Below are 72,089 nucleotides of genomic sequence, written 5' to 3'. Positions count from 1 at the left end.
ATCTGGAAATTTCAAGTTTTGGTTTCTTTCCTGCATGCTGGGGTTTAATTTAAACCATGTCACCCACCTTGAGCAATGATGTCATATCCCTCTCTGATAGCACTCTGAAGTTTTCTGAAGTTGCCAGTGAGTTAGTGTCATTCTCTCCTCTCATAAATGTTGAGCAAGTGCAACAAAGAAAAATCTAGCACTTATTCATAGAGCAAACTTTGTAATTTATAGGACAAATGCCAGAGCCGCTGTTTAATCCTTCATTAACATAGAATGAAAAATAGTTTAAAAGGCTTCCAGAATTTAATTTTAGCTCAGTTTAGTCATACAATCATTATGGTTGTTCTGATGCCAGGCTTTCACTTCCATTTCCAGGAAACTACATTTCTTGCTTTACAATAGCAGGTATTGTGGTTCCTGATCTACTCATGTCATCTTTAAAAGTTTTCACAGATTTGTCGTGTAAGAAAGGATTTTATCGTTTATATTTTTATTATATTATTTATATTTATATATTATATCATATCATATATAATATTATAATATTTATATATATTATTTTATCCTTTTCCCTTTCTAGAACTGGATTAGTCTTTATAAGGGACACTGCAGAACTGTGCTCAGTGTAGCTTCAAATGGCTGACCAAATGATTTCCATCACCACTTGCCATTTAACAAATGTAATGACATATGTAAACTTTATTTTTCAAATGAGGTAGAAATTGTATACTGAACTTTGACTCAAGGGACCCATTAATACTGAAGAATAAAATAAGAGATCCATCTGTATCTACTTGATCCTTTGTTCTTGTATCTACAGGAATCATTCTATTTATAACCTGATACAGATGATACGATGAGACAGAAGAGGGAACAACATGGAGACAGACTATGATGGTGGAGTAGGGACTGGTGTGGTTCAGAAGAGAATCTCCATTGGAAGATGGGGAAAATTAATGTAACCGTTTCTTTGTGATATCAGTCTCTATGAGCTTGTCTTCATTGGAAAAATGGGATGAACAGGTTAAGATATGCAGTATAAGTTACTTTTATGGATGGTAGAAAAAGATGAACACATCCTAAGAAAAGGAAGAACTGATTTCTGGAGAAATTTCGGTTTATATTGACTCTAAAGAGAGCCTACAAGGTAGCAGAGATAAGATGACCAACTCTGCGATGGGTAGTTAGATGACATGCTGATTTAAGCATTCAAGGCCCATACTGATTACGTACTACTAGATTTTAACTGTGTTCAGAAACTATTTCACCCTCCAAAGTTTCAGTGGTCTAGAAAATTTGAAAATATTTTGGGAAACCAAGTTTTCACAGACATGTGAACACTTTTATGTCACCATGATTGAAAAAAAAAAAAAACTCAAACCTTTGTCAAATACTGAATAAATATTTCGTATGTTATGCATTGGATAAATATTTTTAATTTGAGACGTGGGAAAGTTTGTTCTAACATGACAAACTAGCAACAAACCAGTAAGTAATATTGATGAAATTTAGATTTAAACATTTTATTTTTTCTATATACGACAAGGCTAAATAAATCATTATAGTCTATTTTAGACGAGCCTGTCAATTCTAAGAATGTTTCCATAGCAGAAAATAAATACTGTGTCCTTTTTCTTAACTTTTAAAAATGTTACTTACAGGTATACCATTGAAGGTTTTTAAATATTGCTTTTGTTTCTGCTTGAAAGCAATTGTTCTTTGTGTAAATTATCTTGCCTTATTCATTCTTGAATGGAGATTTCTACATGTGAACTGACAGGTTCTAGACATACTGTTTATGCCTCTCACCTGAGAAGCATGCATTGGGAATGGTTTTGATTTGAGTTTTGTGGGGTTTTTTTTATTTCTTTATTTTCTTCTTGTGTTATTGTATATATTACTTACCTTGGAAAACTGTGTAGACTCATGAGGGCAGTTCACTGCAAAATGTTCAGATGACGTCAGCACAAGAAAAGAAGAACCCATGAAGGAAGAAAGAAACCCCATTTCTCAGAACAGAAGGAATGTACCTCGAGGGTAGGGAAATATTTGTCCTTCCGTTGTCATGCTGTGATGGGAATGGTAGTAAGTTATCCTTTGTTTCAGTAAGTCTGTGTTTCAAGAGTGATACGACTGATGCGATGGTGCTGTTTGTGTATCTGTGGCTTTCTGTACAGTGAAACTTGTAAATCCAATCCATCACGAACCAATCAGACAAACAAAACAGAACTATCACAGATACTAAGTGTTTGATCAGATTTGTTTGTTTTGCAATGCCATATGGAGAAGAACCTGTAAGTTTGACCTCACTAAGGAAAAATCTCCTAAATTCCTACCAGGCTGACAACAGAGCTCACACCTACATCATAAGATGGGTATCTGTCAGCATCAGATTTGTAACTTCACTTCCATTCATTCACAGAATCACAGAATGGTTGAGGCTGGAAGGAACCTCTGGAGGTCGTCTTATCCTAATAGTTGTCCAAACAGGGTCATCTAGAGCAGGTTGCTCAGGACTGTGTCCAGACAGCTTGGGAATATGTCTGAGGATGGAGATACCACAACCACTCTGGGCAATCAGTGCCAGTGCTCCATCACCCTCACAGTGGAAAAGTGTTTCCTGATGTTCAGACAGAAACCAGACATTCCATGAGGGTTGTTTGTCTAATGTACATCTCTTGTGTTCAGTGTCCTCTGGGACTCAAGTAATCTTCCTAAGACAATTATAATTTAGTATGAATATATAAAAACGTATCTATATAAAAATAAACACACATATTTATGTACTGTGTATATCCATACTATAGATACATATAATGTCTATATGTCTACATATGCAAATACACATATATCCATATACACGTTTATATGTACATATGATTGCTTCAGGTCGAAGTACCTCGAGAACTTGGAGGGATGTTTTACCTCTGATTACAGTGGAGTGGTTACAGAATGATGCTGAGACTGTATCCTGATATTTAAAGGCACAAGGACTGTTTGAATAGTTTTGAAAGATGATGTAAGGTGTGAGAAGCCAAACTTGGCATTTTGTCGTTCCTCTGTCCCAGAAATCTCCAGATTTTGACATAGCAGAACTATTTTCTTAGTTCCAAAACAAAGTCCAGGAACTAGGCAATCTGGAGACCAGTATTCAAGATCAAAGCTTTTCAGTGTATACACACAACCAGAGTATCTAGGGAGCACTGGCTTTGAAATCCAAGTTTATTGACTCTGTTGTTCATGAAATTACTTGTTTCAATGTCTTTTTTTTTTTCCTGGTGATATACTACTTATTGCTTTCTGTGATATTTTAATTAATGTTTACAAATGTTATCAGATGAAGGGAATAAATAAAGAGAAAATATTTTTGCTATTAAATAGTAGCTTGCAGAAGTAATAACATCAAGCTGCCAACTATACTTTAATATGTGTCTTTATTTTTCATATTAATTTGTTTACATCCAAGTGAAGAATATCTATAACTTAAGTAAGTTCCCTTGTCTCTGCTGGAAATCTTTTTTACTTCATCATGTAAATGGAAATGTTTTCACCTCCTCCCTCAAATATTTAAGTCTCCATGCATGGCAGGATATTGACTCTGTATAATGTATCTCCCAGAGCAGTGTAACAGGCTCTGCTTGGGAATATGTGTATGCTCAGTATGTCATGAAAAAAGAATAGAGATCTCAGAAACAAAGATTTCTTTAATTGTATTCTGGGACAGTGGCAATGCTATTAGAGAGACATAAAACTTATTAACATTCCAAACAACATTCGTGAAAATGTAAAAACATTTGCTTTCTGTATTCATAGCCATTCGTCATTATATTTTTAATTGTATTTCTGACAAATCAACAAGAAAAAGAGCCTGTTTCTCCTAATAGATCATCCATATTCTAATAAAGAAGAGACTGTGTAAATCATGCATTATATCATCAAATGTTAATATGAACTGTACATTAATTTGTGTTAATGTACATTGCACTTCCATAAAAAGAATAAGAGTCAAATGCAACCTTTCATGTCCTACTTAATATCTTTTAACATCTAAAATCATGCTGATCTTTTTCAAAATGATTTATTGACTTTTATTTATTTTTAAAGCACTTGAACACTAAAATAAGAGGAAAAATAAAGAAAAAAAAGGATCATAGTATCTTCTACCTTCATTATCTAGATAGCAAGAAGTTTTTGAGAACAAAGAGATTTAGCTGTCAGTGAAGAAGGTACCCAGCAGAATGAGGCACCTGTCCCAAATGACACAGAACTTTTCTTTGCCACTTTGTTTTCATGCTTTTTTCTCTCATCTCTGTCTTGTTTGTTTTTCTTATTCATTTACTTTTACTGTTTAAGTGAAAATGCACACCAATCTGTGTAATTTGTATGTCAGGGATGGGACACACTATATCAGCAGACCATGGCAGCCAAGGAAATAACAAGTAACATATCTTATTGTGTAATCTGGAAAACAGAGCTGAAAGGAAACCTTTAGTGTTCTGTTTTTCTGCCTTCCTGCTGTGCAATCTCAAATCTTTTTTAATAGGCTCCAAAATATTATTCAGGCAGGAGATGCAGGAGATTGAAATTTATTAAGCCGGGTGACACTCTGTTTTCCATAGACCTCTGGATGAGAAGAGGTCATTTGGGGAAAAAAAAGGTACTTTTATTCATGTAGCTAACATCTGAATGTTAAACAAAAAATACTGCTGCTTCTAGTATGCACAGCTGACTTTGAAGTGCAGATTTCTTAAATTTTTTTTAAGGATAAAGCTGTAACAATAATATTGTAATGTAGATGGGAGTCCTTCAGTTTCACATAAGGACCAATTAACATGCTGTCCCAGTAGTTACTGGATGAGTTGTGCAACATGAACAGTGTTAGACATCAGAGGGACAGGCCAAGAATATCTCCATGAAGTTCCACAAGGACAAGTGCAGATAGAATGACTCCATGTGTCCATACAGGAGGTCTTGCAGACAAGGTCCTAGTAGCCCTGGTAGATACCACACCCCTGGGGCTGCATTAGCCAGAGGGTAGTCCACGAGTTGAGGATTACTCTCCTCTACTTCCCACTTCTGATCTTGCATCCTGAATAATTTGTCCAGTTTTTGGCCTTCTGTACAACAGAAATGACAACAAACTGGGGAGAGTTTAGTGCTGGGCCGTCAAGATGGTTAGGGAGCTGAAACACATGACCTGAGAAGAGAAAAAATTGACTCAGTTTGTTTGGCTTGGATGAGAAAAGGCTAAAAGTATAGGTAATAGTTGTACTTCTATAACACTAGTAGCAGTCTTTAGCTGTTTAAAAGTTATAGAAAACATGGAACCAGGCTCGTTTTGGTGCATGATAAGAGCATAGGGAGCAGTGGTTATAAGCAGTAGGACAAGAAACACAACTGGGCATAAGGAAAAAATTCTTCCCCTTGTCAATGGTTAAGCACTGGAACAGGTTTCTTAGAGCAGCTGCAGTATCATAATTCCTGAAGACTTTCAACATTCAGCTGAAAGGCTTTATGGTGTCTGATCTAACTTTGAAGCTAACCTTGCTCCGAGAAAAACTTTGGAGCACGTGACTTCCAGCAGTCTCTTCCAACCTCAATTTTTCTTTGATTCTGTGTTTAAGAGTTTAAAAATTTATTTCAGAAGACTCTTTTGTAAGTTGTTTATTGGCCCTTGCAATGATCAACATGATCCAGAATTGCCTTGTTTTTCCTTAAAAAAAATGAGCTCACACAAACCTGGGATAAATACAGAGTTCCTTTCAAAACTGGATTTTAGAATACTTTTGTTTGGGCTAACATCTGATATTAGCAACTCTATCCTGCATTTCCACAATCGTCCTAAATAATTGCAAGACTGGAATTTGAGCTATGATCTCCTGCTCAATTGGAGAGGATAAAAAGGAAATACTGCCTTCCATAGCAGGGTGGTTGGAACTAGATGATCTTTAAGGTTCTTTCCAACCCATACCATTCTATGATTCTATAACCCTGCTCTGAAGAGGAAGGCATTAGGTAGCTTGTTTATATACTTTCGTAGATGATTTTCATCAATGTTACCACCTAAGCATCTCAAAATCCTCTGTTGGCTTGAAAAATTCACTGATCACAGGAACTGCTTTGCAGAAGGCAAAAAAAAAGGAATTCTCTGTATTTCAAATTGCCACAATTATAAGAATTGCTGCACTTTCCCTCACCTCTGTCCACTCCTTCTTCCTTTGATGTTGTTTTTATGGTCCTATGTATTTTGTCTCTAAATGATCCAGGGTAGAATTTCACAGTTCTCCTAGCCATCAGTTACCGTAACTTGTGCATTAAATACTGACAGAGTGCAGGCATCTGTTGTCTTTCTCTTATAGAATTTGAGATAAAAAAGTATAAATGACACATTTATTAAGCAAAAATATTATTTATTTGAAATAGATAAGAGAAAGCAAAGAAATAAAATGGGAAAGTCTATGAGAATGTCTGTCTCATGGTAATGCTAACAGTCTGAAATTTTGAGTCATATGTTAATGAACCTGTTTTCCTCAGGTTGAGTTCAACTGTTTTAGAGATTTAACAAGCTCTTCTTTGGTCTATCTGCATTAGTTGAGCAGCTGCTTCTTCTGGGCTATTTCTTCCCTCCTTAGGTCTTTAATCATACAGCTTCCACTAAAAATAACCCAATATATACTGATACAGTAAGTGTCTCAATGACTTACAAAACATATAGTGTATATAAGCTTCCAATTCCTCTCACAGACTGATAGCAAGTGGCTGTCTCCTGGGACCAAGAGGAAGCCATGATAAAACAGCATGTTTTCAGAGTCACCATGCCTGGAGCTGCTCCAATTTGCACAACACCTTCAGCCTGGGGCTATGTCAAGTTTTATTAGCTGAAGTCTGTAGGCCAAAGAAATGTTGAGGCCAGTTCAAATAAGTTTCCAAACTTCTCGATTTTAACTGAGTTAACTATGAATTGATAAACTACTGGGATGTACTCATGACTATTAGGTTCAAATATTAAGGGGAAAAAATATTCCATCAAAATGAAAGAAAAATTACATGAGGACTTAAGATGATTAATATTTTTCATTATGCTCCTCTGCGAGGTGACAGTTATTGAACAAAACCCATAATGTTTGCATAAAACTCACTTTAAGTGATTTGACAATAAATAAAGGAGAATAATTGTTTCAGAAGCTAAGAAGTCTGAAAACATTTCAAGAACGTTAGTGGAAACTACGTATTCTTCATAATTCCTTGTGCCTCGTCATGTTGCTTATAAAGACTTGTGAAGTTGGGATAGTTAACAATGCTATAATCCAAATCACTTATATGGTGAATTAATGGTCAAGAAAGCCAAGATGGAACTACTCCAAGACAGGTAGTTTGGGCTGCTATCACTGCAAATAGTAATTTAATTATCTCTTTTAAAATGCTTGTCCCTAGAGTGACCTATTAATTTTCATTTTAAGCAAATTTTTTCCACAATCTGCAGTTTTTCTCATACTCATAAACACATTTCTTTTATGCATGATGTATTAACATCATAACATATTTGGATGAGTTGCGTTAAGGGAAAGCCTAAATAATACTTTTTCTGATAATAATTGTTTGTTATGTCTTCTAATATTCCTGATAAATCTATTTTATTTCTCTCATTCTGACAGTCGATAGTTCAAAGATTTTTTTTTCCAAATTTATTTAAACTTTATATATTTAGGTGGTTCAGTTGCACAGAGAGGTCTAAGCTATGGTATTTGCATCAGGATCAATCTTTTGGAAAATATTAGCATATTTGGTTCAGCATTTTCTGTTCTCATCTGTCTCTTCTCTCTCTCACATCTCTCTCTAACTCCTAAAAGGGAGCAAATTTTTTTTCTCCTCATTTTAACTTAGAAATAGCTTTGGATATATGTGACAAAGTCTTGGTTGGTCACTTCCTCTTGATGCAGTTTTGTCTCTCAGAAAACACGGTTCAAGACAACAATACATTTTCGTGCAATTAGACCTAAACAAAACTGTTATCGTATGAATGACTGTACTGTAAAGGCCTTACTGCTTTTCATGGTGTTAGTTAAACAACTGGATTTGGATTTACACTGATTACTCATTCTGTAGTCTTCCTTTTGAAAGGAAGCAAGGGAAAATAATTTCTTTCACAGACCAATGCAATCTTACTTTCTAGCTTTTCTGCTTTCTGCTGTTCTGGTCTTTTCTGGTTTGTTATGTTTTGTTTAATTTCATGATAAACTCAAAGACCTTTAATTCTTTCAAACTGTTCTCATTTTGTCAGATTTCTTGGGAAAATTTTCCTCTAAAATCTTGAGACATATACTGGTACACTTCCCTGGTGTCAGAAATGTGTCACGTCATTTTACAGTCTTCAGTTTTGAATGCAAACAATCTTACTCTGTCATGAAAAAGTAACAGGAGATGTACTTACTCTTAATTCAATAGTTGTTGAAATAGAACAGATTTGATCTGCATGGTTGTCATCTAGTCAGTTCAATGGAGATTAATAAACCCCTCCACCCCAAAAAACACCTAAGAAAAAGAAATATATAAGAAATACATAAGTAGGAAATTTAAAAATTCCAATGGGGAAGAAAGTACACGATATGCTCACATATAATGTAAATTCTCTGATGGTGTGAGAGAAGATGTATTGTGCATAAGAAGACGCGTGACCAAGTGAACACAATGAAAAGAAGGAAAGAGAGGCTGAGAAAGGGTCATGTTGTACTAATCCTATTTTTGCCCTTCTGAATGCATTTTTTACATGTTTTTTACCAAGGTGAAGGAAGGTATTTTCTATTAGATGCTAATGGTTATAAATTGAGCTTAGAGGCTTAATCATCGAATCAGAGAAGGGTGTGATGAAGCTCCTGTGCCAAAAAGCCTCCACTTATTTCATAGTTGGGTCAGCCGATCCAAAGAATATTGCTGTTACATTTCTACAGACTTTGCTTTAATTTTTCTTTTTAGCTTTTCATTGCTGCAGTAAGCTTTATAAACCACATACATTAGATATATTTTTTATTTAAGAAGCAATTGCTTGCTCTATCAGTTATGGTGTGAGAAATGAAGAGAGTCATAGAATACTTGGACCTTAATTTTTACTTATCCTTAGTGCCCTTTCCTCTGGCTGTGTAAAGTGGCTTTAAAATTACATTTGCCATGTCTTAAAGGCTCCTAATCAGCACCACTGCCAGAGAAAAGGGCCTTAGTGTAAATGAGAATCAGGCCTCCTGAAGAGTGTTTGCACAGCAAGTTGTCACTTAGGTTATTTAGCTGCAGATGCTTTTGCAGCAGAGGCAAATTTAGAAAATTCACTGTTAAAGTGAATTCCCATTTGCTTTGCACCTCCTAGGATGATTACAAGCCGAAGTATGATGATGCAATACAAAGCTCATGGAGCTGTAAGAAATGTAATGTATTCAAGTAACCTCTTTTTTTCTGGGATGTAGACTTCTTACTAGCTAACAAGTCATTTAAGTGTGTAAGAACAAAATGTAATGTTGGAAAGCTTTTAAATAGCTCACCAGTGCCGGCACTTAATTTCTGTTATAATATTCTGGAAAGGCCTAATTTCTGCTCAGTACTACACTTGAAGACAAACAAAGTTAGAGATGGATGTCAATGATTTCCATATGTCAGTGAAAAACCTCAGTTTGGTATTTTTGAGAAAAAGAAAAAAAGAAGTAGTCCACAACCTCTTGCAATTTTAATTCAATATTTGTCATCTTACTCTTATTTGTACAAAAAAGATATAGAAGAATTGAAAAAAAACCCACCAACTTTTTTCTGTTTTCCTATTATTCCAGCACAGGTTGCTCATTCTTCTGTATGTGATTGGAATCTGGATGGGCTCAGTAGGTTGCAGTGTCAAATGTGGTGTTGCTTGGAAAATATCTTTCGACAAGCCTACGAAAGATTTGTTTCTAAAGGAAGTACACAGTCCTTGGCAGAAGGATGCATTGGGAGTGTATACATCCTTTCACATCCGATAACATTCTGAATCTGGAAGGTTTGTTTTCTGAAAAGTAAACAGCTCTTCATAGGTAACTGTAACAGCTTTTACTCTAGCAGGAAAAATTTACTATTCTGTCCATAAAAGCAACAAATTCTCTGTGGGCTGAAAGAACATAAAAGTAGGTGAAGATCACATTCATCCATGCTGTAACGAAGCAATATTTGTATTTGTGTTCTTATTCAACATTCTGTTATTAATATATATTTATATTAGTATATATTATATTTGCAGAATACATTTATGAACTTGTTCTTGTTTCTTCAACGCTTGTTTCCTTATGTTTTCTTCTGTCTCATTTTTCTTTCATACCATTTATCTTATATCTTCCTATCCATCTTTTACTATGTACTACTTATATTCTTTTGTCATTAGAGACAAGCTCATACTTTACAGGGAGCTGTTGACATCTAAATTTCAAGCTCTTTTGCTCACTATTGGTAGTGGGAAGGAACAAATATAGCTTATTGTTTTCAAAAAAATCCTTTTCTGAAGGTTCAATCAGTTCAAAAACATCTGTGAAATCATTTGTCCTTGCAGAATTTTCATTGAGTCTGTCAAGCTATAGTCATCCATTTGGCATGACAAAATTTCACGTGACCTTCAAGGCTCTTAAACATACAGTCCTGATCTTACAGACATCTCATCTTAGTACAATCTCACTGGATTAACCTGATTGTCTCAAGTAACATCATAGCCCTGAAACTACCATTTAGAAGAATGTGTCTTAGTTAAACAATGTTTGTGGCAGATATTTTTCTTTCTTATTCTTTCCATAAAGCAAACAAAATAAAAGTGATTTAAGTAGTTGCTTTATTGAAATCAGAAAATGAGCTAAGTGGATCTAATATTACAGAATTTTCTAAATAACTTTTCCCACTCCAGTATCATAACAAATCAAAATATTTTGTCCTGTATTTGAACACATGAAGGTCTGATGTATTTGAAGGTCTGATGGCACCGGATGGGACATGCCTTTCTCAGAGGGGAACCAGGGTCTTAGCTCAAAAGCTAGCAGGGCTCATTGGCAGGGCTTTAAACTAGATTTGAAGGGGGAGGGGGGGAATATCAAGAATGGTAAAGATATGCTGGAAGTACCTGTAGAACAGAAGAAGGGAATTCCAGCCACTCCAGCCAAGAAGTCAGATTCATACCGCTGTCAGCATGGCACCAGTGCCAGCACCGAGGGTCCAGAAGCTGAGGAAGGATCGCAGGTATGTTCAAACGAACTTACGCTGCCATCCAAGAGAACCCCTGTCGCTCCAGCCAGCGAGTCGGCTTTGTCGGAGGCCCAGCTGAAGTGTATGTACACCAACGCACGCAGCATGGGAAATAAACAGGATGAGCTGGAGATGCATGCACATGAGCAGGGCTACGACCTTATTGGCATCACGGAGATGTGGTGGGACGACTCCTGTGACTGGAGTGTCAACATGGAGGGGTATAAGCTTTTTAGAAAGGACAGGAAGGGGAGACGAGGAGGGGGTGTCGCTCTCTACGTCAGCAACCGGCTGGAGTGCGTGGTGCTTCGCCTGGGGTTGGAGGAGGAGCTGACAGAGAGCTTATGGGTCAAGATTAGAGGACGGGGACGGATAGGCGATGTTACGGTAGGTGTCTGTTACAGGCCACCTGGCCAGGAGGACAGAGCAGATGAGGAGCTTTATAGACAGATAGGAGCAGCCTCGCGGTCACAAGCCCTGGTCCTCATGGGGGACTTCAACCACCCTGACATCTGTTGGAGAGACAATACAGCAGGGCACAGGCAGTCCAGGAGGTTCCTGGAATGCGTGGATGACAACTTCCTCCTGCAGGTGATAGAGGAGCCGACAAGGAGGGGTGCCATGCTCGACCTTGTGCTCACCAACAGGGAGGGACTGGTGGGCAATGTGAAACTTAAGGATAGCCTTGGCTGCAGTGACCACGACACGGTGGAGTTCAAGATCCACGGGGCAGCAAGGAAACTATACAGCAAGCTCTGTGCCCTAGACTTCAAGAAGGCAGACTTCGGCCTCTTCAAGGACCTGATGGGCAAAGTGCTGTGGGAGGCGGCCCTGGAGGGACGAGGGGCCCAGGAAAGTTGGTCCACATTCAAGGAGCACCTCCTCCAAGCTCAGCAGAGGTGCATCCCGATGAAGAACAAGTCGGGCAAAAAGACCAGGAAGCCCGCGTGGATGAGCAAGGAGCTCCTGGACCAACTGAAAATGAAGAGGTTAGCCTATAGAGGGTGGAAGCGGAGACAGATAGCCTGGGAGGAATATAGAGAAGTTGTACGAGTGACCAGGGATCAGGTGAGGAAGGCTAAAGCCCTGAAGGAATTAAATTTGGCAAAGGATATAAAAAGCAATAAGAAAAGCTTCTATAGGTATGTAGGGGACAAAAGGAAGTCCAAGGAGAACGTAGGCCCCCTCCGGAAGGATACTGGTGCTCTGGTTACCCGGGACATAGAGAAGGCTGAGGTACTCAATGACTTTTTTGCCTCAGTTTTCACTGATAAAGCCTCTTGTCTTTCCACCCAAGCTGTGGAAAGAACTAGCAGGGACTGTGAGGATGAACCACCGCCCACTGTACTTGAAGAGCAGGTTCGAGAACATCTGAGGAACTTGAAGGTGCACAAGTCCATGGGACCTGATGAGATCCATCTGCGGGTCCTGAAGGAACTGGCGGATGAAGTTGCCAAGCCACTGGCCATTGTATTTGAGAAGTCGTGGCGGTCTGGCGAGGTCCCCGATGACTGGAAGAGAGGGAACATAACCCCCATTTTAAAAAGGGGAACAAGGAGGACCCGGGCAATTACAGGCCGGTCAGCCTCACCTCTGTGCCTGGCAAGGTCATGGAGCAGATTCTCCTGGGAACCATGCTAAGGCACATGGAGAGCAAGGAGGTGGTGGGTGACAGCCAACATGGCTTCACCAAAGGCAGATCGTGCCTGACCAACTTGGTGGCCTTTTATGATGGGGTGACAGCATCGGTGGACAAGGGTCGACCAACGGATGTCATCTACCTGGACTTGTGCAAAGCTTTTGACACTGTCCCGCACGACATTCTTCTCTCTAAACTAGAGAGGCATGGGTTTGATGGATGGACCACTCAGTGGATAAGGAATTGGCTCAATGGCCGCACTCAGAGAGTAGTGGTCAACGGCTCGATGTCCAAGTGGAGACCGGTCACGAGTGGCGTCCCTCAGGGGTCCGTGTTGGGCCCGGCCCTCTTCAACATCTTTGTCGGTGACGTGGACAGTGGCATGGAGTGCACCCTCAGCAAGTTTGCTGATGACACCAAGCTGTGTGGTGCTGTCGACACGCTGGAAGGGAGGGATGCCATCCAGAAGGACCTCGACAGGCTGGAGAGGTGGGCCCGTGTCAACCTCATGAAGTTCAACCAGGCCAAATGCAAGGTCCTACATCTGGGTCGTGGCAATCCCAGGCAGAAATACAGACTGGGTGGTGAATGGATCGAGAGCAGCCCTGAGGAGAAGGACTTGGGAGTACTGGTGGACGAGAAGCTCAATATGAGCCAGCAATGTGCTCTTGCGGCCCAGAAGGCCAACCGCATCCTGGGCTGCATCAAGAGGAGCGTGGCCAGCAGGTTGAGAGAGGTGATTCTCCCCCTCTACTCTGCCCTCGTGAGACCTCACCTGGAGTACTGCGTCCAGTTCTGGAGCCCCCAACATAAGAAGGACATGGACCAGTTGGAGAGGGTCCAGAGGAGGGCCATGAAGATGATAAGAGGGCTGGAGCACCTTTCCTATGAGGACAGGCTGAAAGAGTTGGGGCTCTTCAGCCTGGAGAAGAGGAGGCTCCGGGGTGACCTTATAGCGGTCTTCCAGTACCTCAAGGGGGCCTACAGGAAAGATGGGGAGAGGCTGTTCAGGAGGGCCTGTTGTGATAGGACAAGGGGTAATGGTTTTAAAATAGAGGGAGGTAGATTCAGGTTGGATATTAGGAAAAAATTTTTTACCATGAGAGTTGTAGAACACTGGAACAGGTTGCCCAGAGAGGTGGTGGATGCTCCATCCCTGGAGACATTCAAGGCCAGGTTGGACGAGGCCCTGAGCAACCTGATCTAGTTGGAGATATCCCTGTTCCTTGCAGGGGGGTTGGACTAGATGACCTTTGAAGGTCCCTTCCATCCCTAACCATTCTATGATTCTATGATTCTATGAACTTTTGATGAGGTCTAACTGTCCTTCTTGCTACTTCTTTATAGCTCCTAGTACCCATTCATGATTAGTTCCAACAGACTATAAGTTGAATTGCTGACCTCAACTTTCTCATGTCTTCATACCTGTTTTCCTGGGACAAAGCAATTTATATTTTGAAATATTAAGAAGTTTGAGTCAATATGTTTTTACTATTCATTAAAATGTGGGTTTATGCTTGGAAATTTGTAATATCTGTTTCTACAAATTATATTTTCTTTCCTCATTTTTTCTGTTTTCATTTTCTTAACAAAGCTGAAGATAGGCTGAATGATCAAAAAATCCTGTCTGCCATTCACCAAAAAACAAAGAACCACAACAAATCCCAACCTGCCTTTGATTTAAATGTTTAACTTGACTGAAAATTCTGTCAATATGAACTAAATAATACATGCAAAATGGATACATTACATGCTTGAGCATTTAGTAATAGAACACAGAACTTTTCTACTCCAGCTACAGGTTTATTACCAGACCTGTAGCAACCATAGTTAAAATCTAGTGGATGTTTTGTAATTTGAAATAATGGATATGGTTTAAAAGTAGACAGAAAGGAAGTAAAACCAAACAAGAGCAAAAATAAAACAATAGCAGTGCAGAATACTACACATGTATCGAAAAATAAAAATCTTTTTTAAATTTGCACATCACTCCTAACTATTTCTTCTTCTTGTGGCATCCATACATTGGGAAGCTGTTCATTGAGAATTATCCATCTACTGTCTGTTGCTCAGTGGAACTTTGAATCAAAGCCCACTGACTGGATGGCCAAGTGTTACAGTAGAATTTTATTAATAATTTACACAGGACAAAAATTTCAACCTTCATTTTTTCAGAAGCTTTCATAAAACTTTAAACCGCTCACAAGTTCCTCTGTTTAAGTAAGGAATATGTGTACTGTCTGTAGCTGTCGAAAACAGCTTCATGAGAAAAAAAAGTTTCATTTTCAATTGACGTATTTAAAAGAACTATGTTGGATTTTTCACTGACTTTTCAAATTAAATCTTTTATCACAGCTATAGCAAAATAGTTATAGAAATATTTTATTTAATGACTATTTTATGAAAAACATAAGAATCACAAGTCAAGGGAATATCTAAGGTAAAACTTAATCTGAAAAAATAATTGAAAAATATAATTTTAATGTAAAAAGGTTATTTATCAAGAAAAGTTATCCTGCTTTTATTAACTTCTGAAGAAAATCTCATTCATCACCTGATCTCTGTTAGCAAGATTTCAGTACTTGTAATATTAAGTATCCTAAGCATTTTGCAGGCTGGAATAAGTCCGACTTTCCCATCAAATTGGACTGATTGAGACTGTCAGCTCTGTTTATGTGATTGACTATGCAAAGCTCATATGATATAACACAGTGATAGAATCCATTTTGAATGGTTGCACCCAAAATTTGCAACTGCAATCCAAGCAGAATAAATACACATACATTTTTTGGTGCAGGAAACAATGCTGGCATTTTTTTATAAAGTGTAAGTATGTGTGGTTCCCTCTGCATGGAAACCACAGTCATGCTGTGGGTTCTGCTTGGGAATATGTCCTGGCTAATAAAACAGTTTTTAAGCGTGGAGGCAGGCTTTGTTATTGCAAAGAAAGGAGGATTAAAAATGTCAAGTGTTATACTTCAATCACATTTACTTGTAGGACTAGTTTATTTCATTTTATTCTGTTCTGATCAGGCTTAACAAATTTTGGAGAAATGCCTCAGAGTTCTGTTCTCTGAAGGTGCTATTTGATATTCAGAAGGTTGCTGAATGCCACTACCTTCAATGCCACTGCCTTCTTCTGGCTAGAGATGAGGCTTTGAGCAATCTGCTGTAGTGGAGGGTGTCCCTGCCCATGGCAGGGTGATTGAAACTAGGTGATCTTTGAGGTCCCTTCCAACCCAAACCACTCTATGATTTTATGATTCTATGATTCTATGATTCTATATCATGCTGATATTTCATCTGTGGTAATGACAGCTTCCTCAAAAAAAAACCAAAAACCTAAAGAAGTGGGAACCTGTGGAATCTGTAAGTGATTCTTCCACTGTGTCTTCATCAGTAGAAGAAACCTCTTTTGCTCTCACAATTGATGTAAAAATTAGTAGATTTGTAATATCTTTACTTAGAATACCATGTAATGGGACATTTTATTTTACCCTGAAAATGCAAAGTGATGGTGCATTTCCTTTTAAACAGAGAGGGGAAGATCCTGCTAATTTCATATATAGTTCTGTGCATCTTTTTTGTTTTGGGATTTTTTTTTCCCATCTGAAAAGCAGATTCAAATAGTCAGATATTCAAATTCAGTTGAAGTCCACTGGGCCATGCACTTCTTTTCATCTATTTACTTTTATTATGAGGGATACTTAATGTTTGGCTGTCTTTTGAATCTCTATCTTCAAAGCTCCAACTAGACAGCACAGCTGAAATCTTAGTAGTAACAGGAAAGCCTGATATTTATGATGACTGTAGGTAGAGATGAACATTCTTCTTCTCAATTCTGAACCACATGTGGAATCAGCTGCTGCGCCCAGCCAAGCATTCAATGGATGTTCTCACGCTCTTTTTTCATTGATGAGTATGTGAGTAGACTAATACAGACATCAAAATATCTTCTGAGCTCAGAAAATGCTGAGTCACATTGGCAGAAACACAGCAAAGAAAGCCAACAGTGTAGACTGTATCTCTTCCTCTCTTCCTAACTGTGAGGATTTTCATCACCATCACTGTCAGGTATCTCCTCTCAGTGGAAACAAATTTGTTTAAATTATATATACAGTTAAAATAGTGTAAAATAAATTGTATCTGGCTTAGAAAACTGTCATCCAAGATTCAGCTTTAAATGGTCTGAATCAACTCTTTTCTCTTTTCATCCCCACTGTTGTGGCCTCTGCTAACAGACCTTTAAATATAGTATTTCTGATAAAGACATAATACTGTGAAGACGTGGGAATATTCAAGGGTTCTCTCTGAAGGAGATATTGTGAGAACCTCCACCACTGGAGTTTTGTTCTTAAGCCTCTGGACATGAGGAATTGGACAATAATAATAAAAGTGCATCCTTCCCCATTAACATTGCCTGGTACAGAGGACATATTGCTAGTTCTGCAAATTAACAATTTGCAACACTTTCACATCTACTGAGATGGCCCCTGAAATGTTCCTTATATGACCATAATGTGGAAATACAACTCTCTACCTATATTGATGTCTCAAAAGATGTTTGCTTTTGAGTTCAGAGGCATGAATGGAGACAGCAGTGACTGCTCTCCTGTTCTAACCATTCTATGATTCTATGATTCTATGATTCTCTCTCTTCTCCTTCCCTCCCTCTTTTTTCATGGCAAAGTAGTTGTGTATGAGAATGAGGGGAAGGACAAAAAGGAGACAATTTTTTGGCCATGTTCCATTAATGTGCTTGAGTTGTCACCAAGAGCCTGTAGATGAGAAATAAACTCTGTCCTTTCTGCAGCTACCGTAAATTCATAGCCCTTGGGAAACTCTTGGCATTGGCTCCTGCATATGGCTGAGTTAAAAATTTCAACCTTCCCTTAAAGAATCAGCAAACAAACAAAGACATATTTTTTTAACAATTACTAAAAACAAAGCAACTTTCCCTACCAGGAATTCTATGTTTTGTGACTCACTGAAAAGCAAGTACATTACCATCTGTGTATATCAAATGTTTATGTCTGGAAATAAACACTTTCTCAAAAGACAGCAGTGAAAACTAATATTGCTGAGTTTAGACAGGGCCAAGATTCTGTTCTTCTGTCAAGGGCCTTTCCCATTACAAATCTCTTCTAGATTCTAGGACAGTTACAGAGTGTGGAAATGTAAAGTTCTTAAAAGCCAGGGAAGCAAGAGGTCACAGTCATAATGTAAATATGTAGCTACCAATGTATTTCATTAGCTGAAGTATTTCAAAATTTCAGCCATTTGAAGTAACTATATGTATCACATGTACAGCTGAAATGAAGATTAGGACATATATAAATGATAAGAGATTTTGGAGAATATGGGTACATTTGGCAGCATTTTTGCTATAACAGGAACAGTAACATTAAGAAATGAAGCAGAAGGGTTCCCTAAGGCACATTGCTGTGCTCAAATACTAGAATTTGTTTAGCATAGTTACATATCTTAAGTATAAGTAAGAAAACACCTCAGACAACTTCTGCTTTTTACTGTATATTATTAATATAACATAAGATACTCTGCAGGGTTTTGAATGACGGTTTTCTCCAGCAGTTTTCAAAGAAGTACACAAAAAAGTGGCAGAAAAATTGTCTTCTCTTTCAGATGAGAAAGTGGAGAAATGGAAGGTCAAATACCTTGCTGATGTGAAAAATCAAGATTTCACCTCAACATTTTAGGTATATATTAATCAAATAAGATATATGTCCAATTTCAGACACAGTGAGACACAACCTCCATTTCCTTTCTGGATTTAAAACATGGGTAAATATTTTATTAAATTCTTTGGTAAATATTAGATTAAACCTTCCACTTACTATCAGACTTTTGCTCTTATCTGAATCATGTTTGAATGGAAAAAACAAAATACAGAAACGAATTGACCTGGTATTTGACATCAAGCTGAAAATATGAAGTAGGATAAAAAATGATGAGAAACCTGGAACATGAAGGCTGAGTAATTTTGACTTAGAGCCTGGGGTTTCCATTTTGTCAGAATAATTGTCTTGTTACCATACCATCAAACAGAATCATGCATTCTGCTTTGCTCCAGTGAGGAATTCTGAAATACGATGGTTATCTTAAATGCTTGTTGAAAGTTGGTTGAAATTGCTTAAATGCTTGAAAAATCTGTACATAAAATCTGCAGGTATATTTTTAATGGCTGATTCTGATCAGCTTAGCCAACAGAATCCACGAGTGAAAAGGATGCTATGGATAGTGAATTCACTGCTCCCTAGTTTGCTGCTGCAGGTAAGTGCATTTTGAAATATCCTTTTCCTTTAAAGCTTAAACGAGGGAGAAAGTAAGAAGGCTGAAAACACTATGAACATAAGTTTACCTTTCTTTTGGTCCTATGCATTCTTTTCTGTCAACATTGAAAGTTTGCCCAAAGGAATATTACAATATCGAAAACCGTATAATTCTAGCAGAATAGAATTTTTGACGTTTCCAAAATCAAATCTTTGCTATTTAGCTATGATAGTAGTAACCTTTGTTCTCCCTGAAGTGAACAAATATTTATTTGATAATTTTTTTTCAGGTATTTATTTGATAGCTTTTTTTTTTCCCCTCACATTTTCCTTCTCCATCTTCCTAGAAATGCCACCATGAAACTTACAGTACAATTACACACAAAGTTTAGGGTTTTTTTTAGTTTAATTTTTTCATTCTTTATGTTCTAGTTTGGTGATAATGGTGGAGTTTTTGTCACGTTTCTGTTGGTTTGGTTGTTTGTTGAGTTTTTTTATTTGTGGAGTGTTTTTTATTTTATTTTAATGAAAGGTCTGCCTTGTTTTTATTTCTCTAAAGGAATTTCTTCACAAAGATGTTCCGAAAGATTTCTTCCTATAGTCAGATATAAATGAACAATTTATACAGTATTAAAAAAAAAACTTTCTCAAATTTTTGTGAGAGAGTAAAATTGATTTAATTTTAAATTAATATAATTTATTATATTTCCACAGCTGAATCCATCAAATGCCAACCATATATTGCCTGCTCTTACACATTTTCTTTTAGATTTTGTTAACCGCATCAGATCAGGAAGTTACTTTTACTGAACATCATAAGAGCATAGCTGGAGACTGATTAGATAATATGTAATACCTAGAGTTCTAATGCATAATTAGATGAAACATGGCTCAAGTCTTACTGATATTAGAAGCAAACAAGAAGGCAAAAAAATTGCAGTATACAGGGAGGTTGTGCTTCACCTTCAAAAAAATTTCCTCATTTGAAACAATCTGCAACATTTTCTTCTTAGCCCAGAGAGTGAAAACGTAAAGTGTTCAGTAGGGTAAAAGTGAATGCATCAATAAATTGGTGCATATCCTCACATATGAGGAAATCCAGAAATTTCTGAATAGCTTAATTGGAGGGATTACTATGTGAATACTACTGACAACAATGTTTTTACTTTTGTTTTAACTTTGAAATATTTCCTATTATATTAAATTAAATCTCCGATTTCTCTATTAAATCATTCCAGTGAAAAAAGCTAAACACCTTAACAAAGGAGAGTTAACATGGTTTTAAGTGATTATGGATTTGTTCTTCAATGAGCTACATAGAGACTGGGATTAAGTTTACTATGTTGTAGAAAGAGAATTTTTCTCAAAGTCAGTGTTAAGGTCCAATTTTTAGGATCTGCCATTCATAAATTCATTATGTAAAAAGTTTTATTGAGTAATTTTGGGAAAGTGAGAGATTTTTTGTAAAACCCTATGAGGTTTAGGGTTGAATTCAGAATAGGTTTCGTATCACTGACATTCCAGTATTCCATCTAAGTCCTTACCTTTTCAGAATCAGTAGACTAAAATGAACCAATTTCTTATGAACAGAAACATTTCTACAACATAAAATCTTGAAACCAAACAGGAATGCATGTAAGAGCAAAGAAATATTAGTGAATGCACACCTGCATCTTTCATTTCTTTTTCTCAAAGTCAATAATTCAAAGTGGTGACATTGTTTTGGTAATTAATCATAAATACCATTAGTTAATAAATACCAAAAACATGGGCTAAAATTTGTTTATTTAGAAATTGTTCTGACTAACAATGTGTTCAGAGAAATAAGGACAAGTTTCTAAACAAATCATCAATTAATTTGCAATTAACTGTGTTCTCATAGGACAGAGCACGCTCTTACCACATCTACTATTCTTATAATATAATTACGTTCCAGTGGGAGAAGACTCCAAGAGTTCAAGCGCTCTCATCCCTAAGAACTAACTATTGATCAGACACGCTTCCTCTGCAAACCATGTAATACCACATAAAGGTCATCATGGACAGCACAAATTGCTTTTATTGAACAGTATAGCAAAGAGGCATTTAAGACAAAAAAGCACCTTTATGTTATTTTGTCAGGCAGTTGATTGTTTGTGACTGTATAGCTCATGGTTCTGAAGTCTGAAATGGTAACACTCTGGCTTGCTTGAATACCTGAGACTATTTACTTTGGGAGTTCAGCATCTCCCAAATGAATCAGGCTGAACAATCTGTTTACATAGAACAACAAAGGATGAAAAGACTAAGGAAATACATCTGCAACATAGTTTCTGAACAGTCAAAGAGGTGGAGGAAGTCACTCTTCAGAAGACAAACATACATCTGACTATATGTCAGATACTTTAATCCACATTTTTTTATTTGATTGTTAGCAATTTGTATATCCTGCCTCAAAACAAGTGATTTAACTAAAATGGTATTTATAGTCATATAAATGTGTACCATAAAAACAAAATCCAACCAAATAGACATAAAAATCCCCCAACTACATGGGATTAACTAGGAAAATGGAGTGTTTGGTCCTTCTGAAGCTAATTTCGTTCACCAGCAGTCACCAAGTCTGAAAAGAGAGAAACGTGTAGCTTGTGAGGGAGCTAATGTTAATGCCATGTTTCACCATTGTTATTGAGAATGTCCACCAGTCTGAAACAGCTATTAATGAGCCTACGAATCTTGCTGTATGGGGGAAGACAGTGCCTTGTTCCTCTAGCCCAGCTTCATTACTTCAATAACTGATAGTGGACGAGTCACCTAAGGAGATTCCTGGGGTACAATTCACTGTCTGAAGATCAGCATGTATGCGTTCAAGCACACTGGAGACTCAAATGTAAACAATCCTGATAAACTGATTTAAAAAAAAAAGACAAAAGTACATCATTCAGTAAAGAGTTGTAGAAAGTTCTTCCTTCTAACAAGCATAATCAGCTGAAGAAATTTCAGATGGGGAATAATTAGCTTTGCAAGAGTGTTGTCGAATATTTGGACAGATTCTGTAGGAAAGCAGTGACGCTGGTCAGAAATCAAGAAAACATAATATATGGGAAAAGGTTAAGAGTTTGGTTTATATAAAGGGCAATGAAGAGAGTGAGGGCTATTGTGTAACACTCTTCAGACAAGTATAAGCCTACTGCAAAGAGTAAATAAATAACGTTTTCTATCTCCCTTAAGAATGAGACAAAAAAAATTTAGTTGAAGCAATAAGAATTCAGATTAAGCATTAAAATTAACTTTTCAGCTGTGAAAATTATTAAGCACCAGCCTATGGAGGCTATAGGACATCCAGCTTTGGAAATTGTTAAGGATAGCCTAGTACAGAATTGGGAATGGCCAGTGATACCATTGGCGTATTCTTGGCCAATGCAGTTGACTTTTTCAAGTTCTTCAGTCTTCTGTATTTTCCTCATAGCTTATTTCTGTTTGTTGTATCATTTCAAGATTATATCTAAGCAGTGTCAAGTCCCAACATTCATTACTGCAGAATTTAATTTGAGACAGTAATTAAAGTTTTCTTTATAAGAGAAATTGAGAGCTCTGACTTTAAATGTGGCAATGATCATTGCTATAATTAAAATAGTAGGGGTTATCAGTTTAAACTTTCAAAAAATCAAGTGGATCATCACCTGAGATCTAGAAGATATTTGTCTAACAATATCAAATGCCATTTGAAGTTCGTAATGGGGGGTTTATCTTTATCCCATTCTGATGTGGCATTGGAACACTGGAACAGGTTGCCCAGAGAGGTGGTGGATGCTCCATCCCTGGAGACGTTCAAGGCCCGGTTGGATGAGGCCCTGAGCAACCTGATCTAGTTGGAGATATCCCTGTTCCTTGCAGGGGGGTTGGACTAGATGGCCTTTGAAGGTCCCTTCCAGCCCTAACGATTTTATGATTCTATGATTGGAAGCTCTGGCAACAGGATACTAAATTAAATAGATCAGGCTATTCTGTTCTTGTGTCACACTTTCTATGCTGCTAAATGATGCACAGAGAGACTTCTCCAAGTCAGAAGGTGAAAATATAGATACTTCAGAGAAGAAATGGCCATGTTTTTTCAAGTTGTATCATATTCCGCATTTAGGACTCCTTGAAACCATGAAAAAAACTAAACTACTGTGAGAGTAAGAGCTTGTCTAGACAGGAAACAAAGATAGAAGATCTATTGCTAGTGATAGCTATCTGGCTTAACCCGAGAATAGAATCATGGAATCATAGAATGATTTGGGTTGGAAGAGACCTTAAAGATTATCTAGTTCCTATGACCCTGCCATGGGCAGGGACACATTCCACTACATTGGGTTGCTCAAAGCCTCATCCAACCTGGGCTTCAACACTTTCAAGGACGGGGCAGCCACAACTTTTCTGGGCAACATGTTCCAGTGTTTCACCACTCTTATTGTAAAAAATATCTTCCTTAAATCTAATCTAAATCTACCCTCTTTCACTTTAAACCGTTGCCTCTTGTCCGATCACTACACTCCATTGTATAAAGTCTCTCAAGATTTCTTATAGGCCCCCTTTACGTACTGGAAGACCGTTGTAAGATCACCTCAGAGCCTTCTCTTTTCACTCTCAGCCTGTCTTCATAGGAGAGGTGCCCAGCCCTCAGATCATCTTCATGGCCCTCCTCTGGACCCACTCCAACAGCTCCATGTCCTTCTGATATTGGGAGCCCCAGAGCTGGATGCAGTATTCCAGCTGGGGTCTTGTGAGGGCAGAGTAGAGGGGCTCATGGCTACTCATTCTTTGATGCAGCCCAGGAGACAGTTGGCTTTCTAGGCTGCAAGCGCACATTGCCAGCTCATGTGGAGCTTCTCATCAACCAGCACATTCAAGTCCTTCTCCTCACAGCTACTCTCAATCCATTCTCCCAGCCTGTACTTCTACCTGAGATTGCCCCAACCCATGGGCATGACCTTGTACTTGACCTTGTTGAACTTCAGGAGGTTCTCACAGGCCCACCTCTCAAGCCCGTCAAGGTCCCTCTGGATGGCATCTCTTCCCTCCAGCATGTAGACCACACCACACAGCTTGCTGTTGTTGGCAAATTCACTGAGGGTGCACGCAATCTCACTGTTTGTTTCACTGATAAAGATATTTTAAAGCACCAGACTCAATACTAAACCCTCAGGAACACCACTTGTCACTGGTCTACACTTGGACATGGAGTCATTGACCACAACTCTTTGCATGCAACCATCCAACCAATTCATTATCCACCATCCATCAAATTCACGTGTCTCCAATTTAGAGACAAGGATGTCATGTTGGACAGTGTCAAATGCTTTGCACAAGTCCAGGTAGATGATGTCAGTTGCTCTTTCCTTATCCACCAACACTGTAACCTCATCATTGAAGGCCACCAAATTTGTCAGACACTATTTGCCCTCAGTTGTTGCTCACCAGCCTGAGCTGCAGCACCAAGGACACTGTTGCCTCTTCCACAGCCAGGAGGAAATGGTCTGCCTTTTGTAGGCAGAGTCTGTACCTTGAGTTAATTAGTTAATTATACTCAACTCAGTCCAGCTGGGTAATAATGATTGGATGCCACAATTCCTCCTTTTTCTTTTACAATTTTTTGTTTTCAAAGGTTTTTTCAAGAAAGCTTTAAGGTGAGCAGAGACCCAGTCCATTCATTCCAACTCCAGCACACTTCCCTCCCACAAATACCAAATCAGGGCTTGCAGCTTTACCTTCTTCACCAAAGGACTCTCGCTCGGGCTCCCAGCTCTAGGTCTTTCAGCTCTGGCAAGGGAGTCAGAGCTTCTCAGAGTCTCACAGGTGTATCACATCAGGGTCACCAGTTGTTGCTCACCAGCCTGGGCTACAGCACCAAGGACACTGTTGCATCTTCCACAGCTAGGAGGAAATGGCCTGCCTTTTGTAGGCAGGGTCTGTACCTTGAGTTAATTAGTTGATTACTTAATTATATTCAACTCAGTCCAGCTGGGTAATAATGATTGGATGCCATACTTAGTGAAGCCATGTTGCCTATCACCAATCACCTCCTTTTCTTCTATGTGCCTTAGAAGAGTTTCCTGGAGGATCTGTACCATAATCTTGCCAGGCACAGAGATGAGGATGACTGGTCAGTAGTTCTTTGGGTCTTCCTTTTTTTCTCTTTTTAAAAATGGAGGTAACATTTCCTCTTTTGCAGTTGGTGTGAACTTCACCAGACTGCCACGACTTTTCAAATATGATGGATAATGGCTTATCAACTTCATCTGCCAGTTTCCTCAGGACCTGCAGATGCATCTCATCAGGTTCCATGGACTTGTGCACCTTCAGCTTCCTTAGATGATCTCAAACCTGATCTTCTCCTACAGTAGGGAGTTCTTTGTTTTTCCAATCCCCGCCTTTGCCTTCTGCTACATGAATGATGTGGCTAGAGCACTTGCCAGTGAAGACTGAGGCAAAGGAGTTGTTGATTACTTCAGTCTTCTACATAGTTAGACAAGTAACCAGGTCTCCTGTTTCCTTCTGGAGAGGGCCCACATTTTCCCTAGTCCTCCTTTTATCTCTGACATATCTATAGAAGCGTTTCTTGTTGCCCTTGCTGTCCCTGCCCAGATTTAATTCTATCAGGGCTTTAGTTTTCCTAGCCTGATCCTTGGTTCCTCAGACAATTTCTCTGTACTCTTCGCAGGTTATCTGTCTTTGCTTCCACCCTCTGTAGACTTCTTTTTTGTGTTTGAGTTTGTCTAGGAGCTCCTTGTTCATCCATGCAGGCCTGTTGGCATTTCCACTCGAGCTGAGCTCCTGAGAGGGTGATGGCCACCAACTAAACTCACCTCTTGAGCTGACAGGCTGACTGTGCCCTTCTGCACAAACTGCAGCACAAACTGCCCGTGCGCGCCCTTGATCGCCACACTGCGCCCTGTCTGCCCTCTCTGTGGGCAGCGTTCCTGATCACTAGTGCTCCCCACGCTGCTTTTTGTAGGGATAGGGGTGGCTGCCGTTGCTCTGACAATGCCCAGGCCATGTCAGCATTTCCCGCGAGAGCTGCTGGCTCCTAGGGAGTCTCTTCACTCCCTTGGTGTTTCCTTGCTTCAGGAAAAGCCCCTGAGCGCCAATCCTTAGCAGTCAGGTCATCTGTGGGGCAGCTCCCTTTGGCGACTGACTGAAGGGGGCTTCGGCAACTGACTAAAGAGGGGAATAAGAATAGTGGAGATGTGTAGAAATCCCCACCAAGAAAGAAATGAAGCAAAGCACACATTCTTGAAGGTAACAGAGGGAGCTGCTCAGAAATAAAAATGGCTGAGTAGCTGGTTAGGGAATAAACAACAGTCCCAAATCACTCTGCTGGAAATCATCTGACAAACCTGGCTAAGTAATCCTGTCATTCAAACCAAAAGCAGTAGGCAAAGTGTGATTTTCAATCTCTACTTTACTGTCTAGCACATATAGATGTGAAACGTGGAGATACATAAAGATGTACATTGCATTTTAACAGCTAATTGAAACTATTTACAACCCAAGTACAGATCTTCGTCTCAAATACAAACTGAACTGGTTGTTGTTCTTCTGCTATTTTTAAAACTATTGTATTTAAATGGTAAACTTGAATGAGGAGTTTATTTCATATTTAACTTCAACCAACTTTCTAAACGTCAGCAGCATGTAGTATTTCAAGAAATTTAAGTTTAATTCATGCTGCAGTAATCAAACATCACAGATGGAAATCTGTATGCTCTGCCCTACCTTCAGATATAGCAGAATACTCTGTTTCATTCACATTATTGAAGACATTTTATTTTGGGTAGGTGTTGCTCTAAATTAGATCAAAATCAGGCCTGATGTTAATATGCTCACATCTTGGGTTTTTTTCCATCTTTTTTTTTTCCCTGCAAGGCAGATACAGTAAAAGCAAAAAAAAAAAAAGCCAGAAAAACCCCGAACAAACAAATAAAAAACCCAAACACAAAATAACCCCATCACAAAACACCAAAAATAAAAATAAAAGCAAAGCCCAGAGTGCTGTTTCCTGCGATCATCACCAAACTCGTAAACATCAGAGAAATCTTTCTGTGCTTGTGATTATTCCTATTCTACACTTCCCTAAACCAGCCAAGATTAGAAACAGACATATGAAAGGACAATACTTATCAAGTTGTCTAATTAATATCACCTGTAACCTGAAATTATTAAAAAAATTTTAGCTGTCCAACAAAAACAGATCCTTTTTTGCCAAAGGTTGTCCTTTAAGCAACAGTTACAGTGTAAATAGAGATAAAATTAATTAGATTTTAAATCATTCAGTTAGTGAAAAACAAACCTGAAGTCCTTGATAGGATTTCAGTTTTGGTATTGATTTCTCTATTTTCAGCTGTGGAAAATCAAATACTCTGATGCATTATAGTATGACTGCAAAGTTTAAACTTCTGAGCAAATGTGAAGAAAATCACTGACTATAATATAACATTTTCTAAAAATCCAAAGGAGTAAGTTCTGCCACCACAGGTCTGGAAGAAATACTGCTTTAGGAGAGATTGAAAGACTTACTGGAATGGAGAGTTTGTTAAGGATCACAAGTCAGGAACATTTTTTTATATTTTTGCCCACTGTTTCCATATCCAAATTCTTCACCTGCAATTCGGAGTAAATAACAAGGACAAATTTTCTAATACTAAGTGTAAAATAAACGCTTGCAGAAAAAGTTGGCAGCTTTATTGTTTAGCAACTTTCAGCACTAAAATAAATCTTAGCAGCATCCCAATGCTGGCCTCAAGGACCTTGTTTTTATTTTCCTTAACACAAACCAAACTTCTGTGCTTGCTGTGCCTGAATCCTCCTTCTAGCTAGACCAGAACAGAGAAAGAAAAATCTATTTCAGGACAACTTTTGATATTTTGAAATTTAATTTTTTTTTTCATTCAAACAAATGTCATATCTATCATTTGCTTGTAAAAAAAAAAGAAGTTTATGGAGTGGCAGTTCATGTAGTTCTCTCCAGTTACTTTACTAAAGAATATTAATCTAGGAAATATGAAATATACTGTGAGAATCAATTTGTCTAAGTTCAAGAATGTCTTTCAACTTCAAATTAAGACATGTGGGATTTGTGCCTACACACGGATAGGTAGTGCCATTTGAAATACCTGCTGCTGACCTCCAGCTATTGTTCCAGAATAATACAGGACTTCCTTTGATCTTATGTCACTTCTGTCAAATATGTGCAGTTTTGGATTTGGATGCTCTGGGGCACCTCAAGTACTGTTATGCACATATGTGAGGACAACTAATCAAACCCACAAGGAGGGATTAATTTTGAAGTTAAGATACTTATTTAGATATTTGCATGTGAACCAGGTATATAAGCTTGCACTGTGGTTCATGGGGTGTGAGTCAACGAAGTCAGGGATGTGCAGAACACTATTCGGCTCACTCCAAAGTAGACTGGGCTGACCTGATCCTCTGGTCTTTACAGAGTGCTGATTGCCTTTGTGGAGCTATCTAAACTCACATTTTAATCTGAAGAGATCAGGTCAATGCAGTAAATGGAGCTGAGAGAGGATTTCATTTTATCCTACAGCAGATGGCTATATACTTTAGACTCCACTGTCCCTATTGACTTTCATTTACTAAAATGGGCATCCACAATCCTATGTCAGAAGTAGATGGCTAACCCCGTAGACATTAAATGTCAATGGGAGGTATCCCACCTCTACTTTCAAGTCTTGAATCAGGAGAGCATTTCCATTCATATGAGTCTCTATAGAAACACTCGAATGCAGGTTTCTTCACATTGCAGACCAGCTGGTATATCTATAGAAGTCTCTGTTCACATATAGTAGCTTTTTTGAAGGAAAGTTTGAAACAAATAATTCTCAGTCAAGGACTTTGTTCTTGTAGAGCCAAAGCATGGGTTTTCAATGAAACTGACTTCTGATGAAAATCTTTGTGCTTAGGGCTATTAATACTACCCTTCTCTTCACATGTCTGAGTAGGCATTTTAAAGAAGTATCTAAAAGTTTTCTTTCTTAATATTCCAATAGAATTGTAGAAGTTCTGAAATTCACAGTTCAAAAGATTTTCCTTGCAGAAATCAAGCCTAAAACCAGTGAAGTGCCCAAGACTTTTAATTGAAATGGATTTTAAGTAAGAGTTTAAACTTTGGATAATATTGATGAGTAATACATTTCAATTTAAAAAAGAGTAATTCCTTCTTTCAATTAAAACAAAACCCACTATTGTTTATATAAAATGTTCTATTAAGAGTCATAAACCCAGAATTTTCCCCCAAATTAATAGACATATACTTCTATGATCTTCTGTGATTACCCTTCCATATTTTTTTCTTATTAATTCCTATTATAGTCAGATATCTACACTGATAGTAAAGGCTAGATATACAAGGTATCTAATTACTCAGTTTAACAATGGATATATCTTACATGAACAACGTTTTTACTGGCATGGAATATACATATATATGTAAAAAAAAACATATATATGTATAAATATATATTTCAAGCACAAAAACGAAGCCTACAGAGGGTAGGAGCAAAGACAGGTAACCTGGGAAGAATACAGAGAAATTGTCCGAACAACCAGGCATCAGGTTAGGAAAGCAAAAGCCTGATAGATCAAGGGAGGTGATTCTGCCCCTCTACTCTATTCTCACAAGACCCCACCTGGAGTAGCGCATCCAGCTATGGGGTCCTACAAAAAAGCTGGAGCAGGCCTTTATACAAGTGTGTGTAGTGATAAAACAAGGGGTAATGGCTTTAAAATGAAAGAGGCGAGATTTCGATTAGATTTAAGGAAGAAGTTTTTTACATTGAGGGTGGTGAGGCACTAGAACAGGTTGCCTAGAGAAGTTGTAGATGCCCCATCCCTGGAAGTGTTCAAGGCCAGGTTGGATGAGGCTTTGGGCAACCTGGTGTAGTGGAAGGTGTCCCTGCCCATGGCAGGGGGTTTGGAACTAGATGATCTTTAAGGTCCCTTCTTACTGTTGTGGTTTAGGCGGCTCCAGCAACTAGACACCACACAGCCACTCACTCACCATCCTCCACTCCCAGGGGACAAGGAAAAAAATTAAAGGGGAAAAGGGAAAGAGACCAGTGGGTTGAGATAAGAACAACTATAAATAATATATGAATATATACATATGTATAATGATAATAATATATACGAACAAGTGATGCACAGTGTAATTGCTCACGACACCTTGACCAAAGCCTGGCCTGGCCCCGACCAATGATCCTGAAACAGATAAGTCCCAACACTGCAATCCCAGATGAGCGAGAGGCCCGAAAATAAAGAGGGAGAGAGACAGAGAGAGCACTACGAGAGTATGAGAGTGAGAGCCCCAGAAGAGCAAAGGCCCTTTTTTCCGGCTGACCCTCATTTTTATACTGGGCATGACGCTGTGTGATTTTATACTGGATATGGTGCTGCATGAGGGCCTAAGTCTAACTCAAATCATAAGGGGAGTTGTGGACCTTCGTCCTGGCCATGCTCCCCCCTATCCTGTTGTGCTCCTGCACACTGGCAAGAACACGGCAGTTGAAAGGTTTATGAGACCTCAGTGCCAACTGTAAACATCAGTGTGCTGTCAGCGCTCTTCTCAGAGCAAGTCCCAGACTAAAACCAAAACACAGAGCTCTTCTAGCTGTTAAAAAGAAGAACTCTGTCTCAGCTGAAACCAGGACACCTACCCAAAACATTCTATGATTCTAGGATATCTGTGCATTCATATAAATATGTGTAAGTAAGTAGAATCATATAAATGATTTTAAACAGATTTCTCTTTTAAAGAATAATATTGAAATCTTGAAATGTTCAGGAGAAAATTTCAAGAAAATAACCCATGACTTCTAGATTTCGGTCACCATTTTCGTAACATGTAATTTCACTATAAGTCTTATAATTGGAGTTGAAACCTGATATGACTTTAGCACCTTTTAAAATATTCTCCTGATATGATTAATTTTAACTGGTTACAATGGTTTACATTGCTCTGCAGATGTTTGTATTTTTGGATACATAAAAAATGAGTATTGACAATGTAATGAAGACAGTATGTGTGTTCTGGATTGCAAACTAGTGCATGATTTCAAGTAAAAACGTATGCAAAACTGTGTTGGAAAAGTTACAAACAGATGTGCCTTGAATCCTATTTTACATACAGTGGCTCTTTAAAAGGAAATATGTCTGGGGAAAGCTGCTTTCAAACTACTGAAATTGGTTCTGAGAAGGCAACATATCATGATGAACAGGACAAAAGTGTGGTCTAGCTATTACTTGACAGAAGGTTTTCACTATTTTTTCTTACATCCTGAAGATGAACCACAGAACAGAGATCTGAATGATAAAATATGTCTCTACATGACACTTGATCATGCTCTAGCTACGAATTATGAAGACTTTGTTACCTGACTCTACACTGAAAACTCTTTGACTCTTAGTTTTACTATAGCTGACTTAGGGTTTTTTTTATTATAGCATCATTCAAAATTAACAATTTTCAATAATTGTATCCTATGGTACAAAATGTCAAATACTAACTTAATTAAATATTATACACAATATATGAGTAGCTAGAGACCTCAACCAGTGCATTTATGACATGATCACAAAAACTCTTGTACTTGAAATGCTGTAGAAAATAAGCTGGAATTATTAATGACAAAAAATAAATTACAATAAAACAGACCCGTGTTTACTTTACAGAACTTCATAACTTGGTCTATGAATTGATTTCTTTCTCTTTGAGAACTAAATTTGGAGAGTAACAGAATGACCCTGTCCTGGCTAATGCAAACTCACGTATAGTCATTCATACTCCTCATCTTTCTTTCATCATTTATCATCGAAGGAAGATCCTACTATAGCTAAAAGTTACCCGATATGCTTGTTGCTGTTACTCAATCAAAGCTACTTTTATTCAGGGCTTCTCCAGATAATGGTAACAGGAAGCAACAAATGGATGTTGTACAGATATTGTCTCCTTTAAAATTTTTACATTCTTTTAGAGTAAACCTCATGTTCCTTTAAAAAAGCCTTCAAAATTAGGTGATGACTTTTCAAAGTCTCAGAATGTCTGCCTAATGTTCTTCCATCAGTGATAAAAAGCTCCAGTGAAACTCTCTGAACACTTTCACTGACCTTTTGTAACACTTAACAGTTTTATCTAAAAGTATTTTGGTTGTCTAGGACCAAGCTATCTATAGGCACCCTGAATGGCACATAAGAACTTTAAAGGTACTTCTTCAACAGGAAAACAATGTCTTTGTTAAGGCTGTAGTGATAAATCTGTTCAAAAATTAATATTGAAAATTAATAGAATAAAAGTAATAATTTATGCCTTCAACCATGGAGCAATGTTTTACTGCCCTAGAACATGTTATAAAAGTTGTAAACACATGAAAGAAAGATGGAGTTGATAGGAAGTCAGTAAAAATTTGTGAAGTAACAAAATATTGTGTTTTCTGTGAAAAAATTCTTCATGTACACAGCAAAAGCACACATGCTTCTTAAATATGCCCCAAAGAATGTTCAGCAATTTAAAAGCATGTGATTATACTAATGCAATTGTAACTCAAAATTCAGTGAACAAAGTTGTGCATCAGAATCTGCCAGCTTTTTACAAAGTCAGAACTCAAAGACATTTTTCATCAAATCAGTTAATTAACTTGAAGTTTAAAACCTTATAACGGATAACTGCTTGTATGGACGATCCAGTTCACAGATCTTAAGTTTCTCGGCAATGTCCAGTGTACAGGTGACACACGAAGGGCTGTAGAAGTCACCAGCCTGGCATCGCCTTGAAGCAGAGACAACCCACGGGGAGCTGCGAAGATCGCTCATCCCTGAGCTGTCTGATGAGCCCCGGACTAAACGAGGCAGCGCTGCATTAGCCAGAGAACCGAAACTTGACCTGAGCCTTGAAATCCCTCAACAAAGAACTCGCCCTGAGTCTCTATCCAACCACTGTCCAGTTGCCTGAGATAAGACAAAGAGAAGCGGGAAGGTTTCCGTTTCAGCCGACAACTTTGTGTATTCAGACGATCGATAAGGGGAAGCTCCCGCCACACCCCCAAAGACCCCCTCAGTCATAGTCCTACATACAGTCATGTAAATCAGGGGATAAAAGCCCTATGATCTGGGTCGGGAATCGGGAGTCACTAAGTACACAGCCGGTCTGTGAGAAGATCCTTCCCTCCCTTGCTCTGGCTGCGACTGAGGTAACTTCCCTGGGATTGAGCGTCCTTGCCCGGAGGGGTCAGTGATTATTCAGCGTGCTTTGAGTCTGTGCGCTTGTGCGTTGTCTCTTTTGTGTGCTGTAATCGTGCATTCTGTGACTCTCTTCTGTGTTGATAGTGTGTTGCAGTAGTGTATAATTTGTTTTTAAATTGCGATCGTGCATTCCTCCATTGCAGCTATAAGAACCTGCCATGGTGGCGTATTGAATCTGCAAGTGCAGTTCGAGTAAATTGTTAGCTTGAACCTTACAGTTAAAGCTGTAAGCGCAGTGCAAATAAACCGTTTGCCTGGACCTTGTAGTCGAATCTCTTTTCGCCGTACTGCTGCATTAATTTCTAGCTTAAGGTTCTTGGTCTCATACTGTACTATAAGCCAGAAATTAAAGAAATGGAATTTGCAGCACTGAAATAATTCTGAAAAATATGGTTTCCACAGCTTTGACCTATCTTAATAGACTGAAGGGAGGGTGATGAAAACTGCAATCTTAATAAATCTCCTGCAGCTAAAGGTTTAAAACTCACACTGTTTCAAATTAGTGAGGACAGCAATATTTATTTGCTGCTGAATTTTAGCCAGCGTGACATTTCAGCAGGAAACACTTTATAAGACTTAAACTTATGACCACAGAAGTTGCAAACTAGTACTTAAACTGTGCATAAGTAGGAAGGTTTGTATATTGAACAAAAAGACAAGTAAAACTGATTGTCATTTCTGTATTCGATCTTTCCAGAATCAGAAAGCTACACATTTTTGCTAAATATTCTGCAGTTCACAAGATGGACTGCAAGCAAAGGAAGCCTAGAAAAGACAGGAAACAAGACAGCATATACGTTATTGTCCCTGCATGCTCAGGGGCAATTGAACAACATTACCATCCATCAGATCCAGTGCTTTCCAGCAGGATGTCTATGTAAAATAACAGCTAGGAAGATGTGCATCCAGGTGACATCGTATTTGTTTGTTTGTTTGCTTGTTTTCTTCTTCAAAGGAGAATTGAATGACTAGCCTGCAGAAGGAAATGGAGCCATCAGCAGAAGAAGCTGTTGCCAATAACATAGCCACAGCAAAGGATAAAAGCACATTACATCTCTTTCCATTAGATTTATCTGTTTCCAAAACCCAGGCTTTACTATACTGAAGCAGCATTCCAAACCCAGAATTATGTTCATTCTGCTCTCCCCTCATGTCCTCATATTCGGTTTCATGCTGAAGCTAATTTATGTCTTCAAAAGAGGTGATATGATTGACCCAAATAATTATCAGCCTGTCTCAGTACTCCCAGTTGCCTTTGAAATCACATTAATAGGTGTGGTTCAGGTTCAGTGGATATCCTACTCGAAAGACCATAACATTTTCTTTCCCTATCAAGCAGGTTCTGTAGCTAAATGAGATACCTTGATTACCACAGACTCATGTCCATATAAACTTCACCATTGACAAAGTGAGAGTGGGACAAATAACTCTTCTAACAACTCTGACCACCTGAATGGTGTAATGGATTTCAGTAGTTTAATAAGAAGTTAGCAGTTTTTGAGAGAAAAGCAGCCACTGAGCTCATCAATGAATTTTCAGAGTCAGAGGAAAGAAATTTTTGTATAGGTAAACAGCAGCAGTGTCCACTTTTTTGACTAAAATGTAACAGGTAGCTTGCAATCACTTTTTCATGTGGAATTTCATAATTTACTTATTTTGAGATTATAAAAGGAACCTTCAATGAAAAAGAAATATTAATGTTGCAGTTTAAAACGTTATTTCCTTTAAAACAATGTGATTCAGTAATTTAGGGGCAGAGACACTCCAGGTGGATATCTGCGGTCACTTAAAATTATGTTAACTGATGATGTCAGGTAACTGAAAATGATGGAAATACAGTTTATATGAATAGGAATTTTTCAGAAGTTTTCCGAAGGAACATTTTTTTTTAATAGAAAAATAATCACAGGAGTATGTCAAATACTGAACACTTCTGGCAATATTTTTAAAGATCTGAGAAAATAAACATTTCAACACTTTGTGATTGTAACACTTCCCTTTTAATGCAGATATTCCTATGATATAATATAAGGTGAGAAAATGTTAAAATAAAATAATGGAAATAATGAAAGACCCAACCCTAAACAATCATGATTTCACATTGTGAAACATTTCGACAGAAAGCTATGCTTTGTTCTTTTTGGAAAAAAGTAATAACAAAAAAAATCATATGACTCAGGAAATGCAAAATCAGTTCAGACCTGTCTTATAAATGAATGAAAAGTACTCGTTATTGTCACTTGGATGACGCATCCTCTAAATTTGGTGTGCTGGCCATCTTCCAAAATGGATAATTACATTCTGCTTACCTGATATCCTCCTGCTGTTTTTCTTGTAAGATGTATTCTTTGTTACATCCTGTTCCAAAATATTGTTAATGATGCTGTCTTCACAATGCTATTTTTTTCTGTTTTTTTAAAGATTCAAAAATAGACTTTCTATGGAATGCATGCTCTAAACAACAAACAGTAACAGATAATCTCTGACACCCAAAAATGACTAATTCTATAACAACAGATCTACCTGTATCTTTTTGAGCCTTCAGGAGTGTGAAATAAGCTTGGGGGGGAAAAAAAAAATCCACCACACCTATCATGCCAGAAAACTCTGGTTTTGAATGACCTCAAGACCAGCCAAGAACAAAAACGAAAGCTAGAGGATTCCTAACTGATGCAGCTAGTGTAAAGATTATGATATAAGATTAAATTGGACATGTACCTACCAAAAAGAGAAGGATTGAATTCTTATGTAAACTTCCTTTTTAAGGTCTCAAACATTTAAAATATCAATGGTACTATGTAATTATGTAAATAAATAAAAATTCTATACCTGCGCTGATTAGTTCTCCCACCTACTCTTGATCGGTATTTGTACTGCATATTAGAAAAATTCAAAGGTATAGAAGGAACTTTTTACATATATTATTTTTATTTAAATTTTGTAATTCTACATTTTTAATAGCTCCCTATAGCACTATCTCAAAGTGCTATTTCATTTCTACAGTTTTAAGTCCAAACAGGTTGCCTGTATGCATCAGTCTATCACTAGAAATTCTGTTGGACTGGTTTCCATCTTCATCTTCCAGACATAACATCCAATACATGTACACCCAAGTATATTTTCCCATAGACTTAAATACCTGTTTGGTAAGACGTAGAACTTTTGTGTCATTCCAGTACTTTCCAGGTGCTGGGATTTCAGCTATTTGTATTATCCTACAATTCAAAATCTAATAATGAAAGGAGTTCTACTTTATTACTAAGATTTATAGTATAGACATGTTGATGGAGAATCCTTTGCTACCTGCAAATGGAACAAATTCTGGCCTATGAGATATTACAAAATAAATATGCAGAAATAAATAATCAGGCTGTTGTCCAGGCAATGGGTCAGAGTTCTTTGTAGAGAGTAGTGTTTTGGTGTTAAGAATGGAGAACTTTAACAGTATATTTTCCCTTCCCTTCCCTTCCCTTCCCTTCCCTTCCCTTCCCTTCCCTTCCCTTCCCTTCCCTTCCCTTCCCTTCCCTTCCCTTCCCTTCCCTTCCCTTCCCTTCCCTTCCCTTCCCTTCCCTTCCCTTCCCTTCCCTTCCCTTCCCTTCCCTTCCCTTCCCTTCCCTTCCCTTCCCTTCCCTTCCCTTCCCTTCCCTTCTTTTAGCAGATGTGGCTGTCAGAGCTTACAAAATGACCATCTATAATAAAGACAGAGATCTGAAGTTTTTAACAAGCATAAAATAAAAAATGTTTACCTGATTCCTAAATGTTGGCATATGTTCTCAGGAAAGGTGTATCTCCTTGCAGTAGGGATTTTAAAACTAGTATTTAATTTTCATTTCCAAGTCTATTTAGAGCAATGCCTTCTCCAAATCTTTGGCATGCCTGGCTTTCATATGATAATCAGACCTGCCATATGTTTAAGAGATTTGCTTCTCACTTAACTGCTTTAACATGCAGAAATAATCAGCATGACTCAAAGCCAAATTCAATAGCTTGATGAAAAGAACACTCACGAAGCAACTGTCCATCAGTTTTTCATACTGTGACAAAATGGTTTTCATTTTACTGCAATTATTTTGAGCAGTTGCGTTGCTGTGTGTTCACAGGATTCTGTTTTAAATTTCATTTTCAGAACACATCTGAGTCAATTTCAATGAAAACGCTATTGTAGTTACGTATACGTTTTGCTTACTGCTTCATGAGCATGATAAACAAAACTCAAGTCACTATAGACTAAAATACTAATTTAACACACTAAATCACATATGTAGTCAAATCAGAAGTAGTATAGCACCTGTCTCAAGTCACAGAATTGCGGAATCGTAGAATGGTTTGGATTGGAAGAGACCTTAAAGATCATCCAGTTGCAACCCCCTTGCCATGGGCAGGGACAAAGTCTACAAGATCAGGTTGCTCAAAGCCTCGTCCAGCCTGGCCTTAAACACTTCCAGGGCAGCCACAACTTTTCTCGGTAACATGATTCAGTGCTTCACCACACTCACAGTCAAGAATTTCTTCCTTAAATCTGACAGAAATCTACCATCTTGCAGTTTAAAACCATTACCTCTTGTCTTATCACTACATGCCCTTGTCAAAAATCCCTCTCCAGCTTTTTTGTAGGCTCCCTTTAGGTACTGGAAGGCTGCTAGAAGGTCTCCCCAGAGGCTTCTCTTCTCCAGGTTGAACAACTCCAACTCTCCCAGCCTGTATTCACAGGAGAGGTGCCCAGCCCTTGGATCATCTCTGTGGCCCTCCTCTGGACTCGCTCCACCAGGTGCATGTCCTTCTTGTGTTGTGAGCCCAAGAATTGAACGCAGTATTCCAGGTGAGGTCTCACAAGAGTAGAGGGGCAGAATCACCTCCCTTGACCTGCTGGCCGTGCTTCTTTTGATACAGCCCAGGATACGGTTGGCTTTCTGGGCTACAGCGCAAATTGCCGACTCATGTTGAGCTTCTCATCAACCAGCACATTCAAGTCCTTCTCCTCACAGCTGCTCTTAATTCATCCTCCACCCAGCCTGTACTTCTGCTTGGGATTACCTCAACCCATGTGCAGGACCTTGTACTTGACCTTGTTGAACTTCAGGAGGTTCTCACAGGCCCACCTCTCAAGCCTGTCAAGGTCCCTCAGGATGGCATCTCTTCCCTCCAGCATGTAGACTACACCACACAGCCTGCTGTTGTTGGCAAATTCGCTGAGGGTGCATTCAGTCTCACTGTTTCACTGATAAAGATATTATACAGCACTGGACCCTATACTAGCCCCTGAGGAATGCCACTCATCACTGGTCTACACTTGGACATTGAGCCATTGACCACAACACTTTGAGTACAACCAATCAGCCAATTCATTATCCCCCATCTATCAAATCCATGTCTCTCCAATTTAGAGACAAGGATATTGTGTGGGACCGTGTCAAATGCTTTGCACAAGTCCAGGTAGATGACGTCAGTTGCTCTTCCCTTATCTACCAACCGTGTAACCTCGTCACTGAAGGCCACCAAATTTGTCGGACACTATTTGCCCTTAGTGAAGCCATGTTGCCTGTCACCAATCACCTGCTTTTCTTCCATGTGCCTTAGCAGAGTTTCCAGGAGGATCTGCTTCATTATCTTGCCAGGCACAGATGTGAGACTGACTGGTCAGTTTCTTTGAGTCTTCTTTTTATCTGTTTTTAAAAATGGAGGCAACATTTCCTCTTTTTCAGTTGATGGGAACTTCACCAGACTGCCACGACTTCTCAAACATGATGAATAGTGGCTTGGCAAAGTCATCTGCCAGTTTCCTCAGAACCCACAGATGCATCTCATCAGATCCCATGGACTTGTGCACTTCACCCTAATGACAACACTTCCACCTTACCAAGCATCTTAACACAAAATCATACATATATTATAGATTTAATATTAAGATCAACATAGAAATTCCAGAAAAATCTAAAGAGAGAAATCATTGATTAAGAACTGCTTAAGTTTTCTGGGTAAAGGGAACTAAACCTTCTAGAAGAAAAGTAAGAAAACTTCTACACTTTAACTACAAGAAATACTTTGCTGAAGCATTCTTCTCCAGGAATCTGATACATTAGTATTGAAATTATTTCTTTCACCTATTTCAGTGATTAAGCCTGACTTTCTTTTCTGGGGTGTATTTTAGCAAGTGAGGCAAGTTTGTTTCTTCATGTATAAGTGTCTTTGTAGCTTTTAAGTAGGGATAAGAACAAAGTGGCATCAGCTGAACTATTTTCTATTGGTGCTATCTTCTATAATTTCTGTCATGTCAGAAACCCGCTAGGTCTGGTTATATAGCATATAAGCATCTTATAGGTAGATATATACCATGCATGCAGCTTTGCTTTTCTTATTTTGGTGCACTTTTACAACAGAATTTTGGAGCACACAAGAAGAGCACAGGGAAATAATTTATACCAGAGTTGATCACAGTCAAGTGACTGAGAGTGATCAGAGCATAATTACATTTAAATGTTAGGTGCTATCAAGAGTTGCAGTCACGTATGACTTCAGGAAAGGAGGTACTGGTGAAATGTGACAGGTCCTAATATTAACATGAAAGGTTGCCATGTCTTAGAAGTTACATGAATATCACTTAAGGAAATTATAATACCTTTGCAGGAGAGGCAATATAGTTATCTCATATATTTCTAGTTCAGCTTCACTTTCTGCTGAAGCTGCCACTGTAGGCTGCTTTGACAAGCATGCTACTGGACTGCATGAGCAAACATGTAGCCCTGTAATGCAGTGTCACCATTGCTACTGACAGGTCATAATGCTTGTAGCTTTGTTTTACTTACTTTGTCTGTAATAATAATCATAGAATCATAGAATCATAGAATGGCATAGGCTGGAAGGGACCTCAGAGATCATCTAATCCAACCTCCCTGTCATGGGCAGGGACGCCTCTCAACTAGATCAGGCTACTCAAGGCTCCGACCAACCTGGCCTTGAGGTCTCTGATCGTCTCTGATTGACCAGTTGACTATGTCCATTTTGCTTTATTTCTAGTTATCTTTGTATTATACAATTAAAATTTTACACAGCAGTAACAAGCAGTTGTTCCAGGTAGAATGAGATATTTACAACTAACACAATGTAGTGTAGAGAAATAGAGACCTGCTACAATAGCAGGAGCCTTAAGAAGTGTAGCTAAAGGTTACTAAAGTATTCTACCTGCATTATTCTTTGCATAATGATCATTCTTTAGTCAGACTTGGGATTTCCATTTTACTAACAATAAATTCATGTCTTTATTATACACACATAAGGTGTGCTTCCTTTTTTATGCATAACAGAATTTTGAATGTAACACATTTGTATACATTCATATACTTACAAGCTATGCTTAGACAGATGCTAGATATTTTGGCATAGGGTTGGAGAGAAGAGTGGACTGTATCTAAGTTCTTTGCATTTTGTAGCAGAAAGTAATTTTTCACTCAGCCATCATAATAACTCAGTCCCATTCTGTGTAATGTTTGTTTTCCAGCTTTTCAGTTTTCTGCATTTGACATATTTTAGTTGTAAGAGAAATAATACCCACTAAAAAGAATATAAAATATGTCAATTTTTTCAAAATGAAATATGCTATCATACTTATCGTAGATAATTCAGTCACCATGCAATTTGATCCTCTAGTTAATATGATTAAAGCTTGAGGAACAAAACTATTTGCCTTATTGATAATGTTAATTTCATCTTTTACTTTCATCAAAATACCTGACTTTGGAAAATCAGTTATTATCTATAAAAGAAATACCTGTTTAATCACTATTGATGGTCAAAATGAGACTATAGGAAAAACTCATTTTCATGAAAACGCATTTCTAATTTAGCATTCCTATTTGTTGGTTCTTTTGCTTAGAGAGGACCCCTCAAATGCTTTAGTATTATTATTTCTAATACTATAACTATTACTATTTCTCTTTCTATTACTATTACTACTTCAGTATGGAATCACAGAATCACAGAACGTTAGAGATTGGAAGGGACCTCAAAGGATCATCTAGTCCAATCCCCCTGCCAGAGCAGGACCACCTAGATCAGATCACACAAGAACGCATCCAGGCGGGTTTTGAACATCTCCAGAGAAGGAGACTCCACAACCTTTCTGGGCAGCCTGTTCCAGTGTTCTGTTACTCTTACTGGGAAGAAGTTCTTCCTCATGTTTAAGGGGAACCTTCTATGTTCCAGCTTATATCCGTTTCCCCTTGTCCTATCATTGGATGCCAGTGAGAAGAGCCTGGCTTCATCCTCATGACAGTCACCCTTTACATATTTATAAACATTAATGAGGTCTCCCCTCAGTCTCCTTTTCTCCAAGCTAAAGAGACCCAGCTCCCTCAGCCTTTCCTCATAAGGGAGATACTCCACTCCCTTCATCATTTTTGTGGCCCTGCGCTGGACTCTCTCAAGCAGTTCCTTGTCCTTCTTGAACTGAAGGGCCCAGAACTGGATGCAATATTCCAGATGCGGCCTCACCAGGGCAGAGTAGAGGGAGAAGAGAACCTCTCTCGACCTACTAACCACACCCCTTCTAATACACCCCAGGATGCCATTGGCCTTCTTGGCCACAAGGGCACATTGCTGGCTCATGATCATCCTGCTGTCCACCAGGACCCCCAGGTCCCTTTCCCCTGTGCTGTTCCCCAGCAGTTCAGTCCCCAACTTGTACTGATACATGGGGTTGTTCTTACCCAAATGCAAGACTCTACACTTGCCCTTGTTGTATTTCATTAAATTTCTTTGAACACTTGAATATTAAATTTCTTTGAACCATGGATCATTTGATTTAGAGCATTTTTAAAGTAAGTGTGTTCATATGATTTCTATGTATCAGAAATATTCTGCTTTTTTAAAAAAAAATGAAAAAGTCAGCTTCTTTATGCTGCACAGCTTGGCTCAAATTTTCTTTTGTTTCAGTAAGCTTTCATTTTAACAATGCGTGAAAAATCTACCTCCATCTTCAGAATACTAAGCACTGTTTCGCTTGTACCAAAGAGATGATCTATGTACAAAAAAAACCCTGACAGGCTAATGTAGGAATTTTGTGATAAAATTGATGGCAATTCTAAACTGAGAAATTCCCCCTTTTTCTTTCCCAGTGCCAGTACGTCATGTCCATCTGAGTGCAGAAGTGTTCTTTCACCTGTGATGGCACTGCTGTTTGTGAAGTGATCATCTATTATATACTTATGTATATGCTTATATTGTATGCTTACATCTGTAGGGATGTAACTTCCATGGAAACCAGCGAGAGTTAGGCACTTGAATATGTTCCTGAATCTGAATTTAGAACGACGATAGCACTGTGTTTGTGTGACCCCCTTGCTGTGGAGTACACGGTCAAGTCTGGCACCTCCGTACGTTGGGCAGTTCACAGGAATGTGAAGGAGAGTGATGGCAGTGACCAATTCCCCATTACCTGGGTCAAGGCTGTAGTTTCTTCTTTTATCTGCAGTGAGAACACTGGCAACTATTTTATCTCTTTTTTTAAAAAAAAAAACAAACACAAAACCAAAGGATCCTTTAGAATGATTCATTGTATTAAAGGAAATTTCATTTCTTTATCTACCCAAAAGGCAGATTTAATACCTGCTCCTTCCATTTGATTGACCTTTGCCTACGTCTGTGGCTCAACTTGTCAAAATTAAGTGTGTCTGGGTTAAGCTAAGAGCCTGAGGCTATGACTAAGATAGCATCTTGAGGTGCTTGACTTTTTGCTTTGGCTAACATCTTGCTTACCACAAAGAATAAAAAAATCTAGCATTACCTTTAACTCATCTTCGAGTGTCTGGATACACTGAAAGAGTCATGCTATAAAGCTGACTTCTTTTCAGTCTGATATCTTGTCTAGCAGGAAAAGTAGTGTAACAGTTTTGGACTGGGCAAATTTTTCTGGGACAATGGTGCTTAGACTAGTGACTTTCACCAGTCTAGTGAATAATATATATTATAGTATCATGTTTTTGGTATTCTTGTCTCTCTAATTTTAGTGGCATAAAAATGCAGTGTAACTTCTAAGAAAGCAGGCAGAAGTTTTGTATCCTACTTAAAAATCTACTTCTTAAATCTAGTTGATTGTTTCTTTTTCTTCCAACCTTTTTCTCAGAGCAAATAGTACAGAATTGCTGCACTACAGAATGTATTTAATATATTGATAAAGGCACATTAATGAGAACCTGACAGCCAAAACCTCACCACCATCTCCCAATAACTCAGATTTTATCCCATTCTTTTATGTAGAAGATTGCATTTTAGGCAGGTATTTGAACAGCATTACTTTGATATTTGTCATAAGAATACAGCAGTAACATCATCTGGATATTCAGTATACTTATGTGTTAACATAACCATGAAAATATTGCTTTTATGTATGCAATACCAGAATTTCCTGTTGACATGTTTGAATACATCTTTCCCAACCAAATGTGCCAACATCTCAGGAGCCGCTGAGAAGAAATTTTAGCCGTTTTGGATAAAATAACACTGATGTAACTTCTGCCTCTGAGACAGATATTTCTGTGCACCCAATTAGTTCTCTGAGCTGGTAATAATTGCGCATTACATTGAGAGAATTTATTTTTTCTTGAGACTGCAGATCTGAGTTTTTCCTTCTTTTGCCACCCCTCAAAAAAAAAAAAAATCTGATTTCTTACATGTAATGGATGGATGATGCTCATGTGCTACTACCTAATACACTGCAGAGACCCAGATCTAACAGCAAAGGCCATTGTTTCATTGCAGATACAGATATTTTTAGGCATGAGTACTTTGCTACATTAAAGCCTGGTAGCTGTGGAGAGAGAGCTTCTGCATCTTATTCCTTCTTAATTTTCTAACAAGTTTATTATTCGTTACCAGCCTTTCATTTTTACCTAGCGTTACAGCCATTTTTTGAAGAGTCTCAAGTGTAGTTTATATTATACAATCTGGGCAGGAGGGCCTAGTAAGTCATTGGCTGATGTAAAAAAAAAATATGATTACTCAAGTTTTTTGCACTCAAAAGTTGCATCCATTCCACAGACATATATATTGAGAAAACCAGCATCAGAGAAAGGGTTAAAAGTTTCAGGCCCTATTTACCTTTTTATCAGATGGGAAACAAACAAAAAAAAAAAGTGAAAAAACTACAGAAGAGAAAATAAAGAAAATAAGATGTTCTGAGTCTGGCTAAGTATGATAAAATGGTGTGAATCAAGCGCATGGTCTGATTGGTGGTTGAACAATTATCAAGAGGTAGATAAACTGCTGTCTGGCATTCTCAGTTTTGTAAACTTGAACATTTTCATACCTACCAAGCCCCAAAGGTGCTTGCCAGATGTCTTGATTGAAAATGTACTGCATGAGAGAAAATTTAAAGGGCAAGACACTAAAATAAATACCTGGATTCATCTCTAGTGTTCTCATCACAAAGGCTTGAACAGCTTAGTATATAACAAAATAAAAAATAAAATATATTTTAAAAAGAAAAAGATAATTCTATAAGCCTTGCATAAAAATATTGGGTTTGTACCATGCACAATTTTAATCCACAAAGATAAATGTACTTCAAGGCTGAATAAATAGGAAAGTGCTGATTTAAGTAGATAATATTATAAGCTTTCATACTGCAAAGTAATTAAAGGACATAATATCCCATTATACAGGACCAATATGCACTTGAGATCAGGGCAATATCTATTTCTGAAATTATACAGCTCACACTGATTTCTATCACATTTTCGGTATTGATCTGATGAGAATACACTTCACAGCTTGTTGTTTGCAGAGGTTTGAAGACTGCCTGTGCCTTCAGAGTAAAATTAAAGTCAAGGCTATTTGCATGTCTCTATAAACTGCTGTTAGCAAGTCTCAGTCACAGATTCTTCAGTAAACAAGCTGTATATTTACCTGAAATGATCAGTCCCAGCTCTGTTTTAACAATTTCTAACAAACTGGTTTTCGTGAGAAACTCTTTGATGGGAATGGTGAGTGCAAGAAACACTTAGCTATAGCGTATCACTTTCTCTTACATATTGTTTTTTCTTTTATGTATGAAGAAGCTCTTTACAGTATTCTGATCAGAAAAATGCTGGTGGGAAAATTTTGGCAATGATTCTGAATTGACTTTAATTCAGCTAGATACAGTTGGTATCAGCAATTATTTGTATGAAAAGAACTGAATTAAGGGAATTTCAAGGAATCATCGCAGCATTGCTTAAAAACAAGACAGCTAACAGAAAAGGCCAATCTCATTTTTCTTAGTCTATTGGAATTAGAAATTCCAGAGAGACACCTGCAGACTTTCATTTGCACATGGGTCAGAGATATCCTTTCACTTCACTCCAAGTCAAATTTATTCTTGCTATTGTTATAAGGGAGGAACAGGGATTTTGGAGGGTGGCTGGCGGCACTTGTGAGTGAGTCATTTGCAGGACTTAGAGGTTGAACTCCAAAACTGCAATTCTCAGAACTACTGTTAAGCTTCCACACAGCACTTCAAGTGCACAGATTCAGGAGACAGTAGTTAACTTTTATTCAAACACCAGGGGAAGTTTAAAGTTTTCTTCAAGTTATGACAAGGGAAGACTGACAATACTGAATAACGTGGATCTTACCTTGTGCTTAAACCACATTGGTATTTATAAGATGGAGAGATGTTGTGACACTATTGGTAGTAAGAATCTGTATGCAAATTTGTTACATATAAGAGCAATAGAAGAGAAATACATTTTCTCTCTTCTCCCCATGTATCTGGCATGATACAAAGGTTAGATGTCAATTTGAGAGAGCTGAGTTCAAGTCTGAATTTTTTCAAGATCTTCTGATCATCATAACCATGAAGTATTAAGCTGTTGAAGTGGGCCATCCACCATCCTTGTAAAGGACTCTCGAGTCACTAGGTTAAAGTCACTGGTTTAAGTGCTGATCTCAATTGTTGTAGAGGTGAAATGATTACAGAAAATGTTCCCTATGGAATATATTCATACTCCTCCAAATGAGGCAGTGGGAGGAATGGTACTAAAACCCAAGCCAGAGAAGTAGGCTCTCATTTCTGTGCACTGTGAATCTTGATTTTTTTTGACACGAAGCAGAACCGCTTCCCAAGAAGGGAGAAGGAGTAAGAGTGCTCCTCCCCACATCTTTGCCTTCAGCCTGCTGATTAGGAAACTACTGTGGGAGGTGAGACACGGGTTTTGGTGCCCTGGACTCCCACATCCTATATGAGGTCTCTGATGCTCCAGCGTGAAATGAAAGGATCTCAGTAACAGATCCTCCTCCACCTGTCTCTTATGGAAGGCAGTGACTCATGTTCCATTTAGAAAGAGAGGTGAAAGACACCTGATATAACAAGAAGGCCTGGTGAACAGAAATGCTTCTCAGTAGCAAGGAGTTCACCATTTAGCACAACCACTGTCTCTTTTGGTTTCTCTGTTAGCTAGCTTACGAAGTTTCCCACTGAGTAAACTGTTATGTATTTTTGGACCCAATTCTGAGCTGCCTAAATTTCTCCAGGCTGACCAGGGACTCCAAAGTAATTCAGTCAGAGACTGCTGATTCTGTTATGAGGATCAGAGTCTTCTATCTCTTTTGGTACCTGAGGCTGTAACTCTTACACATTTTTTAAATTTCTGTGTTTATTTTTCTGCAAAGCAGTAATGGAAGCTGTTGAACTTAAAAAACCCGTCTTTTTAAAAGAGATAATATCTCATCTTTTTCTACAAAGAATCATTCATTTCTATGACGATGCATAACCAGTACTTGTATTTTGTATTACCTAAGGCTTTCTTGTGATATATCCAGAAGGTCTGCTCTTTGGTTAGAATCAAAGTTGCAAAAAAACCCTTTCTGATGTTATTTTGGCATTCTGACATAAATCTAGAATCCTCAAAAATCAAAAGGTGTTTCAAAGAGGGTAGAGAGCTTTTTGTTGCAGTTGTTGAGTAGTTTTTGTTTTTTTTTCCAGTATCTTAAACCTTCATTTGGCTTGACTTGCAGGTAGATCTGCTTTTATTTTGTCCATATTGATTTGCCCCTTCTTATGGGAAGATACAGCTTTTCATGAAGGGATAGCTTCTCAGATTCAGTAAATCATTGTAATTCAATTTTAGCATTATGCTGATCTGCACAAACTGAGGATCTGAGGCTGAGCTTGTTTATGACCTTTTTTTTGTGTTTGTTTTGTTTTAATCTGAAAAGACTTATTTATACTTTGTCTAGATCCATAGTTATGCAAAATAACTGATATCCAGAGCTTCTAGTGTTGTCTAAACACTAGGAAGTACTATAGACAGCAAAACAAAAGATTCATCATTTACCCCCATAGAATCATAGAATGGTTTGGGTTGGAAGAGATCTTAAAGATCATCTTAAAGACACATCCCAGTGTGTATTTGTGCCTGGGTCAGGCCAATCCTAGGCACAAATACAAACTGGGCACAGAGTGGGTTGAGAGTAGCCCTGAAGAGAAGATTTGGGGGTGTTTATAGATGAGAAGCTCAACATGAGCCAGCAGTGCGCTCACGCAGCCCAGAAGGCCAACCGCATCCTGGGATGTATCAAGAGAAGCGTGGTCAGCAGGTCAAGAGAGGTGGTTCTCTCCCTTTACTCTGCTCTTGTGAGACTCCATCTCAAATACTGCGTCCAGTTCTGGTGTCCCCACCATAAGAGAGACATAGATTTGTTGGAGCGTGTTCAGAGGAGGGCCACAAAGATGATCCAAGGGCTGGAGCACCTCTGCTATGAGGACGGGTTGTGGGAGCTGGGATTGTTCAGCCTTGAAAAGAGAAAACTTCGGGGGGACCTTCCAATATCTGAAGGGAACCTACAGGAAGGCTGGGGAGGGACTTTTTACAAGAGTGTCCACTGATAGGACAAGGGGAAATGGGTTTAAGTTGAAGGAGAACAGATTTAGATTAGATCCTAGGAAGAAATTCTTCAGTATGAGGGTGGTAAGACTTTGGAATAATTGCCCAGAGAAGTTGTGGATGCCCCCTCCCTGGAGGTGTTCAAGGCCAGGTTGGAGGGAGCCTAGAGTAGCCTGGTGTAGTTGGGAGGTGTCCCTGCCCATGACAGGGAGGTTGGATTAGATGACCTCTAAGGTCCCTTCCAGCCTATGCCATTCTATGATTCTATGATTCTATGATCTACTTCTAATCTGCCTGCCATGGGCAGGGATATCTTCCACTAGATCAGGTTGCTCGAAGCCTCATCCAACCTGGCCTTCAACACTTCCAGGGATGGGGCAACCAAAGATTCTCTAGGCAACCTGTTCTGGTGTTTCACCACTCTCAGAGAGAAGAATTTCTTCCTTAGATCGAATCTAAATCTACTCTCTTTCAGTTTCAATCTGTTGCCCCTTGTCTTATCACTACATGCCCTTGTAAAAAGCCCCTCTCCAGCTTTCCTGTAGGCCCCCTTTAAGTACTGGTAGGCTGCTAGAAGGTTTCCCCGGGGCATTCTCTTCTCCAGGCTGAACAGCCCCAACTCTCTCAGCCTGTATTCACAGGAGCCCTTGGATCATCTCAGTGGCCTACTTTTGGACCCACTCCAGCAACTCCGCATCCTTCTTGTGTTGGGGACTCCAGAGCTGAACACAGTATTCCAGGTGGGGTCTCACGAGAGCTGAGTAGAGGGGCAGAATCACTTCTCTCGACCTGCTGGCCACGCTTCTTTTGATGCAGCCCAGGATATGGTTGGCTTTCTGGGCTGCAGGCACACATTACTGGCTCATGTTGAGCTTCTCATCCACCAGCACTCCCAAGTCCTTTACCTCCGTGCTGCTCTCAATCCATTCTCCGCCCAGTCTGTACTTCTGCTTGGGATTGCCCCGACCCGCATGCAGGACCTTGCACTTGGCCTTGTTGAACTTCATTAGGTTGTCACAGGCCCACCTCTCCAGCCTGTCAAGGTCCCTCTGGATGGCATCCCTTCCCTCCAGCGTGTTGACCACACCACATAGCTTGGTGTTGTTTGCAGACTTTCTGAGGGTGCACTCGATCCCACTGTCCATGTCATCGAGAAAGATGTTAAACAGCACCATTTCTAATATCAAACCTTGCAGAACTCCACTCCTTGCCCCCTTGTGTCTTAAGTATACAAGATTAAATGCTTAAATGTTGCAGTGTCTACGGTAGCTTAACATTCAAGGAACATTTACTCAGTTGAATCATTTAAGTGGATGAAGCAAGTTAAAGAAAATGCAAAAGAGATTTAAGTTTGCTAAATGGAAGCTGGAGGATAATTTTTAAAAAATGAAAAGTAAAAATTTTTGATATTTCAAGAGGACAGTGCAAAGGTCCTGTACCTGATATATTTCACTGCAAAGAAAGAAAATAAAGATCATCAGCCTGTTTTAGCTGTTTTGACTTCTTTATTAGCAAATATTTCATCAAATGGTGGTTTCTTTTTTGTGTAATAAATAAGATACACAGCATAAAATGTAGTATACAAATACAATTTAATAAAACAAAAATTCTGATTATGCTTATGTTGAGGTATTTAGATCTAACTGGAAACCAAGAACGGTGTGACCACCATATTATTTTTCAAAGCTAGCTGAGGAGGTTCTTCATGACTTTTACTCAATTGTCAGAGACAGGGACTTAGAACTAGCCTCTCTGCTGAAATCCCAGCTGCACTGCTATTCTGAATTCCCTTGGAAAAATGTGTATTTGTGCTTTAACCACACTTCTACAGTGAATTTATTCCAAGTATCTTCCTGTTCTTCAGTCAACCTGACTATAGGTATAAATTCCTGAATCATAAGGAAGGAATAAGAATGTTTCAGTGGTTCCTTATAGAAACCAACTATGAAAGAGAGTTGCTGTCATGTCTCTCAATGAATGTGTGTAGATGAGTTTAGATAAAGTCTATTTGTAGACTTACTGATATGAGCTACTGCAAAGATCAGATAGTAGGCCAGAACAACACTAAATAGTCATAGTGGTTTTATTCCACCTTTAAAAAGTATTCTCATTCTTGGAATGTTTTGTTCTCAGGATGGAAAGATATTTGTCATTATATTTACTTTGCAATCTAAAATACTTGTATACAGATCTCTGGACATTGTATGATACTTTTTCCTTTACTCATGTTTTCACTTACTGTATTGTATAATTATAAAATAACCATCTTGTATGCACGACAAAAATAAAATCAATTCAATAATTTCTTAGATGCAAAAACAAAAAATCATCTATCAAGAAACAGTAAGAAACCAGAACTTGCACAAAGCGTTGGATTGATTGTGCACTTACCTCAGTATTAGCCAACATCTATTTGCAAAATGACAGATGTTAAGATTAGGATTAATTACCTTCTGTTCTGAAAATATAGACAAAATGTTTTCTGATTTTCTGCAACATGATTTTAGAATCTCTATATTTAGATAAATTTCATCAAACTTTTGCAGATTAAGCAGGAATTCAAGAAAATAAATTATTTCTAACCACTGGACAAATCACTTGATATGTTATTGGTTTTGTCAAAATCCACTAAATATAGAGAGAATGTGTTCATTAAATTAAGAGTCTTACTGAGTCCTTTAGAGAAATGAGATATCTATAGTTTACTCTTTTGGACAAGGGTCTTCCATCCTTCCTACATGTTCCAACAAGACTAATCTAGTTTCTCACTAATATTCTTTTCTCAGGTGAGATTCCCTCATTCTGAAGCCCTCATTAGTGCTGCAGGCAGAAACTAAGCAGGCTACCCAGGTGTAACTATTTTAAAAATACTTAAGTGAACATTTACTGTTTCAGGGTTAGTCTGCATTCTGGATAAATGCTCAGATCTGCTTTTTTTATACTTACTGATTTACCCAGCCCCTCATTTAATACCTCTTTGGCATTCAAAATCACATCTCATATCTCACTATTTGTGCGGATGTTGTATGTCATCACTCCACTCTAATAAACATCTGTGATACCAACTTCTCTTAATTCTTAACAACTGTGTAAACAAAAATGCAAAGGATAATCTTGGAGGGAAAAAATAATAAAGAGGAGAAATAAAACCTTTCACCTGTGAAACCTCAGTCTGTGCTGCTAGAAAGAAATAGGTTTAGCTTGGCTCCTATTCATTTCTTAACTTACATCCCAAAATTGTCATGCATAATTTAATCCAAATGGATTGCTTTAGTTTCAGGAGGGGAAACACACAGCTCAACTAGCGGAAAAGAGTGAATCACCTGTAAGTTATTGAGAAGTCAGACTCCCCCCCTAGGTCAAAGTCAGGGTAATTAACTGGTGAGCCCAAACTGTGATTTGCCTGAGGAGAAACAAATGGATTTGGTGTCCACATTTTCATCATGACCCTTGTTGCATTCTTCCTGAATCCAACAACCTCTTCCTTATACGTGATTGAAAAATAATTTTCCCATTGCTAAAATAGTAATATTTATTTCAAAGACAGCAGTGGGTATCAGCAGTCAGCTCCATTCATGAACGTCTTTAATTTCTTGCTAGTCTGCTACAGTTTTCACACTTTTTACCATTGACATTGCAGACTAAGTCAGCTGTAACTAGATTATGCATGCTTTTTATTTTTCAGTTCCCCATAATTTTCTCAGTAAATACAGAAACTGGAGTTGTTTGCTGCAGCACATCACTCAAGTTTTTGTAACACAAACAAAACATTTATTTGTGATTCTTGTCTCCTTCTCAGCACTTTTTTCTTATTGTATTTTTAAATGTTATGCATTTGTTAAAGCTTTATGCATGTGTAAAAAATGCCCTATTTAGCAATTACAGACATTGAATCATTTAGTTGCCTCCAGTAATGAAACAAATGAAGCTTCCAGCCGATCTCATTATTGTACCTTAGCCAGTGTCTAGAATGATCGCACCAAAGGATTAGGTTCAATCCAAGCAGTCTGTTCTACTTGGTGCACTAGACTGCCAGAAATGTTCAAATTAGTATTATTTCTGTTTGTGGTTCTTTAGTCAGAATCTTTTTTACACATATACATGCACATCTATGTACATGCAACTTTTCTAAGTGTGATAAAGCAGTAAAATATAAGATTAAGGTTATACCTGCTTTGAGCTGGAGCTTGGCCCAAATGCTCTCCAAAGCCTCCTCCCAACCTAAATTATTCTATAGTTTTTAGATAGTAACAGATTCTGCTGACTGTTACTGTCTTGACAAAGCTTCCTTGAATCTTTAAATCAGGGAAAAATATTTCTGTGATAACATCAATATTCCCACTGTTCATTTCTTTCTACTAGATACATTTTCATGCATTAAAAATGGTAAAAAGACTTCTCATGTATTTGATGTTAGTATTACCATTAATAAGATAAAGATCTTCTTGTGCTGGATATTGTACAAACACATATGCAGAGACAGCCCATATTCTTACACCAAACTAATTCTAACAGCCTGTTTGTGGAACTGGAGCCATTTAGACTTTGGCTCATATGGCACTTCTCCCAAGGAAATGCAACAATTGCATTAAAGAATGAATAGGTAATGTAAATTAACACGTGAGTCTGACTATCAAGGCAGATGGACAGTGGAGAGAAAAAGATATTGAGTAAAACAATTAAGTTGTCTAGTGGTCTTAACTAGATTAGCACAGAGTTTGGTTGATACAGCGTTTTGGCTACATTTAAACATGCAAAAGAGAGCTGACATTCATCAAAGGAAGAAAATTACTCAAGTCATATTGAGTAGGACTTGTAGGGATTATGAATCAATTGTAGAAATTAAAAGAGTTTGAGAAACCCAACATCCAGCAGGCTTTGCTTTCCTCTCTGAAGAACCACACTGGTGGATCACTACTGCCCCCTTGACTACCAGCTTTTATCCAACTGCACAGGGTCCAGAAAAGCACCCATAAAGCATTTCAAGGCTTACTTTTATTTAAAAATCCCCACAAACTGCGTTTACACATGCGGTAAAAATAATCTGTTTTGGGGGAAAAGTTATCTAGACTGTCTGTAGAGAAAGATTTCTATATTCCTATTAATCAGTCAGTATCCTCAAGTCAAGTCTAACCTTTCCAGATCATGCCCTGTGGTTACCACTCAATTGACTGTTTATTTACACAGTTCACTTCATTAAGATATGATACCGTGAGCTACCTTGAACTTTTACAAAGCGAGGTCCTTGTAGATCAGCAAGTCTATGTCAGTTTCAGTCCTGTATAAATGTATCTTATTTCTGTTTGTTTTCTTTTAGTAAACAATCTGTCCTTTTCCATTTCACATTTTCCTGTCAAAAATATATCACAGTTGCTTGAAGTAATGTCTAGGCAGAACTGCAGAGTGAAATACTTTCTTTCCCCTTGGGGAAAACGTGAACACACAAATACATATATGCACACACCACCAGCTACAGCCTGAGGCTTACCATCAGCCAGCTTAGATTGCTTCAGGATAGATTTTCTTAAGCTATTTTGTTATTGGCAATTTGGTGATGAAACAGTATTTTTCTGTCTCTATTTTGTAATCTTTAAATCATTTACAAAAAGACTGAAAAACTGTCCTACATATTTGACTTTAAATATTTTAATGCTGCAACTAAGTTTGGAGGAGCAACTCCCAGTTTGAAAGCAAGTGACGAATAGCCAGTGTGCTTACATTGTGATTATCAAAGCAAATTCAATACACATTTAGATTCCATGCCAGCCTATTCAGGAACATTTCAGCTCACTGGCAAATTGGCATTAGACTACATTTAGACCTCATCAACAAGCCATTCAGTTTAAGGTTTAGTACTTAGTTTTAGGATAGGATGCACTAGGACAACATGATCGTACTCAGTAATATTTATGTATCGCACAAAGTACATCAACCACTTCAGAGATCAGAATATGCACTTTTATTTCTAAGGAATTTGTTATCACAGACAACTCATATGATATGAAGATGTCTTTCCTATCCCTTCTGCTTTTACAAGACAAAAAGGAAGAGTTTAAGCTGTTTCCCTCAGCTCACCACAGTGTTTTGAAACCGAGCAATGTTTTGATGCCCAGATGTGGTGGCCACACCGAGACAGCAACTAGATTATCTGTCAGGGCAACGTGGTTGTCTTGCCTTGCAAGATCATTGCTGATACGATGATCAGTGTAATCACACAGATATTGTTCTCTATGCTGTATATTCCCAGGTTTCTGTTAAGGTATAAAAACCACGATAAACTGACCGGACTGTGGCCACCAGAGATGTCAGACACAAGGCATCACAGAGTAGTTATGTTCCAGTGCACTAATGTAAATTACATGATACAGCTCCATGGGTAGGGGGTAAGAGTGATGATGTACCTCTCTGTAGCTACTAAGCAATAAAATAGCATTAAGCATATGTATGTGCTCTGTGTGTGTCATCTAGGCGTATTATGATAAGCTGATATCATCTGATGTTCAGACATGGAGCACTTGTGGTAGGTTGGCCCCACCTGGCAGCCCAGCACTCCCCCAGCTGCTCGCTCACTCCCGTCTTTCTGGTGGAATGGGGGATAAAATAGGAGGAACGGGAGTGTGAAATCTCATGAGTCAAAATGAAGACAGGGAAATCACACACCAAGTGCTCTCATGGGCAAACCAGACATGATTTGGAGAATTTAACTGAATTTATTACCAAGCAACATAACTATGTAACTACTGATTTGAGTATCAGGAAACAGACAAACAAACAAGACAAATGTTAAAACACTCAGGGGAAGAACACCTTCCCCCTCCTTTACCAGCTCAACTTCACTCCCAGCCTTGTTCTACTTCAAACACCTCTACTTCACTTCTTCACCCCAGACATCTCTCCCCTTGCCTGGTTTTCACTGCAGATCTCACACAGTCCTTTCAGTGAGGCCACAAGCAGCCCAGAGGTTGGGGTCAGGACTCAGTGGTTTCTCTCAGCCTCCTCCTTCCTTCTCACTCTTTTCTACTCCAGCACAGGTCCCCTGTGGGCCACAGTCCCTTCTGGAATATCTGCTCCCTTATGGAGCACCTCTTCCTCCTCTTCCTCCTCCTCTGACTTTGGTGTTCCCTCTTCTTTTTCTCACTTTTTTTTCCCCCTTTCTCTTCTATTTGTCCAGCATTTCTGCCCATCCAGCATTTCTGCCCTTTTCAAGAGACATTTTCCAAGAGGTGCCACTATCTGTCCGCTTGGCTGACAGACGCAGTGGTGTCTTGTGGTAGCTCTTCTGGTGCTGGCTGAAACTGGCATAGTCCAGTACAGGACAGCCCCTGGAGTCTTCTCCTTACAGCCCCCCTGCTGCCAAAACTTTGGCCCCTACATGCAGTGCAGTGTGACACAGCAGGTTTGTTCTCCCTGAGGCTCCTTGTGACATTAGCCAGGTGTGCTGGTGGAGGATCTGCTGCAAAGGAACCGGACAGGAGTCTGGGGGCTGACCTGGAGCTGGACAACTCCTTCCCCATCGCCAAGAGCATGAGGCAGGCTTTGATTGTGCCCGGGTTTGGAAGCCTAGTCCTTCTCGAACTGCCACGAGTCCTTCGCCTGAGGAGGCACTCTTCTACTGTCATAACTGTGCAGGTAAAGGTTTCAAGAAGACTGTACATTTCGCCTATATCCTAGACTTCCCAGAGAACAAAGTGTTGACACCAGGGTGTTCTTAGGGCCAAAACTGAAGCACACAACTTAAAACCGTCAAACTATGGGCTGGGCAGCAGCCCTGCAGGAAAGTGGTTGGGGCATAGCAGACTCTGAGCTAGCTGTGAAACAAATGGTATTTCGAATTATTAATATGGATCTCACTGAGACATAGAACCCTGTTATGCTTTTGTATTTAACATTATTGCAGCTTAAGCCTACTACTGGATACCCTGCTGTAAATCACTATTTGTAAACTGGGTAAGCATAAAGTTTGGGGGAAGCTGAAAGAATTATACTGGTTTAGGATATAAAGGAGAAGACTAAACAGGGATTTTAGAATTAGTCTTGTAATATCTATCTCTTATGTAAGAAACAAGGTATCAGAATCAAGAGAAATTTAGATTAGCAATGTATATAGTAGGAAAATGGTACCACGAATTAGTACAAGCATCCCATCGAATTTTGAGAATCTTTGTGAATAAATAGTTGGATTTTGAGGCTTTTTTTTTTGGTAAGCTATTTTTCATCAAGGCTTAGATAATTCTTTTTAGTGGTAGACTCAAGGATTAGATGTAGCAGATCCTCACTCAGATTATGTTCTAGATAATCTTTTCAAGCTCACTTTCTGCCCTGAAGTTCAGTTTAAAGAAACATGTAAATATTTTCCTGAGCTTACACCTTCAATTATATAGCTTTATTTATTGTTAAAGAAAAGTAAAAGGTACGTTTGAGAGAACACATTTTCACTTAAAAGTGGGCACTCTTTCATTCAAAAATAGGTGGTTTGTAAAGGATATTTATTTACTGTCTGGAGATATTCTAACACATGTACATTAGAAATAATTTGAAATTTCATTGATTACTTACAATTTTCAGTTCCTTCCCTCAATTTACAGTCATTAATGGAGTACAATTAATGAACTTTATTCTGAAAAGTGCAGAAATGTATGTTTAAATCTACCCATATTCACTCAAGAACAAAAGCCTTTTTTAAAAGATGAGCTAGAGACTAACACATACTTGTACATTTACACATCTGCTTGAGAGATCTGCTGATGAGCAGTTCGGAATCTTTATGTAAATGCATGTAGAAGGTTTGTATAACAGTTTCGTTCCTTTATATTTTTAATAGAAATTTGCCTTGGGATATAATTTAAAAAATATATATGCTTTAAAAAAAATCAAATTCATTGAATCAAAAAAGTGAGTTGCAGTGATAAAGACTGTAATTGGACTGTAATTGGTTAGTCTGCAGCAGCTTCCTACAACACTGATGGATATGGAGGTGTTGCTGGAGATGTCAACACAAAAGTTGACAACGCCTGCCAAGGAGCCAGATGCTGCTGTCAAAAAGAGATAAAAATGATCATCAGTTTCATATCTGTTTGCTGTGGTTAACATCAGCAGTACACCATCACTAATTCTCTCAGATTAATTAATCTAGTGGGAAGAGTCTTATAAAATATATTTGTTCAAAGTAACATCTGTTTTGGGTTTCTTGCCCTGTCCTCCCTTTAATTTCTCATAAATATCTTTTATTTTATTTTGTCGTGAGTATTTGCCTAAGTTTACTGAGACAATAAAGGTGTCAAGGATTTGTATTTGTTGAGTGAAGGCTATTTCCAGAGGACAGTCCCCTAATTATCCGCACCATGTGTTCTATCTGTTTTATAAAAATTTATTCACTGACAATAAGTTTCCACAACATAAGAATCCTTTTCTACTCTTGAACTGCCTAAGTAATATTTCTGAATTATTTGTTTCCTGCTTTTCCCTCACTAATTGATGAATGCATTTGTTCACAAATTAACTGTGTTCATTGTTTGACTACATTGCAGATGGTTGAATAATATTAAGCAAAGAAATGATCTTCAATATGTTTTCCTGTTTAACTTTTAATCACAGCTAAATCTCATCTCAATTTGTTTGACCTACCATTTTACCCATCACCCAATTCACACTTGTTTCTGTTAAATATGAACCACATCACCACACAAAAACAAACAAACAAACAAACAAAAAACAAAACACAAAAACTGTTTCCCAGATCACATCAGGCTTTCATATTACAGCTCTCAGACCTTTCTTTATTACATCTAAATGGTCTGATGAGAATGCCAAAACTCCTCCAAACTAGATTCATTTACATTCCTGCCTCAGGTGCACCAGGAACAGCTTCTCCAGACCACAATACACACCATACCCTTAGGCACACTTCCAGCAATGCTGGATTTGGTGGCACTCAGAGAGTCTAGTAGTTTTTGGCTATGTACACGGGTGGTGGGCCAGGAGAGAAGCACAATGTCTCCTGGGTTCATAGTATTGTTCTCTTTTAAAGTACTTCAGCTGTAGCCAAAGCTTACTGATGTTTATAGCTTGAGATGTCCAAACAGAACAAGTGTTTGGGTATATAGCTAAAAGCATTTGACCACAAAAGTTTATTTTTAGGAAAGAAATAAGGTTAATGGACTGTGTACTGAGAAATCCAACTTCAGCTCCTGTGTTGGCCTCAATTGCTTTTTCTACATTGTGCAAAAAAGCCCAGTGTTTTGTGTCAGCTGTGTTCTGGCTGTGTAACCTTCTTCCATATAAACTTTGGTCCAATGGATAGGATGTGCAAGTGAGTTTTCCTCCTTACTTCAGCACGCTTCTTACAATTCACTTCATGTCTCTAGCATTGTGTGCTTCCCTTGTGTAAAATGGAAATAATTTTTATGTTGTCTTCAAAAATAAATCATTTTTATTTATAATTTTATGTCATATACTGACTGTTCTGTAAACTGTAAAATGTTTGGGATAGAGACTTGTCATTTTTATTAGGTGTTTGTATTAGACCAGCACAATGGAACACTAACTTTGGTTGGGTTGCTAGGCACTACAATATAGCTAAATAATAATAATGCTTATCATGAACAAAAATATATCTCTACATTTCATTTCTCAGGAGACAGGGAATTTGCAGGTTTGGAGCACCTTCTAATCATCATGACAGATGCATTAGATCTTATGTACTGTTTGATTTAACCAGAATTGGTAAAAATCTCCTACTGCATTAAAAAATGTTTGTACGAGCAAAGCAGTATAAAATAATAATTCTAACTCAATCAGTGAGAAACTCTTTTAAGTACATGTATTATTTCACTTCTCAAATTTAGTCTTACTGTATCTAACAGTATGCTTTGGTCTCACTGTCTTTCAAGAAAGAAATGTATATTTTAGTCAAACTTTGATTTTTTTACTCTGAAACAATAATAAAGCACAATTAAACCAATGTCCTGTGGAAGCTGGGAGATTATTGCACTGTGGATCCCACTTGTTCTTGCTGTCTAGGTTTTATAGACTGAGCTGTAACAGGACAGCAAACAGCCTTTAGTATAGAAATTTCAGTTTTAAGCTGTCCCATGAGAGCCATGCAAGAGAAAGACATGCTTAATTGTATACTCATGTGACAGCAAGGCAGTATCTTGATCTAGTAATGCAATATGTAAACCGAACTGACCTTCCTGTCCTGTAGGTTCTCTCTGAAAAGTGGGACTAGTAGTACATTATAAACTATGAATTTTTCCACAGCCTTTTACATTTCAATAAATGTACATAAACAAAAACGCATATTCTTACACTTTCAATAGATGCACAGGTGCCCTTAGAAGGAAATAGGTCAGATTATAACATAGGATCTGTAGCTTGGTATTTGTGGTTGATGCTTTAGATTCTGGAGGATCTCCATTTTCAATTTAAAACAGAGCATTAGCAATTGTAACAGAAAGCTGTTTAATCCTCTGAGTTCCAAACTTTCTCTTTTGTGTTCAAATGATTTAAACCCCCAAATTCACTGTTTTGGATTGCTCTACTAATATCATTGCAACAAAAGTTACAGCTCAGAGCAATCTTAACTTTTGTGTTGATGTGTCACCCTCACTTCTCTCCAGTGAGGAGTTCCTGATGCCCAAGCATAAGGGAAAATAGTAATATAGTAATATCTTTTTCCCTAAAAAAGGGAGTATTATACGTATTCTGTCCTAAATGGGGTACATTTTCTTGCACCAATGTCCTGTAGTGTTCCTGTGGCCATATCGTGATTTGATTTCATGATGGGAATCATAGAATCATAGAATCATAGAATGGTTAGGGCTGGAAGGGACCTTCAAAGGTCATCTAGTCCAACCCCCCTGCAAGGAACAGGGATATCTCCAACTAGATCAGGTTGCTCAGGGCCTCGTCCAACCTGGCCTTGAACGTCTCCAGGGATGGAGCATCCACCACCTCTCTGGGCAACCTGTTCCAGTGTTCTACCACTCTCATGGTAAAAAATTTTTTCCTAATATCCAACCTGAACCTACCTCCCTCTATTTTAAAACCGTTACCCCTTGTCCTATCACAACTGGCCCTCCTGAACAGCCTCTCCCCATCTTTCTTGTAGGCCCCCTTGAGGTACTGGAAGACCGCTATAAGGTCATCCCGGAGCCTCCTCTTCTCCAGGCTGAACAGCCCCAACTCTTTCAGCCTGTCCTCAAAGGAAAGGTGCTCCAGCCCTCTTATCATCTTCATGGCCCTCCTCCAGACCCTCTCCAACTGGTCCATGTCCTTCTTATGTTGGGGACTCCAGAACTGGACACAATACTCCAAGTGAGGTCTCATGAGGGCAGAGTAGAGGGGGAGAATCATCTCCTTCGACCTGCTGGCCACGCTCCTCTTGATGCAGCCCAGGACGCGGTTGGCCTTCTGGGCCGCAAGAGCACATTGCCGGCTCATATTGAGCTTCTCGTCCACCAGTACTCCCAAGTCCTTCTCCTCAGGGCTGCTCTCGATCCATTCTCCGCCCAGTCTGTATTTGTGCCTGGGATTGCCACGACCCAGATGTAGGACCTTGCATTTGGCCTGGTTGAACTTCATGAGGTTGGTACGGGCCCACCTCTCCAGCCTGTCGAGGTCCCTCTGGATGGCATCCCTCCCTTCCAGCGTGTCGACGGCACCACACAGCTTGGTGTCGTTGGCGAACTTGCTGAGGGTGCACTCCATGCCACTGTCCACGTCACCGACAAAGATGTTGAAGAGGGCCGGGCCCAACACGGACCCCTGAGGGACGCCACTCGTGACCGGTCTCCACTTGGACATCGAGCCGTTGACCACTACTCTCTGAGTGCGGCCATTGAGCCAATTCCTTATCCACCGAGTGGTCCATCCATCAAACCCATGCCTCTAGTTTAGAGAGAAGAATGTCGTGCGGGACAGTGTCAAAAGCTTTGCACAAGTCCAGGTAGATGACATCCGTTGGTTGACCCTTGTCCACCGATGTTGTCACCCCATCGTAAAAGGCCACCAAGTTGGTCAGGCACGATCTGCCTTTGGTGAAGCCATGTTGGCTGTCACCCACCACCTCCTTGCTCTCCATGTGCCTTAGCATGGTTCCCAGGAGAATCTGCTCCATGACCTTGCCAGGCACAGAGGTGAGGCTGACCGGCCTGTAGTTGCCCGGGTCCTCCTTGTTCCCCTTTTTAAAAATGGGGGTTATGTTCCCTCTCTTCCAGTCATCGGGGACCTCGCCAGACTGCCACAGAGTATGTGCTGAGTTTATGTAGTGGGGTTTCGGTAGCAGAAGAGGGGGTTCAGGGATAGCCCCTGTAAGGAGACCTGAGAAGCTTTGCCAGCTCCAAATTAGTTGGACTGGTCTCTGACCAGGGCTGAGCCAATCAGCGCCTCTGCAAATGCTGCATTTAGGAAAGGAATGAAAGAATCAGGCAGAACCTACCATGAAGAGAGGTGGGAGGTGGAGGGATGGCCCCCTGGCTTTCCAGGTGGGCAGCTGCCCACACCAGTCTGTCATCACTTGACTGGAGATGGCCATGGCAGAACATCTTGGAGATCTTGGAAGTGCCCCACTCCCAAGGCACCACTGGGTGGAGTTCATCCTGCTGGGACTGCCAAGGTTTGTCAGGCCAGTCAGGCCTGACAGCTGAAGCAGAGAGAGGACTAAGACCTGAGAGAAACGACCACTGAGACACCAGGTCAGTGAAGATGGAGCAGGAGGAGGTGTGCCGGAGCTGAGATTCCCCTGCAGTCTGTGGTGAGATGGCAGCAGCCCTTCTGCCACCCATGGAGATGAATGGTGGAGCAGAGATCCACCCACAGTCTGTGGAGAACCTCCCACTAAAGCCCAAAGGATTTAGTAGAGGACTGTTGTAGTGGAAAGGACCTCCAAGCTGCTGGAGATTGACAGTGGAGCAGAGATGTATCTGCAGTCTGTGAGAAGGGACTCCATGCCAGAGCGAGTGGCTTCACCTGAACAAACTGTGACTCCATGGGAAAAGCTCATGCTGGAGCACTCTAATGGGTAAGGATTACATCCTGCGCAAAGGACTCATGTTGGAGAAGTTCTTGGAGAACTGTTTTTGTTAAGGAGGGACCCCACGTTGGAGTAGAGGAAGAGTGCAAGGAATCCTCCCTCTCTAGAGGAAGGAGTGGCAGAAACAGCATGTGACGATTTGACATGCAATCTCCGCCATTCCCTGAGTAGAGTTGGAAAGAGAAGGCAGGGGTGAGGGAAGATGTTTTTAAGATCTGGCCTTGTTTCTCGTTATCCTCTCTGAAGTAACCAGTAACAAATTAAATTAATTTGTCCCCAATCCGAGTCTGTTTTGCCCAGGCCATGGCTGGTGGGTGATCCCTCCCTGTTCTTATTTCGACCTTCAGGCCTTTTGTTACATTTTTCTGCTTTTCACCCCACTGAGAGGAGTGAGCGAGCAGCTGAGTGGTAGCTTAGCTGCCAGCTTGGCTAAACAACAACATAATATTTGAGCATTCCACTGGTCATGATAGCCTGAAAAAGAAGAGGGATAATCTTTCATTTTCAAAGAATTTCTGTCTTCAATTGACTAGTGACAGTCTGCTCTGTTGCTTTTCCCTCTGATATTTAAACTCTTTTTCTCCTATTCTTTCCCTTAGTAATGCCACTGCTTTCTCTCCCTTTCCTTGATAGAGTCCAGATTTTGAAGACCTTAAGAGTCAGTCCAATGGCCTTTGTTGAGGAGTCAAGAAAGATTTATTTTCTCTCAGATAAAAATGGCATAGGCATGATGGATTTGCTCAGCTTCCTCAAAGTTTAAATGAAGCGAGAGTATATATTTCTTGGGGAGGATTCAGGAGTTGTCATTAGTCATCTATAAGAGTATTGTGCCCCGTGTGAATAAAGATCAAATAACCAATTTTAGTAAGTAAGGGAATCCTGAGATTTCATCAGTGGACCTTGAAAGAAGAATAGGGGAGAATCAGTCTTTATAAACTAGTATCTTCATTTGAGATCCTTTCACCTATTGCACATTTGTAAGACGGTAGGATAAAAAAGACTGATGAGAATATCTTTTGGTGCAGCCTGAAGACAACCCTATCTCTGTAACCTATTATATGATTTAAGTCTTGTAACTTGACCCTTTTAAAAGTCTGGAAAATTAAGTTAATACACTGAATCCTGCCGCTTAAATTGTTCCTGTTATTTCAATTACCTGTATATTCAGTTACTTATTGAATTGTGTTTCAGTCCATCAGCTTTGGCTAGCAACTCTCTGTCACCACCGTGCTGGCTCTAAGCTTTTTTAGGCCCTATACTGGTGGGATACGTAAGCTTGTTTTTATGAAGGCTCCTCAGTTCCAAAGAAGTTCAATGGAATTGTTGTAGAGTTTCAGAGAAACTGCAAGAAAAATTGTTAGGGTCAGATCCTGAGGATCCTTTTGAACTAGGCATCAACCTGCCCGGTGAAATTAACACCAGCTCCAGTAGCTCAACCGGTAGAGGGAACTCTTACACAGTACAAAGTCAGGCCAGCAATACATTGCAGTAAATTAAGGATGCAAATATGCATAAGCGTGTACATTGCAAAAATCTAACAATAGTTTTTGGCTTCTTTGTACATGACACATTAACCTTTGTATTTTGATCCAACTGCAATTTAAAACAGTGAGAGTGTGACTGCGTTAGATATCAAACTGCAAGAGATTTCAGTTCAAAAGTCATCTCACAAAATCTAGTGAATATTTAAGAGGGAAGAAGAGGGAACATCTGTGACTAATCTTTTCATTAAAGCCTGCAATTCATCTTTGAGAGTGGCAAACCACTTTTTTCATTTCCTGAAACATTTGTTTTAGAGACTTTTTGTTTTCAGAATGTGATTGTTTTACTCTGAAACTTTCAGTTTGTGGCTGTGTGACTTAATTCAAGGGTTCTGTTCCCTGTGCTTATAACAAATATTGCAAACTCAAGTGAGAAACAGGTATCCTTATATTGGCCCCAGGGGCTATGTTTACAGCAATGATCAACATCTTCGCTGCAGGTACTTCCAAGAGACATCTAGATTTCTGTAAATGGTTTAGGACATTAAGTACTTTAAAAAATGTTTTCATCAAACACTAAAGATTTGCCCCTGTCTCCCTGTTACTGTATTTTATTAAGAAATGTTTAATTACAGCTATCAAACATTTATAGCGCTAATAGTTCATTTTCAGAGCCGTTGATAATCAACTGAGTGATGACTGTTCTTTGTTGTCTAATCAATCCAGATATGGCTTTAGGACTCACTTATTAAGAGTTTGCAAGAACACTTAGTTTTCATAGAATAAAAGGTCCTTTTATGTTTGTATCTAATATTGATGTCAGTTCTAAAGATAAGGACAAAATTCTACTTTTACCAAAGGCAGCTATTCATGAACGAGCTCTTATAATTAGGCACATTGCCATCTATAATCCTACATCTCATTCCTGTCTGGCAAACCAAATACAGTGTTTATTTTTTCTTTTGCATGGTACTCAGTATAATTTATTTCTGTTATGATCTTTGCATCATCGCTGACCTTCTGTAGAAGCAGCTTCTCATTCTTTTTGTGGCCTTAACCAGGCATTTTTGCTGCTTTTTAGTCTTATCTTTCTGATTTCCCATTTCCTTTTCCCCTAGTTTTGGAAGTCTCCGCTCACTTTGTGGCTGGTACTACTGGCAGGTTTTCTGATGGTTATTTAGGGACGGTTGGACTGGATGATCTCTAAGGTATTTTCCAACCTAGAAATTCTGTGATTCTATGAATGCGTGTCAACATTTCTTTGGGTCCTTTGTGGTGTCCTTCTTCCACGTATGGCAACAGAAGAGGAGAAGTATGCGGTAGACTGGATTGTGTTTTCTCATCGCTGTAAATTCAGAGTAACTTCTCTGAAAACACATATTCATCCACTGTTCCGTGAAGATATTTTGTCTTAGCACTTTCTCATTTCCTAAAGAAAGGCAGTATGTTCCCATACCAGCCGGCTGTGATGGACGTTTTGACATGTAAATAAGTGATTTTTTTTTTTTTTTTTAAATCCCTCTCATGTCACTCAATCACTAAGGCTGATAATTATCTTTTTCAATGTTTCCATGGAGTTCAGAAAGCTCTTTTCAGCAAAGGAAGTTGAAAACACAGCATTCAGGTCTCTCCTTTTTTACAGTACATTTTTGTGGTTTTAGAAGCTGTTCTTTATTGAACCCTCCCTGCTTTATTTTCTCTCTTTTGGACCATTTTGTTACATAATTCCAGGACTTGAAATAGTAACACTTCAGGCTTTTTGGCCCCATAGGGGCAGAGGCACTGTAAATGACTTTTCCTCTGCTACCTTTAATCCCAGCAGAATCATCCCACTCAGGCAGAATTGTCTCAATTTGCTCAGTGCTGCACCCACACTAATGATCTCTTCTAAGCTGATACTGCCTGCTAGCCTTCTAGATGTTGCTCTGTAATTTCCAGACTTGAGCTATGCATCATTTAGGGGTACCATATGGACACATCAGATCTGATATCTGCTAGTTCAGGCATCCATGTTGACATGTACATCGTTGTACTGTCAGTGAGATTACGTTTAAACCAAAACTTGAGTAAATTGAAGCAGAGATCATCATACTTAACTCTGCATTGAGGAAGGGAGGGTAAAAGATGTCTAAATGTAATCACTCTCTTTTTTTCACTTATGTATAAAGAAATAAAAATAATTATTGAAGCTAATCTGGCAAAATCGGTTTTATCCTTCATGTGACAGGGTTCTTTGTGGTCCTCATAGTAAATCTTTGGTCGCTGGTTAGGAAAAAAAAACAAAAAGGAAAATTATATCACAAGTAGCGCAGTGGGAAAGAGCTAGGAAATAATGGAAATCACACCCTGTTCCGCCAGCAGCCCCCTTCTAGCCCCAGCAGATCAAAGCCTTTCTATTTCAGAACCAAAGCTTCTTTATATTAAATACCAAGAAAGTATGTTTAGATAACATTAAGGGACTTACTTAAACTATAAAAGTCAGGAAATTCAGAATTAAGGCTGGCACTCTGATCTTAAATCACACAGTGGAGAAAGGCAGGGCCGGTGATGGGAAGGTGAACCCGGGCACAGTAGCGTAAGATGAGGATGGAAAGTGAGACCTATCTTGGCGTCTTCCTACTTGTGCCACTGGAAACCTATAGTGTGTGGTTTGAGGGCTTTATTAGTGTCCTTTATGCCACTACTTGCCTTTTTTTCTGGCATGTTAGCCAAATAAATATGTGTTTTGGCAGTTGCAGAAAGTTTTTAGTAAATGCTCATCAGAGATCAACTGTGCTTTCTGTAGCTATCCTATTCAGCCAGGGGAGAAAGGGTGATGTGATTAGTCAGCTTTGTTTTATTTTTCTTCTGAAATTCATGCTGCTCTTAGCCACACTGGTATCAAGTTATAGCTACCCTGTTCTGAAAGCTAGCTTTAAACCTTTTTTTTAATTGAAATCCCAGTTATATCCTCATAGATTTTCTTATGCAATTTCAATAAGATTTGTTTTTTCTCTTAAATTTTTGAGCAGACTGTTGTTAAAAAAGCTGAATGTTTCCACCCTGAATGTGACTTCATTTCAGTGAAGACTAAAATGATTCCTCTATATAGACGCATACAGTCTGTATAATAACAGTATGCATGGCCAAGATCGTTCAGAACAAAAGGAGAAAACAGAATAAATGCCACAGTATTTATTCACTATGAGAAAAATCTTCTTTTTTACAGCATCGAGAACAAAGTCTACTCATTAATTATAGTTTTAAATAGACATTGATGTGTGCTTGGTAAGAAACACTTCACCTGTCTGTAAGACTGAAAGTGGCAGCTCTGAAAATTCTGTTACTGTTAGAACTTATTTTCATTGTGTTTTATTTTCTATTTAACATTTTCAAATGTTTACTCCTGGTGTGCTGGTATTGAATGATGGCTGTCAGAAACTAAAATTCCTCTTTTATTTATTTAAATCAGAAATAACACAGATTGTAATAACTTGAAATATTAAAACATTGAAATAGTCTCAATATATATGTTTATTATAAACAATTAAAAATAAAAAAAATAGCAATGAACCTTCCTCTTCTTTAATAAAGATATTTTAAAATGAAAAATACGGAAATATAAAATGCAAAATAAGCTGGAACTGTATACCTTACTTTTCCATTTATTCTTCATGATCTTAAAGAAATATTAAATGTAACGTGATGAGACGCATCACTTGATCCATTCCTTATTGGTTTGTGAGGTCAGCAGTTGAGTGTTGCTAGGTGTTCTTGTAAAGAACCTTAGCTCCTGTCAGTGCTGACTTCTTCAGGAAGACAAAGTGCTGAACAATCTCAGAAATGCTCATTTACGTTTTGAAAAAAAAAAAAAATATATAATATATATATAATATATATATATAAATTTATATATATAAATATATATATAAATTCGATTTTTCTATTTCATCTTCACATTGTCCACAATGAATTAACCAGTGAGATGGTCTTGGCAAGAAGTTAGTGAAACTGATCAGAAAAACTATAATCATGAACAAGTAGGAAAAATGAAAGCATATTTGTACAGGAGATCTAAGAGAAAATATATCTAATCAGGGTACAAATACAGAACACATGAGCAAAGCATGATGGTGTGGAAAGGATGGTACTTCTATAGTATGACAATATTTGAGATATATAAATATTTTTAGTTTTCCAATCCAGATAAGAAATTCATATTGACAATATTTTACAAACTGTGATTTAAAAAAGTTTTGAATGCTTTTCTGTTTATTTTTTTCATCAGATTTGGAATGTTATGAATTGAATTAAAAAATAATAACTAGCTTTCATTTTGAAGAAAAAATCTTTAAAACATGAAGCAAATCACAAAATTACTTTTATTTCCACTTAAATACATAAAATTGAGATGTTCCTTTGATTTCTAAACTTCTGTTTGATACTTCTTTTGATTTTTCCTCCTCAATTCAAGACGAATAGCTGTCTTTTTATATGGAATACAGATTTCATTTTCTGTTTGTAGCAATGAAACAAAAATAGGTGAACCCATTTTGTTTAGTTCTGCATGAAATGAGGAGTAAAATAGTGGTTCACATAAAACAGTAGCCAATATCACACCGATTCTTATCAAATTTTTCGTTCCTTCCATCCAATCAAATTTTTTGTATATAAGAATTTGATTATATCATACAAGGTAGATGTCTGAATTTCTTTATAGGAGTTAAATCCCATAAAACTATAAGCACTAAAAATATTTGAAAGATGTCATTATTTTTCATTGGAGACCAGCCATAAGCAGGCTTCGATGTTGATATACTATTGCACAAATAGTTCAAATACCAACTTCAAAACTACTGAAAATTGAGAAAGATTTTATGCAGTTGAAAGTTACATAAAAAGTAACCATATTTATAGTAATGTTTTTTAAATTTCTGTCCACATGGAATTTTCCATTAGAGAGTACCAAAGTATTTGGTGAAGTTAGTTGAACTTATCATAGAAACATAGAATGGTCTGGGTTGGAAGGGACCTTAAAGACCATTAGTTCCAACCCCCCTGCCATGGGCAGGGACACCTTTCCCTAGATCAGGTCGCTCAAAGCCTCATCCTTTGGCTTTCAGGTTCAAAACCTGGCCTTGAACACTTCCAGGGAATGGGGCAGCCACAACTTCTCTGGGCAACCTGTTCCAGTGTCTCACCACCCTCAATGTAAAAAATGTCTTCCTTATGTCTAATTTAAATCTCCCCTCTTTCAGTTTAAAGCCATTGCCCCTTGTGCTATCACTACACACTCTTGCCAAAAGTTCCTCTCCAGCTTTTCCCATAGGCCCCTTTAGGTAATGGAAGACTGCTAGAAGGTCTCCCCGGAGCTTTCTCTTCCCCAGGCTGAACAGCCCCAACTCTCTCAGCCTGTCTTCATAGCAGAGGTGCTCCAGCCCTTGGATCATCTTCATGGCCCTCCTCTGGACCCGCTCCAGCAGCTCCATGTCCTTCTTATGTTGGGGGCTCCAGAGCTGAATGTGGTACTCCAGATGGGTCTCACAAACTTCATGACATACCTATTTCATATATAAGATGCACATATCATATCTTCTTACAAGGAGACATATTGAATGTAAGGAAATAGTAAGTGCAGTGATACGATGTAAACAAGCATCATGTAACTTAGCTGAAGAGAGAGTTGGCTAAGTTGGTTAGGATGCCAAAATCAGACATGTGCTATAAGGTCAATCCACTTTAGTAGTGTGGCTGCTGACCTGTTTTTTTGTTGAATTTGTTGAGGTTTTTTGTATTGTTTTTTCTTTCTATCTTAAGTATGAAAAAAACTGGATGTTTAAGTCTAGTCTCAGGCATTTCATATTGCACAAATGTAGAGTTCTTATGATAAAGGTTATTGTGGAAATGCTGACAAACCTTTATCTGGCACTGAAACAGGGATTCTGTAATCCGAATTAGGTTAACTGCCTTTTATCCTTCCTTATTATGATTGGCTTCATCAAATTAGGACAACAATAAAGTGAAGCTACAAACATACATGCAATTGATCTTCACTGCTTTAATGTAATTAGTTCTTAATTCTCTCACTAGGTCCTCTGGATCTGGTTAAATTTTGAAAATTATTCAGAGATGCCTTAATTATTAGAATATGCCACTTAATACATGTTCTACAGAATTTCAGCAGTCAACACCTACAAGTTCACCCCTCCATCCCTTCTCTCAGTGTCTGTATTCAATTTTCAGCTTTCTAAAATCCAAGTATGCATCCTCAGCAGACTCATAAAGCAGGTTAATCATTGTTCTATTATAGCATGCACATATCCTGGACTTAGCATTTGACTGATTTATATGAAACATACTTTTTTTTTTTTTCCTCCACTGTCTTGGTATAAAAAGTTGACAATGTCTTTGCATCTTTGTATTTTCTGGTTTTATTTCTTTATTACAGATCGAACCCGATATCCTTTAGCAACATCACTCTTCAGATGAACTTGTAATGAAAACAAAGGATCAATAGATGAAGCAAGCACATTACTAAGCATATCTGATTTGACCGAGAAATTCTGTTCAATAATTAGTAGCATCATGAATAGTGCAGTTCTATATTGTAGCAGTCAACATACAGAGAGCTTCCTATTCTTTAGCTGGGTTTTGTTGACTGCTTATTGAACCTGCAAATTAAAGACATGTCCATTGCATCAACCTAGCTGTGTTTTCCCTGAATTTAGGAGTTTTTAATACTTACAAATGCACCTTCTGTAGGTAGCTGTTCTCTATTAATAGAGTAAGAAAAGATACTTCTGTTATTTGGAGTGATACAGGACTAAAAGATACTGGTACATGCAGTACTGAGACAAAAGACAGAGAGGATAAAAAATAGAAGAGTTCAGAGAAAATTTGTCTCAAACATTTAATAAGAACAAAAGAGAGGTAGAGTAATACAGTAATCTTGCACTTTTCATAAACCCCTCCCTCCTATTAATATCAGAATAGGGCAGGTAAAATACGTCACGTGACAAAACAGCCTAGTTAAGAATCCAGACTTGAAAGTTAGGAAGCCTGGGGGGTCCCCAAGCTGTGGTCAGCTTACGTAGCAGAGGTCTCCTGAAGTCACACACTGCAGGATGTTGCTCTTCCAACTGTCCCCACATGGTAGAATGTCATTCAGCCACGCAGCTTCCCAAGGCCATGTTTCAGAGAAGTTCATAAAACTGACACTGCTTTTCAACAGAAAAGTTTGGGTTTTACCAAAAAAGTATTTTTTTGCACAAAGAAAAATGCAATAATTTTGTTTTTTCTTCTGAAACTTCCTGACCAAATCTAGCCATAAGTAGATGCGCAGAACCTGTCTTCTATTCATTACAAAGTTTTGAGATTTATTTTTGTTTTACTTCTGTGGTGTTATTTTCAGATATAAATGTTTCTCTGAATTTCACAAGGATCTAAGAATTACCAGAGATCCATCTTGCCCCTTGTCATGTATCTAGCAGAGGCCAAAATCTCATCTTTCAGCAGAACATCACCACAAAGGATAGCTTTTAGTTGTGATTATATCTAATCATAACAATACTCTAAAGTATTTATTAAGGTTAAGCCTGATAACTGAATATCATTAATAATCTGTGTAAGCATCCAATCCAATCTAATAACATCCATGACTTCTTCTTGCAGCCCAGAAAGCCAACCATATCCTGGGCTGCATCAAAAGAACGCTGATACTGTGTTCAGCTCTGGAGTCCCCAACACAAGAAGGACATGGAGCTGCTGGAGCGGGTCCAGAGGAGGGCCACGAAGATGATCGAAGGGCTGGAGCACCTCTGCTATGAAGATAGGCTGAGAGAGTTGGGGCTGTTCAGCCTGGAGAAGAGAAGGCTCTGGGGAGACCTTCTAGCAGTCTTCCATTACCTAAAGGGGCCTGCAGAAAAGCTGGAGAGGAGCTTTTGACAAGAGTGTGTAGTGATAGCACAAGGGGCAATGGCTTTAAACTGAAAGAGGGCTGATTTAGATTAGATATAAGGAAGAAATTCTTTACTGTGAGGGTGGTGAGGCACTGGAACAGGTTGCCCAGCGAAGTTGTGGATGCCCCATTCCTGGGAAGTGTTCAAGACCAGATTGGATGAGGCTTTGGGCAACCTGGTGTAGTGGAGGGTGTCCCTGTCCATGGCAGGGAGTTTGGAACTAATGATCTTTGAGGTCCCTTCCAACCCAAACCATTCTATGATTCTATGATTCTATGAGTCTGTTGTTTCCTAGGACGACGTAGCAAGGCATATTCTCATTTTGAGTGAAAAATGTTTCTCTTAC

The sequence above is a fragment of the Tauraco erythrolophus genome, chromosome 6 (assembly GCF_009769465.1).
Source record: "Tauraco erythrolophus isolate bTauEry1 chromosome 6, bTauEry1.pri, whole genome shotgun sequence".
NCBI lineage: Eukaryota > Metazoa > Chordata > Aves > Musophagiformes > Musophagidae > Tauraco > Tauraco erythrolophus.
This window is presented reverse-complemented; position numbering follows the sequence as displayed.